Here is a 72,089-nt window from a genome sequence, read left to right as displayed (position 1 = left end):
ATGCTATCACACAGTCCTGATATGCTGCTCCACAGTGTTGTTTCTCAGTATAGTTCTGGATGCATCTCCAGCCTGCTCTCCACTCCAGGAAAGTGTACCTACCCAGGATCATGAAGCCGTTCTCCACCTCATATGGGGGCTCACAATTGGAGTATTGATCATTCCTCTAACAGTCTCACACACAAATGTTAATAAAGTTAATTTGGATATTCAAGGATATAAAAATACGCTTAAATTTTAAATTATGCATCTTGACAAGACTGATGCCACTATCCTCAGCTAACAGTGATGCCATGTGGCCTCAACTCTCCCCCCCTCTCAAAACAAAACCTGTGGGATGATCCCCAAAGCTATCCCCTAGCTATATGTACAAAGTGCAATAGGTATATCTATGTGTATCTCGGTACCTAGATAGGCTTACCCCTACTGCCTTTCCATTTGCAAGGAAGGCCTTGTCGCCACCATTTCCATTGGGTAGCTTCTCTTGGGCTTCATCTTGGAGTAGTAAAGGACGAAGCTCCTCAAACGTCATCAAACTAGTCCATTGCCCTGCTTCACAATTGTGACAAACCCCTTAAAGCCTTTGGGAAGAGAGCCAAGTACTAGCATGGCCAACTAGCTTGTGTCCACCTTGTGACCAATTGCAGCCAGCTGGTCATGTGTCTGATCCCCATCCTACATCCTCATAGTGAATAGTTGATTCTCGAGGAAAAGGATGTGTGATGTATTGTTTGCCTCTTAAAGATCCTTCATCCAGGCCTCTGTTGCCAGTATCTACAAGCTAGATGTGGGGTTTGACCACGTCTGTAGTGGGGCCAATTATCATGGAGAGTGCCCCCACATCTCTGTGTCCAATCTCGCACTGGTACTAGATCTGATGGTGTTACAACTTTTGTTGTCAAATACGTTGTGCCCTTGGGCTTCACCTCGATCCTTTGGTGATCTCCCAGATCACCAAGCGACTACATATCTTTACCTTCCAGATGGTATAGTTGCGCCCATCCAATTTCCCACTTTCTCCAAACTTGGGAATAGGAATGTGTGAAGCCATTTGCATGCGCTTGTAAAAGACTTGACAATCTCTAAACTGAGTGCAACACTGAAACAAAAAATTGAATTTACAGCACCTCTCTGAAATGGAGTCTCCTTGCTGGAGGGATGCCTTCAATCAATTTGTTCAAGCACATCAAGAGGGTACCTCCTTTGGTTCTGATACCATGTTAGAGTTAAAGGGTCTACTAAACAGTAACCCTATGCAGCAGAATGTTTTTCAAACTCTCACTGATCTCTCACACAAAGTAGGTGCACACACATGCTGAAACCTCACTCAGAGAAGTATAGCATGAAAGAGAGGAAGAAGAACTCAGACCAACCTGGTTGTCGCGTCCAATCTGTACTTGCTGCTATCCTACTGCCAGGCCTATAAATAGACCCTGGAAGTGCTCTTATGGCCTATTACTATGCTGTCACACAGTCCTGATATGCTGCTCCATAGTGTTACTGCTCAGTACAGTTCTGGATCTGCTCTCCACTCTAGGTAAGCCTACCTACCCAGGATCATGAAGCCGTTCTCCACCTCATATGGGGGCTCATAGTTGGATTAGTGACCATTCCTCTAACAGTCTCACACAAAATGTTAATAAAGTTAATTTGGATATTCAAGGATATAAAAATACTCTTAAATTTCAAATTATGCATCTTGACAGAAAGGGGCCTAGTTGAGGTTTCATCGTTGATGATGACCATCCTATAGTTTCAACACCAATACTTAGCATTGCTCAACAAGCACCAAATGTTGGTCAGAGTAGCAATGCTTTCCAACAAGCCCACTCTTATGGTGCCCGTCTAACCTAGGTCTAGGAAAGCTCCTCCTCATTCCTAGCTACTATTCTACAAGCTTGAAACCATACAAAGTCAATGCACCATATAGCTCAATGCACATATACCTAGAACAACGACCACCCAAGATGTTGATATGGCGTGTTAGCCATTTTAACACTAATACCTAAATGAAAATTGCTATATACTAAATGCAAAGTTCTATATCCCAAGCTCAAATTGCTACATGCTATATGCAAAATGCTATATGCAAAATACTATGTGCAAGATAAAAAATCATACATTCCTAAATGCAAAGTACCATGTGCAAAATGCAAAATGCTATGTTCTATATCACAAACTCACTAAGTGCAAAATGCAAAATACTAAGTGCAAAATGCAAAATGATATGAACCCAAGGAAGGGCACATTCCTTGGTCTTATAATTTTTGGAGAGGAAATGTGCTGACTCTCCCCCCACACGAATGTGTGGTTAAGTTTATTAATTTATGTGTTCAATAAAAGTGCTATGTGCTAAATTCAAAAATGCTAGTTGCTCAATGCTATGTGCTAAATGCAAAATACTATGTACAAAATACAAAATCATACAGTTCTAAAAACAAAGTACCATGTGCAAAATAAAAAGTGATATGTTCTATATCCCAAACTTAAATTGCTACATACTATATGCAAAATACTATGTGCAAAATGCAAAATGATATGAATCCAAGGAAGGGCACGTTCCTTGGTCTTATAATTTTTGGAGAGGAAATGGGCCGACTCTCCCCCACATGAATGTGTGGTTAAGTTTATTTGTTTATGTGTTGGATACAAAGTACTATATGCTAAATGCAAAAATGCTAGTTGATCAATGCTAAGTGCTAATTCTAAATGAAAAATGCTATGTACGAAATTCAGAGTGCTATATCTCAAATTCAAATTGCCACCAAATATATACAAAGTGATAAATGAAAACTCCTATCCCCCATTTTCAAATAGCTACAAAATATATGCATAAAAATATATGCTAAACACAAAGTCCTATGTGCAAAAAGAAAGAGCTATTTACCATGTTTTATATTCGAAATGCTATATGCTACATTCAAATTTCTATATGCTATATTCAAATTGGTATCAACATAAACTAGAGACGTTATAAATTTTGAGTGAAAAATATAAAGTGTTAACAGCCTTGATATTTTGTTTGCAGATTATTTGAATTGGTGAATTTCAAGTCGTTTTTAACACTCTCATCCACAACGGGAAAATAAAGTAGGTGCTTCTACTTCAACATATAATTTACTTTACAAATATGAAAAGGTTACTTATTGAAAGGAGAGAACTTGCTTCCTACATTAGCATAGAAAACAAGAAAAGACGATTACAACCGAGTTTCTCTTCATGGCTATTCATTGATAAATTTCTAAAAGAATGGAACCAAATCACTTCTCAATATATTTTAAAGATGCAATATTGTGTATATTGTGGTAGAATAGAATTTAACACAGGTTCTTTTACAAAGTTAAAATCGGTAATATCACTACTAGAATCAAGTATAACACCCGGGGGATTCACTCTTCATTAAAGGGGGACATCACCTGCGTGCATGAACTTCAAGAAAACCCCCTATTTAAGATCCACGTAGGATGATAAAACACCCCTATTTAAGCTTATAAGATACCACCAAAATTCCATTATGTCCCCCCCTTTCCTTAAATCTACATTCTTTCTCAAGCATTTAGATTACACAATAAGCAAATTTAGGTTACTTTCCCTATGACTATTTAAAACCATACACAAAATCAAACTTGTTTGGACTAGTTACCCAAGGTAACCTATATTATGTCCCCCCTTCTTAAATATGACATGGTCCCCCTAGCTTAAATTCAATATTGGGGAAAAAAAAAGGGCCCCCACCCCTAATGTATAAGCTTATGCCTCATTTCAAAAAAACCCCCTATTGTACACTGACATGATATCATAAGTTTCCCCCTGTGAATCCCCCGGGGTATAACACCATATGACTTATCCAATACGTTCATAAGTTTGCATGTAGAAAATGGCCTAGGACATAGATAAAAAATGGCTTGTAAAGCATGCATAGATAGTCCATTCAGAAAGTTGTACTTGATTCCCTATGATCCAGACTATTTACAGAATGTATTAGGTGCGGACATATTTCAAATGCAAATGCTTTCTATAATTAATATATCCCTAAATGTTTCTAAAGGTATTACATCTTTAGCAACAGGTATACTACAAAGGAGATCGATGTTGGATAATCCACTAATATGTTGGAATCGCCAACAAAGATTCTGTAGTAACTCAACAAACTTACTATCAACAACAAAACACGTTCTAGCATTTAACTCTAGAACAAACCCCATATTTAAAAAATACTTGACAATGTATGAACGATCGCTTCCAAAACTAGGAGTAAGTGTTCTTTCTTCAGAAGTTATTTCTGATATTCTTGAAAGACACTCTGTTGACTCACCATTCGATCTTATGAAAATTGCACATGAGGACAACTAGTTGTCATTACTAGAACAAATCAACATGCTACTTACAACTCATCAATTCAAAAAAATTACATCACATGAAGTCGGCACAATTGTACTTCGTGATTCAACAAGAATTATTGAGCGTCAGCTCATAGCATCTATTGAAGGTCTGTCACAATGTGATGAATTAACACTAGAGTATGCATTATTCCCATTCCTCTATCCTTTCGCATATGGTGCTCATGATGGCAAGATGTTCTTCAACATATCTTTAAAAATGAGAATATCAACATTGTTCTCTGTGTTCACTCTTTACAAACCATACTTGTTATTGATGTATCAAATACGTCAATCTATTATAATAGCAAATACAGTATTACAAATACAGTATTACAAAGAGATATTGACCAACAAAGATGACAAGAATACTTCTGAATGTCAAGAGATGATTAGACGTATTCTTAAGTTTCAGATACCAAGTTCTATTCCTGGATCTCCTTCATGGCACCATGGAAACTTGAAAGATCTAATGGCAATGGTTGACACATGGGGCCTTCCCAATATATTCCTTACACTTACTGTAGATGATGTATCAACCACAAGATGTTGTGAAATCGATTTTTGAAACCATTGCTAAACAATTCAATAAAAACTTCACATGGAGAGATTGTCCAGTTGAATGCACAGTGCTCTTCCATGTTAGACTGCAACAATTCTTAGCAAGATATATTTTGTGTGATAAAGGACTACTAGGTAGAGTCAACCATCACATCATAAGATATGAGTCACAAAATCGAGGATCTATGCATGCACACATGATGCTATGGCTAGATGAACAAGACATAGATATTGTATCAAACCAGATAGATGCACATATCCCTTACATGAATGATTTTAACAACTGGCCAGAGGATTCAATTCAAAGAAAGCTTAACTATATGGTAAAGAGAAAACAAATCCACACATGTAGGCCAACATGCAATCTATTTCTCAAGCACAAACCACAAATGCAAATACGGATTTCCATATCCAATACATTTAGAGACTAAACCTACTATAGATCCTCTCACACAAAGATGGATCTATCCCTAGAACATCGTAATGTTATTCCATACCATGCAGGAATATTACTATTGTGACAAGCACATATGAATATTCAAAAATAACCAACAGAGGCCTATCATATTACCTTCTAAAATATGCTATGAAAACCGAACCCATGGGACACATGAACTTGAATTCCTGGTGATGTGAAACTTCTAGGACTAGATGATCTAGATCCAATTAAATTAAAAATGATATCTGCATACATTCTTTCAAAGCCAACATCTCCAACAAAGGTAGCATTGTCATGCTTACAAATATCTACCATTCAAAGAAGCGAATCTGTGCATTTCATTGACTCCTCTCCCCCATCTATGCACCAAAAATACCTACGTGAACATTGTGTTTCTGTAATGCATCCTATAGATACATATTGCGATCGTCCAAGTGTCATGGAGAGCTTTACCTTCTATGAATTTTGGAAAAAATACAATGTCCAAAAGTCAAAGAAAAAAAACAAAGATAACATAACTATCGTAGATTCTTTCGGAAATTATATATATTCATCAACACAGATTGTACGTTTCACAGATTACCACCCTGCTCATCATTTTGAAGGATTTTTTTACAACCTTCTACTAAAGAACGTAAATTTTAGAAATGAGAATGAGCTCATTTATGAAAACAATTATACAAAATCTTACTTCTTAGAATGCCATATCCAAGACCTCGTAAAAACATAAGAAGACATCGAATCTCTTATCGATCAATATTGCAAAGTGCACTTGCTAATTGATCAAAATCGTCACCAACTAACAAACATGATACTCCAAAAAAGCCCATTATGTGTTATTCAAAACTCCTTTATGGCTTCAACCGACCTTCATGAAGATACCAATATACATAACACAGCACGCACAAAATTACTTCAAATGATGAATGAGTTCAAGGACTTCGAAAATGCAACTCTTTCTTCTGAACAACAAGAAATTTAAAAAAAGATTAATGGATCACCCACAGTACTTCATGTCATTTGTGGTACTCTTGGTTCAGGAAAGACATTTATGATCAAGTACATTACTTATAATTATGTAAAACAAGGAAAATCCATTGTTCTAGTAGCAAACAGGAGCAGCTGCAATGAGACTAAGTCGATTAGCAACTACTGTCCATCATCAGTTTGCTCTACCAAAGAGACACGATATGTTTCGTGCCTCCTTACCAGTGTCAGACGAACGATACATAGAGTTGCAAAATGCAGAAATCATAATAATTGATGAGATCTCAATGATGACATGCCAAACATTAAACATAGTAATCAGACAGCTGTGCAAAACTTGCAAGCAAACAATCTTGCAGCCTTTTGAAAATAAAAAGATGCTCTTATTCGGAGATATGTCCCAGTTGCCTCCAGTATGTAAATGCAAGGTGCAAGAAAATTAATTTTGTAGAAAATGCTATATTGGAAACTCGGGTTTCTGGACAACTTCAACCTTTTCATTCCTTCACACATCAATACGTCACCTAGAAGATCCAACATACATAGAATTCTTAAACATAATCAGGATAAGACAACCAATGGTAGAAGAGATTCAGTATTACCTAGGTAATTTAATCATAAGTGATAGTGAAGCAAACGATTTCATTGACAAGGACACAACTATACTATGCACCCATTAAAAAGACACACAATACTATAATGAGCTCATACTACATAAGAAATTCAATGAGCATCAAATCAAAAGCGTCACTATGACATACAATGCAAATCAAATCTTAGAATTACAAGAATGGATAATGGATCCAGATTTCCACTCCATACAACAAATAGCAATGGGAGCAAAAGTAATGATCACAGAAAATATACATCTCACAATCGGATCTACAAATGGCGCTATTGCAAGTGTCATATCACTAGAAATAGATAATAACACAAACAACATTTTAAAAATTCATGCCAAGATCTTATCAACAAATGAAAAAATCACACTAAGACGATCAAAACATAAATGAAAGGTATTAAACTCAATATAGTATCACAAAACAACTTTTCCAATCACACTAGCATATGCAATTATGGGACACAAGTCACAAGGATGCACACTCAAATGAAAGGCTCTTGTAGTAATACAAAAATCATTTGCACCAAGCCTAACATATGCCATGCTTTCACGTGTCACCACTCGGAACAACTTAAGAATCTTAAATAAAATCAATCCATCTGACTTCATTCCAATGCTTCCATAAACTTAAAAAAATAAGTAATCAATAGAAAATCCTTTTATTAAATATTCATCAATATAAGACAAAAGAATCTTTTGATATACAAACTAATATGTAGGATCTATCAAATACTTTTTTGAAGAACAGCCAACAATAAAATATGGCAACATCAGATGAGGTACGTTTTCAATATTACGCATTGTAATATTTCTTCAAATTAGTTTATATTCAAATTTATAATAGATTACTATTTCGTAGATATTTAATCAATTTAAAAGTAAGGCCCGATTGGCTCAACAAGATCAAGAAAAATCAACAAAAAGAACAAAGGGACAAAATTATTTCTTGTATACAGCTCAAATGCGTCTAGCAAACATGGTTGGAAAGGAACCAAATGAATACATTTATGGATGGAGCACACTGCAAGACCTTAGGAATTTCATGGATATCTATGTAGCATTTGTGACTATTAATTATGCAAAGATTGCAAATTTCATGTGTGATGATGATGATGATCTTGAGAAGTATGCAGAAAGCACAAGTCTGAATGGCTTTTCTCTTTGGTATGGATTAATGGATCCAATACAATCGGAGACAACAATGAATCAAAATATTGATGCCAATGATGATGATGTTATTTCAACTCATAATATTTATGATGTTGATATTGAAGTTGACAAATATGTAAGTAAAAAAGATGCTATCATTGAGTAGTTCCTACTGTCCATCAAGGATGAGGATGCCATTTTCGACAACCAATTTGTTCAAATGATTGATGCAAATGGTTTTACATTAGTTCTAGACAGTCAAAAAGTTATTCTAGATGATCAAGCATCTATTTCCAATGTTTGGAAATGGATGAAGTCTAAAAATGATAATGAGGATACAAGCACATTTCAGCTTGAGAAGGATAAGGAAGAGCAAAACAAACAAAAGAAGTTAGATGCAAAGAAGGCTAAAGACCAAGTGGTTGATGGTGAGGATGATGAGAATATGAAATTTGTTTTTTCTTTTAAGCATAATCAGATTACTGATCAATTTGCAGAAGTTGGTGAGGGCTCAAAGGGTCCAGTGATCTTGAAAGAGTGCAAAGAAATCCAAGGAGGTTTAATGACAGAAATTCAACATTCAAATTGTGAGGTACAATTCAATTCCATTCATTTATTGGATGATCAAAATGATGCGGACAATGTTCTAGAAGAATCACTCATTGAGGTGGTTTCCCAAACATGAAATTTAGATTTGAAGGATAAAATGTTCGAGAGTTTTCATGATGCTTTGACTAATTTTGCAGATGAATACTGTGATGAAAATGATGACATTATGCAATCAAATTTTGGTTTAGTCAGATCCCAGTTTTGGCAAAGATCCAGTTGTTTGGGAGGACTTGAGTGCAAAAGCACACTGAAAATTCAAAAACAAATACAAACAAAGATTATGATGATGTTTATGCTGGTGTTTGCTGAGGAAGATAGCATGAAGGATGAAAGATGAGGGTAAAAGGAGAAGCTTTTAACCCGTATCCAAAAGATGCCAAAATGGAGCCGAAAGAATATAGAGACACTTGGCAATTGTTCAAGGTCAAAATACCCAGCAAATGAAAGCTTGGGAGAATGAAAAATAGAACTCAAAAACTCAGCAAGTTATCAGGAAACAGTCCAACAATTCTGGGCAGTCTGATAGAAGCTAGATGCATTCCAAATGTTGGAAACATTACAAAGGATAGATTTTCAGTATGATCTCACTAAAAGGAATCTCTAAAAGTGTTAAGGTATTTGTTGTGATCTTTACTTCAGTAAGTTGTGATGAGATGTGTTGGAATCATGTGGATAAATAGTCCAACAATGCAACTGTAGTCTGATGATAGTCTGACTATCTATTCTCTTATTTCTGATGCATTTTTCAAAATCTGACTGGATAGCATATTCCTGCATTATATCAACTTTATGGTTGTGTTTTTGGATACTTCAATTGGAAAGATTTTATACTCAGATTGGAGTCTGATAGTAGTCCAACAGTCCAACTCTGGCAGAATCTAGTAAAAGTTCAAAATTCAACCAAGGGATTAAAGCTTATTCAAAATTTGGAATTCAGCCAAGGGGTTAAAGCTTATTTAAAATTTAGTATTCCAATGGTTTGATCAAAGACAAATGCAAATAGTTCAAAGACAAATGAAGGATTTATTTGAGGAATTTACACTGACACATGTTGCAGATGTTGGAGCTTCATCGACATATTGCTTTTTGCTTGATCGAAATGATGTATCCATTTCGTGCCAGTGGAATGTGAACATGCTGATTCATGCATGGTTCTACTTAGTCATTTTGTATGAGCCAGTGTGGATGACATTATATTTCATGGGTTCCTATCCTTGGCATGTAGCCAAGAAATGGTGCAATTGTAATTAGTAGAACCTACACCATGGAGGTTAGAAAGGGTTCGTGTCTTTGTCTTTTTGTTCCAAAAAGGACTATCCACCAGGAGTGCCAGGTGTTGAGGGGTGTTTAGGCACCTAGGCTAAGTATGTGGTCATAGGTGGATTGGGAAGGTCAAGAGTCATAAATGAGTAGTGGTGGTAGTTACCAAGGATCAGGAAGTCAGTTATAATTGCCCCTTTGCACCTTCTTGGAAGTTGTTATCGATAGGAGGTGCACTCAGAGATGTATGCATGAAAATGGCCATAAAAAAGACTTGGAAAGAAATGCTAGCTCTTTACACTGTGTATCCTTAAGGATGCTCAATGGTGAAAAGCCTTAGAAGGAGCCACTACAATAGTTGTCTTCAAAGCCAAAAATTGTGTAAGGGAGAGATGGGCGATAATAACACTCATCGCTTCGCCACCCTCACGTGCATACAAAATGTTAAAAGAGTGATTAACACCAAAGCTTAGTTAATAAATTCCTGCCTAGGCACGACCTTTGCATTCACATGCATTTCGGTTGTAACTGCAAGCTATTAAGCGCCGACCTTCGGCCTATTTGATCGCTCTGATCATGGAATAAAGATAACCTTTGCTTCCGCATCTCTGTGTCTACTATTCGCAATTCCTTCCTACTCTCCTTATGCGCATACCCTCTTCTCCTTTCCTCTTGTCTTTGTCCGTGCACGATTCACTCTATCTCTTGCTCGTATATGTCCTAACATGGTATCAGATTAAAATCAGGATAACTTGATCCTTCCCTTTCGCTACCCTCTTGCCGTCACTCATCCTCATCAAGGCATCTTCTAGTCACTCCTACCGCCGTGTCTATGAGATTGAAAAACTCTCAAACTCCAACTATCGTATGTGGTCCATCAAAATGGAGATGCTCTTAGTCCGCTCAAAACTGTGGGACGTTGTGAATGGCGATTCTGTAGACCCTGGCGTAACGCTACCAATCCTGCGTCAGGCATGGGTTCTCTCAAATGCAAAGGCACGCTCAGACATCATTTTGCACTGCGGTGATACGCAGATTCAATTAGTGCACTCTCTGACTTCCGCCAAGGCCATCTGAGACAAGCTCAAGAGCACGTATGACCACAACGACAGTGCAACCCAAGTGAACGCACATCGCAGGCTCTTGAATCTTCAACTTTCTGAATCTGAATATGTTCCTGACTTCCTCGATTGTTGGAAGAACACACTGGATGAGACGGTCAATGCAGGTCTCACGTTTCCTCCTCTCCAACAGGTCACCATGCTAATCTCTGCACTCTGCCTTCCTCATGGCGAGCATTTGTGACTACTCAGTCCAGCCTCACGACGCTCACCATTCCCACTCTGCTAGGAAAAATTCTTCAAGAGGACACAATGCGCCGGCACAATGCATCCACTCCACCAAACGTCTGGCCCTACTGCTCTATTCACCCAAAGCCAAAATTTTTTATCTCAATGACGAAATCATTGACCTTTTACCCGTCCTGGTTCGGGTTCTTTTCAACAGCCTTCTCGTCAAGCTCCTCTCCTTCCTCTTCCCTCAGGCAATTCATCTGGAGCAACGACAACTCCATGAAATTTTCATCGTCCCAAGCCTGAGTTCCAAAGATGCAACTCGACATCAGGTGCCCGACTAGACGCTCCACGAGCCTACTGTGCAGAAGCACTTCCTGCACCCCATTAAAAATCTCATCTCTGTTGCCATGTTCACAACACTCAATTTGAGTCTGACCTTCTCTTGCGATCACTTTATGGTCATCTCTACTTTACAAAACCAATGAGCAAATAATAGAAACCAATAGAGCTCTGTTTAACAAAATAATGTCCTTCAGATCGGCCCCTACTTGCCATCCTGTTTACTATCCTCAACCTATGAATAGAACAACAAAAACAAGAACACTAAATTTGACTTGCAAAATGAATTACGCAAACCACAAAGACAAAATCAATATGTCTAAGATGTCCACTTCACACACAAAACAAAATCCAATGATGAATACCACTCATAAACTCATGCACTAAATTCAAATCAATGCAAAATAGTGGAGATATTCTATTGAAGAACCGTTTAAAGCCTACATCTCCTTTGCTCATCATCCTATCTAGAAATGCAGGCACTAGCAAGACATTCACATTGTTGGTACTTATTCAAGCCTTGCTACGACACTATTCTCATAGAGATATATTTGATGCACGTTTTCCAATATCTCTTGTACTAGCATACACACGCAAAGCGGCATACAATGTGGGTGGCATAACCATACGGAAATCCATCAGCTAGCTCTATCATTCATGTTATTGGGGGAATGAGAAAAGAAGCGGTGCATCCATTGTCTTCTACCCATGATGGCATGTAACCATGGATAAAACATTCGATGCAACTCATGAAGAAGTGAGACAATAGAGCATTATAGAGCTATGAATTGGCATTCCATTCATGTGGGCAATTAATGTAGAGAATTGCAAAAGATAACAAGTCTACGTGACTGGCTATACTATGGAACAAAATGCTCTAAGTCCGCCCAACATCGAGAACCTCCAAGCCTATGTATTTTTGCATCATCATTTGAAAGCCCCTAAAATTGGCCATGTTCTCCTATATTTGTAGCCTAGATCTTGGATTTCAAGCTATCGGCTCTTTCCACAGCTTCCGTAGGAAGAGCAGGGTGTTCAGGGTGTGCAAGGTTCCAAGGCTTTTTGTCACCTAAAGATAAATTGGTGTCGTCCCTGGGGGATTCATAGGGGGAAACTTATGATATCACGTGAGTGTACAATAGGGGGTTTTTTTGAAATGAGGCATAAGCTTATACATTAGGGGTGGGGGCCCTTTTTATGTTTTCCCAATATTGAATTTAAGTTAGGGGGGCCATGCCACATTTAAGAGGGGGGGACATAGTATAGGCTACCTTGGGTAACTAGTCCAAACAAGTTTGGTTTTAAATAGTCATAGGGAAAGTAATCTAAATTTTCTTATTGTGTGATCTAAATTCTTGAGAAAGAACGTAATTTAAGGAAAGGGGGAGACATAATAGAATTTTGGTGGTATCTTACTTAAGCTTAAATAAGGGTGTTTTATCATCCTACATGGATCTTAAATAGGGGGTTTTTTTGAAGTTCATGCACGCACGTGACGTCCCCCTTTAATGAAGAGTGAATCCCCTGGGGTGTCGTCGTTTATAGTATAAGTGTAGCTTAGGACCTTGGGTCACCTGTGAGAGATATAGGCTCAAGTGTGAAAAGCAAACATCGTGCATGCTTCTGTGAAAGAAGCATTCATCAACATGGTCAGGGTAATCAAGGCTTTCACGTCCATTGGGGATTTTAAGGTTTAGAAAGAGGTTCATGGTTCAAAAGGAAGATTCAGGGTCTAGAAGAGGTTCTAGGGTTCAGAAGGCGGTTCCAATGTTCAAAAGAGGTTCTAGGGTTCAAGAGGGGGTTCAAGGGTAAGAACGGGGTTCAAGGTTAGAAAGAGGATCCAAGGTTTAGAGTACAATACATGGTGGAGAACTCATCTCCCTTGTAGATCATGGGTATCAAAGAGTTGAGGAACTACTCTAAGAGGGTAAGGGTTTAGGGGAAGCATAGGAGTGGGAGAGGAAGAAGGTTTAAGAGCATGGGGGTGGGGGAGAGAAAGGAGAAGGGAGAAGGTAAGGAAGAGAAGGAGTTGCAAGGTTGGAGGAGAGGGGAGAAGGAGGCAAGGTTAGGACATGATTTTGGACGTTGAGTCCAAGGGAGCTTGGACACAATTGCATAAATCACAAAAATGGAATTCAAGACAATGCCCCAAATTGTTGGAGAGCTACTCTCTCTACATGCAAGAATTTTAAGACTTTCTCTCTCTACATGTAGATGCTAGAAGTTGCATGAAGGAGTTGCGTGTTGCATGTAGGAATCCATGAATGTTGGATTTCTAAGAGAGATTATTCCTAGCCTTATGCAAGTACAAGTGGAGCTTTGTCACTACTCCACACACATGTTCTATGCTACTTAAGTCCTCTTGACACATAGTCACCACAAATTCCTCCATCATGGATTCAATAAGTTCTCCTTACTATATTCTTTCCGTAGGGTCAAAATAAAAATGATTGAAACCCAAATTGCCATTTTACTCCTGGTGGACCTTTTCCATCATTGCATTTCAAGGGATAACAACCATGCTTGAGTTCACACAAGCCTCCAAAAATTTTATCAAGAGCATAAAACTCCTTCATCTATGAAGAACTAGTCAACCTCATTCTTCATAGTGGTCAACAATAGCCTTCTCCGACTTAATGCATTAGATTTGCCATTTTCTTTCTTTCTTAACATCATCAACTAGCATTGTTTATTCTCCTTGACAAAGCTTTTAAATTGTTTTGTTTCAACCAATACCCCATGTTGATTAGCAACCTTAGCCTTGTGAATTCCACTCTTCTTTGAGGGTTACCAAGTGTACTTAGTACCATGCTTCTCCACATCGTACTCATTTATATTTGCATGATGCATGGCATTCCTATCATACTGTTAAGGTCTTCAAAGCAAATATCACATAATATCTCATCTTTATATCCCCTTTATATTCTTTGAAACCTATGGGAATACTTCATTGATGTAATATATAGAGCTTACACTCATCTTGTATCCAACCAAGCTTACGATATGGGTGTGGGTAAGTACCTTTTTATATATTCAACTCAATGCTCCCGTTGTCCACAATAATGAGGCATATTCTCCCATTGATCATACTTGGAAGATCATATTCCTTGCATCCTTGGTAGCATTTCCATTTAGGCAATATTCTTTGCTTCCATGATTTTAGCCTTAGGCTGCTCTGTGCTTCTATGATTTTAGCCTTAGGCTGCTCTTGGGATTTTAATTTTAACCACTCTTGCAATTTCTCTTTGTCATATCATTATCTCTTTCTTTTCCTAATTTTGACATTTGAAGGCCTTGTACTCCACACATGTAAATTATGGCACTACCACCACTTCCTTGGCATCTTTTATACCTTCCATAAGATGCATGTTATCTCGAAGACCTTTGGAAGTTTGGCCTCTTTGAAAGGACTATATTTTATCTTGCTATTCTCTATCATAGAGCTAAATAATTTGTTGATTTCTTCCATGGTACTTATTGTAGCCTTTATGGATTGCTTCCTATTGAACCCTCGCCTGTGAAATGCAAACCTTGATTAGAAATAACTCAATGGGACAACCACTACAAATTATGTGTCATGGAAACAACTCACTCTACTTCTTACTAGCTTCGCTCTCCACTTTTGCATCTACCCACTTACTGACATAATCACTGTACAATTATGTATTTATCATGTGTAGTGACTTTTGAAAGGGCCATTAAGATAAAGACCCCAATGATAAGATTGGATGCAACAGTATGGGGTGAAAGGTTAACCTCTTCTCTAGCAGACTTCACATTTTTTAGTGATTTATTTGTCAATTATGAGTGTTGTGCAATACACATCAGTGTAGTATACCGTCTAGGATTGATTGCTTTTCATGCTTCAATACATGCTATGTAGGATCCCATCTACACTTGTAATGTAATTTGCCTAGAATCAATGTATGCCACCTCTCTCCTTACCCATCTCCTTACCTTGTTAGACATGTTCTTTAGGAACTTTATTGTGGATATCTAAGTTCTATCGGGGGTGTATCTAGGGTTAATAGATCAATTCTTACACAATCAGATAAGAACCTTGACTTCATGATATTCTAGGCAAGCAAAATGTTCACTCGAGCAAAGCGAATAAAAGTAAACAAGAAGCTTTAGGCATGGTCTATAATTAGGAAGTTATATTGATAATCACTATAACTTCTATGGAGATCACCAAGCATTCCCAGTATCTCAAGGAGAATTCAATGCAAGGAAGGCTAATGCATTAGATACTGCTATTCTTACATAATCTCTCATTTAAAATAATTCAAAAGGCTAAATATACCCACCATGGTGAGATGATTATTTATCGCATATGGAATCAAGTGTGCCCATTCTCTTGAATCCATGAAGTCTTTTATTGTATCGACACCTTGGTGGAGATAACAGGACAACCATGTTTTGTAAACATATTTCTTCTTCTTGTTACAAGATGTAATCCTAACAATGACAGTTATATGTAGAGCTTTTCCAAAAGACCCTTGATATCAAAGCAATACCCCTAACAATGATGGATCTAGACAAGATGGGATCAATTGAAGGTATGGAAACAACAATTCACTAAATTTATTACACGATAATCTTAAAACATTGATGCCACTTTGAAGAAATTAGCAATTAATGATGAAAATACATGACCGTGGATGATTGTTTTGTATTACTTTTGTTAATAAATGAAATTTTTACATTCCTAGTGAAAGGTTGTATGTGCTAATAAAAACTTAAACCTTGCAACATTTGCAATGATTTGACATTTAAAGCCAAAAAATCAAAACTCTTGCTATGACTTATATAAGTTCTATCAAAACATGAACAAAATAGTTAAAATAGTATGATATTCCACCACTTCAAAAGGCAAATCATCTAAAATTTTACTTCTATTTGTCGTCATAAGCCCATCAAGGCTTGTTTTGTATAGGACTTTATTTGGAAGAACAAGATGAGCTTTGTCTTTGGCACGTGACTTCTGCTCATTCTATAGCTTGCATTTGCTATGTTTTATGTATTCTTGCCAGTGTGCAATAGTGTTCATTATTGTAGAATACTGTGAGAGTGCTTCATGGGTTATATGAGGAAAATTGCCAATCCATTTGCACAAGAAATGTTGATTTCCAACAAAATATGTGTCAAGTAATGCGAATGAGAATTTCAATGAGCAGGGATACTCAGCACACAATACTTTTTGCCAGTGATTTAAGTGAGAAACTACTCCTCAATCTAAGATGAATCGGATTGTAAGGTGTCTGAATATGTGTCAAGTAATGCGAATGAGAATTTCAATGAGCAGGGATACTCAGCACACAATACTTTTTGCCATTGATTTAAGTGAGAAACTACTCCTCAATCTAAGATGAATCGGATTGTAAGGCGTCTGGCATTGTAAGAAGAGTGTAAGAATAACTCACCTACAATGATTCCTCGAGTGATTCTATAATTCTATGGATTAATGTGTTGGGTCTTACTTCTTGCCACACTCTTGAGTACAAAAAAGCAATTGATTGAGTATCATAATGTGCATTGTGGATGAACCTAGCACCTTGGTGGTGAGTAAGAGAAAACACCAACGTTTGGCGATCATGTTGGGACCTCTGGGATTGATTTGTATGGTGCTTCCAAGAATTGACATACTAGAATATTGATCACAACCAAGCCATTGTGAAGTGGGTGAATTGCAAATCATTGATGATCAATGGAAGAGAGAAAAGATGATGTATGTAAAACTCTTGACATGCCACCTTCCTAGAGTTCACTTTTAAAGTATGGTTGAGTAGCCATGAAGATTGAAATCAAGTCAATTCCACATTGTATAGAGCCAATCTTGACTTGGATGCCCCATAAGAATGGCTAGTGAATGTAGGCAATACATAGGCCACCCTAGAAGGAGGCAAGAGAAAGCCTAGGGTGGAGGAGAAGGAGCTGGCAAAGGTGAAGTGTCCCCACAAGTCCATATTGAGTCATGTGATGTCCTACTAACTCAAGATTTTGAGCTTAGTGAGAATCTTTCACCTAGCCTACCCACCACGAGGAGACCAAGATTATGAGTCAGAGTTCAAGAATCTTGGCTTCTAAGAAATACCATCAAGGTAGAAAAATCTTGGATCAAGACCTACCCCAACGAGGAAGAAAAAGACAATGGCAAAGGTCCTATGAAGAAATCAAAGGAGGATGAGAAATCTAGTGAAGGGAAAGAACGATGCCAGAGTACTCACCAATGAGAGAGTCAAAGTGAGAAGACCTAGAAAGTACTCTTGGCATACGTTTAAGAAGAGAACAAGGGAAGCAAGGATGACATCCAATGAGAGAGAAGGAAAGTTTTACTCTTGATTGCAACTACTATCTTAGACGAGCACACCACAGATGCATGTCACCTCTAGGGATTAATGTACAGTTTCAAGATTTTTAAGGGCATGGAGGATGAGGATCCCTTTAATAACCACTTATGGATTTTTAAAGGGGGCAGGGGGTGTTGAGAGTACAACACTGAGATAGAAAACATGAGCTAGTTCTTGTACACCTTATGTAAGGAATAAGAAATTTAGGTGAGTGGAACCGGGAGAGCGGTCACAGTTTAGGTGAGTAGACTTAGGCGAGCGATGCAATCTAGGCGAGTAGAACAAAGTATCATGAGTTCTCTTTTTGCATTAGATCTCGAAGTATAGGGTTCAATGTTATCATTTATACACGATTTATGAAAAACTTGACCTAAAAAACAATGGAATTGCACACAACATATGGCTAAAACTCAACCTCAAGCATTTATACATATATAACACTATTTCTATCCATTTCCACTCCATTTGGTTCATGTCTCTATCATGGACTTATTTAATTAATGTTTTTCATATTTGTCTGTACATTGTATTGAGCTCTGCATCCATATTGACAAAATATTCATGAAAACCAACAAAAATCCGCTTGATTTTATCAAGTCATATAATACCATCCAATCATTCACTTCTGATCTGTAACTAAATTCAATCCATAAATAGTATGTTGAAATGCAATCCACATAACTAAATAGAAGAGGCTTTGAAACCTACATAAACCAAAAAAATAAAAAAAAACCAAAACTGCCAACGCAGTGGCATGGTCATGGCCTTCTACAAAGAAGTTCTCTCTCTTGTGAGGGCAAGCCTCACTTCTTGCATCTTCAACACAGGCTGATGGGTAAACCTATGCTGCTCTAGATCAAGGCCAAAGGCTCACATAAACACCAAATAAATATGCTTTCAAGCCAAGTATGACTTTCTAGCTCCTGCCCTTTCTTCAAAGTCTGGACACATGCAACTTAGTCTCTCCTTTATTGACACTTCATATTGCGAAGAACCAACTGATTTGCTGCTATAGCTTTCTATCACAAAATCTTCATGCTCACCAAGCTTCACCACCTTCCTCTCTACGTCACGTGCATCAAGGGTCATTGTAAGATGAATCTTTTGCCATGCTACCTTTGACACTTTTGACCTATAGTATGCATGGGTTGGTGACACACCTAAATCTTCTTGGGCCATGTTTCTACTTGAACCAGCACATTGATTCCTTTCTTCATTCCCATTAGAGCCTACATTCTCTAACTTGAATCCTGCAGCTATGAGATAGTCAACCTCTTCTTGTGTAAGAGATGTACCTTCTTGCACAGGCCACACATTCGGGATGGTACCTAGTATTGGACTAATGTTGGAGTCAGCATTCCATGCATGTGTGCATGTTGTATTGTTGAACCACACCATTTGAGATACTGGCCGACCATAAGGATGTTTCCTTGTAGCAAAGAAACATGGTGTTGGTACTGCCAGGCTATGTTTTGAGATAATCTCATTGCACTTTCTTCTCTCAACTGTCCACCATAAACACTTTACCCGACTTCCTACATTGGTCCTTCGAATTGCCCAAAATGTGTCTACCACCTTTCGCTCCACCACCCTTTTCCCATGTTGTTCAGCATTAACTTGTTGACCTTCTGAGCTGGTTTTTGTTCTTTCATGTTGATTGCCTATCAATATCCCCTCAATATACTTTGAGACCATCCTCTACTTTGCCTAGGTTGGTTGACATGATCATATTTTGGCCTGTGGCTGCTAGTACCCTCCTTAGGTCTGCTTACTTTTGCTGGTTTTCTTCTCTTTTGGATAGTCTCCCGATCACCTTCAAGGTGTGTTCTCTCATTGTATAGAGGGGATCCAACTATCTCATCCCTAATGATGTGTACCACCTTTGAAGGCTTGCATATCTTCCCTCTCTCGCTCTTTGTTGCAGGGTTGCTATGGATGGACCATGTCCTATGTGTCTTCCCTCATCATATGCATTTTGCTTTGCACTTTGGATAATTGTGTTGCATAAATTGCTAATTGCAGCATCATATAGACATATCTTTGTTTTGAATCTTTCTCATGCTAGCCAACTGTGGTATTTTGCTTCTAAAAGATTCACAGTCAGTGTTGGGCTTGCTCCAGGGCTTTGGGTTGCCTACAAATGATGTCAATACACAATTATATCTCAAGTGTCACTTTTATTACAAAAATTAAACAAAATCCTATTCTATCTGTGTCCCTTACCACTCCTTCAAAATTTCCCCAATGTTGAATTCTTACTCCCCACCAACTGAGCCAACTCTTCATGTAACGTAGCTCAGCTGGTAGAATAGTTCCTTGCCTCCAAAATGCACGTATCTCTTCATATAGTTGGTCTGCCTCCTCCCTTGTTTGACTCAAATGCCATCGCTCACATAACTCCTTGTGCTCCACATGATGTCCAGTTGCTACATATGCCTGGTGTCGATGCAAACTTTGCTCCCAGTGGAAGAGGCATGACCGCTCCCTTCCTTCTATCTCATGACCCCCGTTGAATACATGTCATACTACCAACCACCCTGCTTGTGCTTCATGAGCCATAAATCCATAAAAATTTTCTTTTGTATATCCGAACCGTACCATGACTTGGTTAAGGTTCTCCCAGAAGAGTATTTGTGCATCTATGTCCTCTTCTTTCATTTCACATGTGGCTATATTGAGCACCTCCCACAAGCTATGATACAAAGAATAGAATACAAGATTAGCATGCAACATGTAGCAAACAAACAGTATGGGAAAGCCCTAGGAAATTATGGAATATCATACCTTGGATCATAGACATGACAAGCAAAAGTGCTCCAACCAACCACTCTCCGTGTGTGATCAAACATCACCCAGCTTTTCTTCAGATCACTGGAACCATCACGGTTCACGTGATTAACTATGTCAACCCCTAAAGTTGGACTCTTGGTGGACATTTTGAACACAAAACACCTTTCCTCCTCAAACCCCTATCTAGGAAATCGGCTACAGTGAAGGAAGTCATACATGCATTTTTCATTTCAGCTCCAAGTAATGTCTAGCCCTCCATTGCTAGGTATAAAGTTGTCCTTTTTGCCTTCCCAACAATGTCTTTCAGCCTAGTTAAAATAAAGGCAAAACACCCATTTATCATCAGAAACTTCCAAACACCAAGAAAGAAAACGAGAAAGGATTTCGAGATACCTGCGCGTTCTTGCAAGAGGCTCCAATTCTTCCAGAATGTTGTACAACTCGTCGCCAAAATGAGACTCCATAGGCCTTTTAGAATTCATTACCATTTCCTCTATTAGTCTTTGTGTCACATCCATTTGTAGAGAACTGGACCCCAATATTGTGGATTTTCACTCTAATGTAGACACCACCTGGACTGTCTCATCATCATCCTGAACACTCACAAAACATTTATCATCGCTATATTCATCATCCTCTATATATGTGTTGTGTGGATTACTTCTAGCCATTGCCGGTGAGGATGTCCTCTCACTGGTGGACACTATATACTTCTTAGACAAGCTTGAATCCACGACGAAATGTATACCTCCTTCCATGTCAGTGTGCTCCACCATAGGGACCAAAGTTTGGCCACAAACCGTATCAGCAATCACAGCATTGACTCCATCAAATATGAGGCCTGTAGGAAGCTTGTTAACCAAGAAACTTTTGTTCACAACACACTTTCCTTCCTTCAATGGGATTTCTACATCTTGCAGTAGGCATTGAGCATCAAAAGCAATGGTTGCTACGGCCATTGTATAAGTTTTCTACACAAGTTTGCAAAGGGTCGGCAAGGACAAGAAGAGAAGAGTACTGTGAGAGGAGGTATAAGCGAGGGCGTGTGAGGGGAGGCAAGGAACTGTGTTGGGAAGGGATCAAAAGAGAAAGGCACAGAACAAAAGAGAAGGGCCAAGTACCAAGGGAGAGGGGGGGCAGTGCAAGGAGGAATGTGTAGAAGAATGTTGGAAAAGTGGCTGTTGAAGTGACTATTGAAGGGACTATTGAAGGGACACTTTATAAAAAATTCCTCATGCACACACCAGTTCCTCATCCGTTGAAAAAGAGTCACATGTAGGGCTTAGGAGGCACATGCAGGACTGAGGGCAACCATGGAAAGGTGAAAGGGCTGGCACGGGAGAAGGGGGGGCCTTGGGGAAAAGGGAAAAAGGGGCACAGAGACAGAGAGAAAGAAAGAAGTGTTTGTTATTCAAGAATGTGGGGTTTGAAAGAGATGGGAAAGGGCAAAGGAAGGGACAACGTGAACTTTGATGGGGACGTTGAAGCATTTGAGGGTAGATAGGGAGGGAAGGAGAGTTGTTTCAAGTAACCCAAGTGGGATGAAAGAAGTGCCATAGCCAAGAGAGTGGGGAGGAGGAGGTTCAAGATGGTAGGGAGCTAGGACTATGATGTGTGCAAGTGGGTTTTGAGAAAGAGAGAGGGGAGACCAAGAATGGCCATTGATAAATACTAGGGAAAGAGACAAAGAGAAAGCCCAAGATGTCGAGATCAACTAAAGCAACCCTTGTAAACTATAGTAGCACTTCAAACTCTTCTTCTGAACCTATAGAAAGGTATTTTTCTAATCTAAGTTTTCAACAAAGGCCACATCTCTGAGTATGAGGATTTTAGAGAGGATATTCCTTGCTTTGATCCCAAGATTGATGCCAAGTGAACCAGCAGATTATATTGTTTTGCCTAATTGATCCCAAGAGAACAAGCTTTTGGTATGTCTTCATATAAGAACTCCAGATTAATGTGTTGCAGATGGAGTCCAATGGTGGACTTGGATCACAATATTCCTTGCGATCTCGCAGGAGACTACAACGTCAAAAGGTCCAGAAATCACCTCTGGAGCAGTGCCTGCATCTCAGATATCTTCCTTGGAGAGGATCAGTGAGGAAGATGTGCCCAATCCTGTTGCATCAGAAAAAAGTAAGGCATCTAAAAAAATGAAGGGACCAACAAATAGTAGCATTACAAGACATGAGCTTCAAGGTAAAGGTTATGAAATTGTTCAGAATGGTAAAAAATTATTTTTGATATCATATTAATCATGTGATGCTATTGGGTATTGAGGTTGATAATTGAATGATTTTCTAAAATTTGACATTTGCTTGAAGGTAAAGAGGCAGAGATATCCGCCTTCCTAGAGAGCTAAGTAACCGATATGGAAAGCGCATTAAGGTGCACTTGTTACAGCAGGTCATGGACACACTCGTTGTCAAGAAAGATATGGAGGTGCCTCTGATACCCTTGTGTAGGCTCATCATAAACGAGGCCAAAAGGATGGTGGGAGACAATGTAGGTGTCTTGGCAGAGATATTTGACCAGCAGGGGTACATTGATAGCAGGGGTGACTTCTTGGTGTCACTCGGGCATCCAGGCAAGCCAAAGCTCACTTGGATTCTGATGAGGATCGACATCAAGCAGTCCCTACATGGGAATTGATAAACCATGAATTTGAGAATGAATTGGATATGAGATTAGATTGGGTCAACCTAAAGGGAAAGAAATTTTTGGTTTGGGATGGAAACCATCAACTCAAGGCATGGTTAGGGAGGATAAACACAGGTACGTTCTTTTGCATTTAGTGTATGTAAATTTTATTTTATAGCATGTGAGTGAACTTGCTTTACAATGTATTCAAATATGATGGATTAGCACTTTCGAGTTCGCTCTGCTGCAAGTTCTTGTAGCTCGAGCATACACAGGAGGGTGAGGTGTTGTTAGCACTAGCTGAGGTCAATAGGTATGAATCCATTGTCATGCTTACTGTTATGCTTTGACTTTCTAGTTTTTTGGTGTCTTAAAATGGTCGCCTAACCAATTGCATGTCCATGTGTAGGTTTGCACATGTACATGTCCCACACACTATCGCACCTAATATATTTATGATGCAAAAATTTGGCTACAGAGGAGGCTGTATATTAATTGCAAGTACTTGATTGACATTGTGTTTTCTACTGGCTACAGAGGAGGTTGTATATCATAGGGTAGTGAGAGTTGACTGGTTGGATGTGCACTTATCACTAGTGGATGGAAATCGGCACCAGTATGTATTCAATAGTTTGTAGGTGTATTTTAATCAGAATGGTATGAATATGATTATTGATGTAGATTATTGATGTGAATGTCTATTTTCTTCAGGTCTCATGTGAAAGTAAGGAATTTTCTTAAGTTGCTGACCCCTTCATTAATCACAATTGAAGAGAAAGAAACAAAGGCAACTGCAAGCATGATATCGACAGACTTTCTACATCATCTTTGGTTGAGCGCATCTCCAGAAAGGAGATTCTGGACTGGAACTGGTTACATATGGGTCTTGTGGAGGCTATTTCAGCATTTGCAAACCATATAGTCAAAGATGGGGGGTGGCTCATCAGTATTTGCTTACTAAAACATGTGTTGTGTTCAGTTGGGGGCAGTTTGCACACTGATGGTATACCTTGTCTATGGCTACATGCAAGAGAATCCCAAGGAGATGGTACATGAAATCTCATTTAAATGGTAGTATAGTTTCATATATGTTTATGCACAAATTTGGAAAAGTTTGACTTGTTTAAGTTTTCATGGTTACAGATGACCTGGCTAGTCTTTGGTATGTGGCAGCACCATGCATGCAAGATCCCCACATACTACAATAAAGCCTTAGCAGAGAAGAGCCTTCAAAATGACATATGCATTAGCCAGTCAAACTGGATAAGGGAGACAAAAATCCACACAAAGAGGGATGAAATTTCGTGCGAGGTGGTGCGGAGAGGCAACCTGGATTAAGTAGGTGATTTTAATTTGCAAGTGCTTTTTTCAGTCTTTGTGTATGGTTGGTTTGTTACTAATTGAGGATCTTGTTTCCAGATTTCTCTTGCACACATTCACGCAGGAGGGGGAGGTGGTTGTGGATGCATTTGTAGGCACGGGGAACATGGCACGTGCATGTGTAGAGCTAGGTAGACATTGTGTCTCTCTTGAGAAAGATGATGACATGGTGATTGTTTACTTGAAGCCCTTAGAGCACAGGCATCCAGATGCCAAGAAAGGGGAATTAGATTTTCCTATTTTGTGATGACAATTTACATTTTGTGCTCCAGGGCTTTGAACAGATGTTTATGTATTTGAACTTATATTTGTTTAAATTTTTTGGACCAAATGTTTCATTTTATGTCTATGGTTTTTTTGCGATTTTCACTGTTTGTTACATCCATTAGGAAAAAGAGAGTAGATATCAATTTTTGAACATAGATATCAGAAGATGTGTGAGGAATAGAGTAATGAAGTGAACTAGGAAGTTGTAGACTATTGAATGAGCTATGACTTTGTTTTTGGAATCATGTCAATCGGAGACCTAGAGAGAGAGAGATACGTTTCATTTTATCTCTATGGTTTGTATTTTTCACTATTTGTTACATCCATTAGGAAAAAGAGATTAGATATCAATTTTTGAACATAGATATCAAATTATGTGTGAGGAATCATCACATGTGAAGTGAACTAGGAAGCTGTAGACCATTGAATGAGCTATGACTTCATTTCTGCAATCAAGTCAATCTGCTCGCCTAAACTATGGTTGCTCGCCTGGGTTCGCTCGCCTAGAAATTTTGCCCTTATGTAAGTTAGTTCAGGTTTAACCAATAATAAATGAGCTATGGTAGGACCTCAAGAGGTTAGGATGGAGATTAATTTGGACTATATTTTCTAAAGCAGAAGAACATATTTGTGCAAGAGTTTGAGCTAGGAATGTGAGCGCTCATCAACTAACTAACGCTTATGACACCCCTATGCATACTTGGCTTTGAGCAAGTAAAGTTTAGAACTCATCTCCATGAAAATAATGAATCCTATGACTATTGCTAAATCAAAATATTGTCCTTGAGAAGGGAAGGATCCAATGACAATACCAAGACTACCAAGAAGGAGAAGGTAGTGACAAGGAAGTAGATGCAAATGCATTGCCTCAAGCCAAGGATACTTTAGCAATAGGATATGAATAGATCTCATTGAGATTTTCATAATAGGGAATCTAACTCTCAATGAGAAATGGTCTAAAAATTTCTCAAATCTCATACATATAAATGTGTGAAACCCAGCCAACCCAATAAGGAGTGTTGGTACAAGAATAATTGCTAACTAAGGGTCCCAAGACAAAAGAGGGTGTTAGAGAATAAAATTGAGATGTCCATATTGATCAAGAACAAGATTCTTACAAAATAATTAAATATTCCAAAAACCAAAAAAGTAGAAATAAGCATTATTTAAAAACAAAATTTACTTAATTAAGAAAAGTAAGCTATAATGCCAAGGGGTTGCTCCTTTTTCCTCACTTTCTTTTCATCACTTTCCATAGAGTCAAAGAGTGCTCGGACTTCTACTTAAAATCAAGGTATCCATGCTTACAAGCATCATAGTCCATCTCCATTGAGTTTAGGATAGAGGTGCTCGGACTTTTGCTAAAACAAAGGCATCCACACTTATACTTGTCAATCTATGCCTACAAAGAGATGACTTGTTTTTATAGGGCCACAATGGTAATAATGCATCCTTCATGGTCCATCTACATAGAACAAAGGATAGATGTGCTCGTATTTCTCCTTGCAATGGATGGATCCATGCTTATACTTGTCCTTTTTTGTCTACAAAGTGGTGAGTTGTTTTTGTTAGGCCTTAATGGTAGGAGTGGATCCCTCATGCTCCATCTCACTACAATGCATCTTACCTTGGGCTTTGTCACCTCATGCGAAATGGTTGTTGTGAAGATGAAAAAGATGTTAGTCATGTGATTATTATCATGTCCATATGTAATGCATCTCTTCTTTTCCCCCAAATTTACAAGTGCACTTTGTAGCTCTCTCAAGTGCCCAACTAGCTTTCTCTAGCTCCAAAGTGGTTTTCTACATGTGGAATTTATTTATTTGTTACAATAAACGTCTTTCTCCCATTGCCAAGTGCACTACTTTGTGGTTCTACCATTTTTCTTAAGTTCTATTGTAAGCTGTTGTGCATTTCTTCCTATACGTGTTATTCTTTTAGTTTCAAGCTACCACTATGTCACCTATATGCTTGTGCTAGGCTATTTTTTGTGCCTGAAATTCCTTCATTGGTATTATACTTCATGTATCTTTGTTTACAATGCACGAGAATTATTGAGAAACTTCTACATGTGCTTTATAAGAAATTTTTGATTGAAGTATCTAATTACATGAATCCAGTACTCATGGGCAAGGTGCAATGATTGCCTTTCCTAGGCAAATCGATTAGAGAACTACATGCTATTTGATAGATTCTGAATGTCTCCAAATTGCATTGATGTCATACCCCTATACCCCATGGTCTCTAGATTATCTACCCCATGAGCTGACTATCCATGGAGCAAGTGTTCAAAACTATGTGGAAATACTTCCTCTCTGAAATTGCCACCATGAAAACTCAAGGTTGAAAGAGTGAGAGCATGTAGCTACAGTGCACTAAGGGGAAGTACTTCCTCTTGTAATGTGCCCCATGAAAAAGGTTATTGACTTTTATTTTATTTTTGTACCAAAATACTACATGGACTATAGAGTGTACGTAGTACCTTGACTCTAGGAGGCACTTTAGGAGGCTTCCAGTTTTGGGTCCCTATATGTGTCTAGCTCATACAAAGACTAGAAAATGGGTCTCCCTTGCGGTGAAGTGTCCTCCACTTCAGTCCACAAAATTGGAGGAGTGAGATATGTATGGATGGAGATGTTCCCGTATACATGTGAAAGTATCCCTGCTCTAAGTTCAAATTAATATCCATGATATTAATGCTTTTTTGGATCATAGATAAACCTAGGGGCGGGGAGAAAAATATGGGGAGGGATGACTGTAAAAGTGTAAGATGAGGTGAGAGTAATGTTTGAGCAAGGAGGGATGGTGGTGGTAGAGGCGAGTAGGGACTCATAAGAGAAGGGTTAGGAGGGGAAGAATCTATGAGGGAGAAGTGAGGCCATTGTCATCAAGGGGATTGATTGAGAAGAAGGTGGGGAGGATATCAAAATAGTTGGAGGTTGGTTTAGGTGGGAAGAAACCCTAATAGGAGGAGGATAGGGGAGGTATATTATGATAATGGATGGAGAGGTAGCATGCCTTTTTTGAAGGAGATAGGGAAGTTGTGGTCACTTTGAAATATAAAAATAATATGTATATTGAAATTAAAAACTTGTAGATTTTTTCTTCACTGTATCCAAATTTGTGTACTTTACAACTACCTTTGTCCCTATAATTACCCCTTATTTGTGCATAACACATGCATCAAAGTATTCTTGCTCAAAACATGACGGAGGTAATGTGGAGTGCATCAATTCCCCCTCATTCCTAAACATGCAAAAAAGGAGGAGAGATATCCTAGACTCTTACCTTCAAGATCTTGATACATTCACACATTTGTTCAAGGCTAAAATTGTGCATAGGCCCCATAAAATAGAGGGTAAGGTTTTTCCAAAAAGAACTTCTAACCACATGAATAGGAACAAATTTAGGCCAAAAATATGTTCCACAAGAAAACATGAACATACAGTTTTCAACCCTTAGGTTTCTAGGCTAGAAAAAGAATAGAAACTTTAACTCCTTCAAAGCATAGTAGGCCCGTGTCATAGAATGCCATGGTGTCTCAGCAGGCATCCACTGCCCCAACCACCATCGCACCATTGGTGGCCTTCTCCTTTAGCTTGTAGCCATAACCCATTCTGCTTGGTTGTTCATTTGTTCTCTTCCTTAATGCTTGTCTAGGTTGCATCCTTTTTGTTTGTTCACCTTCATCACCATGATGTCTCTATAGCCCGTCATGTGACTACAACAAGGTCTTCCCTATTGATATATGTGCAATGCCCACCTTTCATATGTAACCACCAATGTTCCATAGTGCCCTTTTGTAAGGCCCCCATTATGAGAAGCCATGGTGTGAGCACTTGACATTGGTAGGATCCTAGTTTTGACACTAGATGAGGTTTCATGGTGACCATTTGATGGTTAGGAGATTGTAGAAGGATCAACATACTCCTCGGGGGTTCGAGGGCAATGCTCCCGATCTTGGGGGTCTAGGAGCAACGCCCCCAATGGTGGGGGCAGAGCCCCTGATGAGGGTGTGGGGGCAATGCTCCCAACTGTGAGGTCCGAGGACTACTAATAGGCCCTAGTCTACGATGGTATGCCCTCAATTGCATGCGCACAATCATTCACGTGTGAATTTGCCCTTACGTGCGTGATCGATGGTCGGCGGTCAATGGTCTTTGGCTGGGGCAAAATTCAAGCAAACATGCGCCACCGTCCTCACACTTAGTCACACACTGTGCTAAGTCAATATGCATCTAAATCTTGCACATGAACCTAGCTCTAGCTCTCTCCCTCTCTCCTCTCAAGGGTGGCCATGATGAATGGGTTTGCAATAATCTAAACCACAAAACAATCATTACGTAAAGCATGCAAGTGCATTGCAAACAAGAATATAATACATTTGTTGCAATAAGAAATATCTAAATTTAGTACCCATATCATCAAATAACAAACTCATAGTATCTATTGATAATCTAAACTTGAAAACATTAATAAACATTGACAACTAATGAAAGCATGCATGATGTATATGTGGAACTCGTTTTTTGACCTTATCAGAAGGGGCTAGAACAAAAAACATCTAACAACATCACAGAACCAAGATGATCTAGATCAGCATTTGTGATCACACATCTATTCTAGGCTAAAGCTGTGCATATAGAGCACAAAATAGAGGGTAAGGTTTTTCCAAGAAGAACATCTAACCTTATGAATAGGACCAAAATTAAGCCAAAAAAATGCTCCACAAGAAAAACTAAGCATAGAGCTTTCAACCCTTAGGTTTCTAGCCTAGACCAAAAAAAAAAAGATAACTCCTTCAAAGCATAGCAGGCCTGTGTTAGAGAATGCCATGGCATCATAGCAGACATCCATTGCCCAACGACCATCGCACCGTGGGTGGCCTTCTTCCTTAGCTTGCAGCCATAATTCATTTTTCTTGTTTGTTCATTTCTTCTTTGCCTTACTTCTTGTGTAGGTTGCATCGGGGAAGGGTAAGAAGCGAGTTTTTTGAGTGAGTTTAGGAGCTAGTTTTTTTTGGCAACCAGCATGTTGTGTTACACCTATTCCACTTAGGACATCTCTCTCTTTTTTAGAGGCAGTGGATTCTCACGGGTGGTCTCAACCTATTAGTCCCAAAGAAGGCCACTCCACTGCCCAGGGGTCCTACACCTGGTTGCTCTCATTGCCCCCCTCCCGCCATCTCCTCCTTCTCGTAGCCCCTTCCACCTCCTCCGCCTCGCTCCTCCTCATCGCTTCCTTCCTTGACCTCCTCCGCTACCTCTCCGCCCCCCCTTTCCCATCTCCCCTGCCTCCCACCTCGTCTCGCTGCACTGCCCCTCCTACCTCCCCTCTTCGCTTCCCTGCTCCCCCTCCTCCTCCCCTCCCCGCTGCTCCTCCCACCTCCCCTGCTACCCCTCCCTCCCTCCTTTCGTCGCCTCTACCACCTCTGCCCTCCACCTTCTCTGCCTCTTGCCACCCCCACCTCCTCCCCCCTCTGCCTTCTTCGCCTCCTCCTCTCCTCCCCCCCATTGACTTCCTTCTCCCGTCTCCTCTTCGCCTCTTGCTTTCGCCTTCTCTCCCTCCTCGCCTTCTCGTCCCCCCCTCCTTCTTCGCCTTCCTCTTTCCTCTTCCGTCCTTACCCCCCCTTACTCTGCCTCGTCTTTGCCTTCCCCTCTAATGCGTTTCTCCCCTTTCTCTTCTTCCTCCCTGTAGCGGGAGCATTTGCGCTTGTTAAGGTGAAAGAAAACCTTGGTGGTGACCATTGGTCTGGCCAGAGGGGCTCTATGGTAGCACCCTCAAATCCCACAGCTAGTAAGGTTCTTCTTTCCCCAACTGACAAGCAACAGGTACAACAGGCAGTTCAGTCCCTCTTGGACAAGGCACTTATGGGCAGAATTGTGGGCCTCACACCTACATGGAGACAGGTGCGAGAGTGGATCCAGGCAAGCTTGGCATTAGAAGGAGACCACATCCAACAGGTCACCATCTATGGATGAGGCATTTTCCTCATCTAGCTGAGCTCCCCTAACACTGCCTCAACACTTATGGAGCAGAGCCCCATCCTCCTCGGCCCACATCTTATTTACCTCTTTCCTTGGTATCATGGGTTCACAGTGGAGGACATGGATACGACACACCATGTTCCACATTTCTCGGTTACACTTCGCTTCCTAGGGCTCCCCAAGGAGTATCGAGCCATCCTCCCTTCCATTGGTCGAGCTTTTGGCACAGTGCTCATGAGTCCCTACCAAAGTTGACCGCCTCAGTTTTAGCAGATGATGGAGTCCCCAGGATTAAACTGGTGGTTGAGGGCCCAGAGTCCCTCCCAAAGTTGATCCTTCTCAAGACCCTTGAAGGGGGCACACTTCACCACCAGAGGGTGGAGATTTCTAGGCTAGTAGGCCAGTGTCTTCGGTGCAAATAGATGAGTCACCTTGCTAGAGATTGCCCCCGTGGCCTCCCTCGTGCACCTCCCCCCCCTCTGCAGAGTAGATAGAGTCAATAGGCCTGAGCCCAATGGCCTCTCAGGCAGGAGCAACAGGAATCTCGAACCCCTTGGGTTACCCCCTCAGAAGGGGACTGGACCCAAGTTAAAAAGAAAAAGAAAACAAGCAAGCAAGCCCGCAAGCGTCGCAGGTAGAGGGCCGCATCACAAAGAGAGGGGAGAAACAACAGGAGCCACCTCCTCCAGCGGCAGGGGCCACCGCCCATCCAGACGATCCTCCAGCTTCGAAGTTTCAGCCTCCAAATCCACCCTTGTAGAGCAGTAGCGAGCCCCAGGAGCTCCAGATGCGACGATGGCAGAAGCCGCAGATGCTAGCCCGATGGGGGTTGCGGAGGAGCCCATGCAGAGCTCCAATGAGCCTGATCAGCAAGGGGCCCTATGGTCCTTGTCCCTCCTCCCCCCCCTCCTCCCTCTCCCCCCCAAACACTTCCCCCTCTTCCTCCTCACTTCCCCCTCCCCCTCCTGGGTTCCCCCCGCCCCCTCCCCCCCCCTCAGCCCCCCCTCCTATAGTCACCCTCACCCTGACTAGGCCCCCTCCCTCTATCCCCCACTCCCTCTCCTGCTACCCCACTCTCCACTTCAGCAGTAGGTTCTTCTACTTCGACACTCCTACCAGTTGGCAGGGGAACGGCAGGGGAACGATAATACCCCCTTCTACTTCCTCATCACAGCAGCAGGTCCATTCAAGGAGGGATTCTGAGGGACGAGGCTCATCTTCCCAGTAAGCATCTCCCAACCTCTAGCCTAGGCATCCCTTACCGCGGGACTTCTAGAGGTTAGGACCCTAGAACTATCTGGAGATTTCGGACTCTTATCCTCTACCATTGGAGGTAACGCTCATGGTCCTCCAGCCCTGAAAGGGGGGTTTGATCAATGCAGTGGGATCTCTAACTCACCCCATTTGGAGATTTCCATTTGCCTCCACAGGGTTGGAGAAATGGTCCTCGGAGGTGTTCGATGCTATTTTGGGGAATCAAATTACACTCATGATGGATGAGTGGATGGGGCCACATGGAATAGACCTTTGGTATGCCCATTGCTGCTAGAGGCCAAGGTGGAGCAAGCACACTTCTGGCCCCTCCAAAAATGTGCGGAGTTGTTCGGGGTGGAAGCCTCCTTCATGATGAATTGGGCACAAAAAATCAGTATTGAGCCGGCATCCACACTAGTATAGCGTTGCACAGATACTGACTACTCGCCCTCTAAACCCCCGAAAAAATCACAAAACAGTCTTTTTGGGACAGGCACCCACTCACAGCAGAGCCTTATTACTGACTCCCCCATCCTCATGAGCTAGACCATAGTGAGTTGGAGCATACACAGGCTCCACGACCATGTTCGTAGCCAGCCGCAGTACTTGATACTCTGACAGGAGTTACAGAGGGTAGTGGACATCCTTATGATTCAAGAGCACATGTTTTCAGCTTCAGACATTAGATGACGTCATCACCTTCTCCCAGGAAGAGGTCCAAAGGAGTGGTCCCTTGCGGTAGGATGGAGTGGAGGGGTCTGCATCCCAGTCTCACAGACTTTGGCCCCAGAGGTCTACGATCAGGGCGAGCTCATTCCAAGACATGTAGTTTGGATGGGAGTTTGAACAGGAGAGTCTAGGATCAGGATCCTCAATGGGTATGCCCCAACGTGTAGACATCACTGCCCGGCCTTTTGGAGGAAGCTATCAGAGTGTGTTCCGGATATAGACTCCTGGATTGTTGGAGGTGACTTTAACAACTTGGAGTTTGGGAAAGACAAGCAGGGCGGAGCCTCTTTTTTTGAGATGCCAACAGCAATAGAGCGTAGCACCTGGGAGCATTTCATTTTCATGATCAGTGGCAGAGACCCGTGGAGAGAGCCATATTTTAGCAGGACACCTAGCAGCCTTCTCTTCTCCTTTGGACAGAGGAGACATGATGGATTGTTAGAGAGACTAGACCATTTCTATCTTGGGGACTGGGAATTACATAGAGGCAAATCTACCGGGATTTTGGCAGGTACCACGATGTCAGACCACTCTCCAATGGTACTTTACTTGGTGCCATTTGATGGTTTAGGCATTCAGTTCCTTGGCAATGCAGTGAAGTATTTTAGAGCATGCCGGTAGATTCACTTCCAAAATATGTTTCTGGACTTAGTAGGTGAGAAATTTTGGTTTTGGGAAATTGTTTGTGCAATCAAATATTTGAAATCATGCTAGAACATTCTCTCATAAAATGCCTATTAATAACATAGTAGGCGATATGAAGAGCTCACTAGTTGCGGAGAAGCAACCGCAAATGGCTATGTCTATGCGGTGCCTAGTGTACAGGTAATGAATGTTGGATTCTCTAAACAGTACAAAAATTCAATCATATATGATGATGGATTAATAGTTACATGAATGGCTTGCAGGTGGTTTTCCAAGCTGGTGGGAGAGCGTGCTCTAAATGAGATGCCAGTGGAGTTCCATGATTGGTTGATAATAACAAAAGGGCCACTATGCATGTTTCCTGACACATGGTCACAGCGCCCTAGTGGGTTGTCAGAGTGGGAGATGCAGAGATGCCCCTGGTGGTTGGATTATCCTCTCAACAAGGTTCCCGAATCAGAGAAGGAGCTATGCAAAGGTAAATATGTGTTCCTCTCGGTTCATTGCTTGAGTGTGTCATTCATATTTCAAGGAATGCATTAGAATGAACATCGTTTTTATGCATGGTTTAGAATTTGTCATGTGGAGGCAAGCGCCAGGCAAGAGGACAAGGGACATTGGTTCCACTACCGAGGAGCTACGTACCAAGAGAAGCAATGATGGGAGAGCATCGCAGGCAAGTAGGGTGTTGCAATTTGGTACTGTTGTTGAAGGAAGGGGTAGTCACGAAGATGAGGGGGACAACCAATCTGATGACAATCATGGAATTAGAGAGGGGAGATGGTAAGGGAACAAAGGTGCCTCCAATATTATGTCCGTAGATGGCATTGCAAGTACTTGATTGACGTTGTGTTTTCTGCTGGCTGCAGAGGAGGCTGTATATTGATTGCAAGTACTTGATTGACATTGTGTTTTCTACTGGCTGCAGAGGAGGCTATATATCATAGGGTAGTGAGAGTTGATTGGCTCGATCTGCATTATCACATTTGAGCTAGTTCACACGCTGATGGTATACCTTGACTGCAGCTACATGCAAGAGAATCCCAAGTAGATGGTACGTGAAATCTCATTTAAATGGTAGTACAGTTTCGAATATGTTTATGCACAAATTTGCAAAAGTTTGACTTGTTTAAGTTTCCATTGTTACAGATGACCTGGCTAGTCTTAGGTATGTGGTAGCATCATGGATGCAAGATCCCCACGTACTACAATAAAGCCTTAGTAGAGAAGAGCCTTGGAAATGACATATGCATTAGCCAGTCAAACTAGATAAGGGAGACAAAAATCCACACAAAGAGGGACGTAATTTCGTGCGAGGTGGTGTGGAGAGACAACCTGGATTGAGCAGGTGCTGTTTTCAATCTTTGTGTATGGTTTGTTTGTTAACAATTGAGGATCTTGTTTCCAGGTTTTTCTTGCACACATTCACGAACGTGGTTGTGGATGCATTTGTAGGCACAGGGAACATGGCACGTGCATGTGCAGAGCTACGCAGACATTGTGTCTCTCTTGAGAAAGATGATGACATGGTGACTATTTACTTGAAGCCGTTAGAGCACAGGCAGCCAGATGCCAAGAAAGGGGAATTAGATTTTCCTATTTTGTGATGACAATATACATTTTGTGCTCCAGGGCTTTGAACAGATGTTTATGTATTTTGTTACATCCATTAGGAAAAAGAGAGTAGATATCAATTTTTGAACATAGGTATCAAATGATGTGTGAGGAGTAGAGTGATGAAGTGAACTAGGAAGTTGTAGACTATTGAATGAGCTATGACTTTGTTTTTGGAATCATGTCAATCGGAGACCTAGAGAGAGAGAGAGATACGTTTCATTTTATCTCTATGGTTTGTGTTTTTCACTGTTTGTTACATCCATTAGGAAAAAGAGTATAGATATCAATTTTTAAACATAGATATCAGATGATGTGTGAGGAATCGTGATATGTGAAGTGAACTAGGAAGTTGTAGACCATTGAATGAGCTATGACTTCATTTTTGCAATCATGTCAATCCGCTTGCCTAAACTATGGCCGCTCGCCTAGAAATTTTACCCTTATGTAAGTTAGTCCAGGTTTAACCAATAATAAATGAGCTATAATAGGACCTCAAGAGGTTAGGATGGAGATTAATTTGGACTATATTGAAAAATCTAAAGCAGAAGAACATATTTGTGCAAGAGTTTGAGCTAGGAATGTGAGCACTCATTAACTAGTTAACTACAAAGCCTTATGACACCCCGATGCATACTTGGCTTTGAGCAAGTAAAGTCTAGACCTCATCTCCATGAACATAATGAATCCTATGACTATTGCTAAATCAAAATATTGTCCTTGAGAAGGGAAGGATCCAATGACAATACCAAGACTACCAAGAAGGAGAAAGGTAGTGACAATGAAGTAGATGTAAGAAAACAATACAACGTCTATGCTCAATAGATAACAGGATCTCATACGCAAGAGAGAAAAGCAGATAGTATGGAGAATCAAAAATTTGATTACTGTAGAACTGATACAATAGATGGTGCTACCTCCTAGCCATGCACTCCTATGAGAGAAGCTTCAATGGTGATCTAGAAACAATAGAGGACGGAGGCTGGATGCTAAGGAATCAGGGTTGCTGTAGCCAGTGATGATGATGGGCTTCACGGGCTTGCTCTTATATAGGCACCACTCATAGTCGATTAGACTCAATTGGGTGACCGACCCGGTCAGCCCAAAACGGCCGACGAGGGATCAAGCCACCAACCACACGATAGAACCGGTGTGCAAAATAGAGCAACTAACCTACCGACTCCGTTCGGCCCACAGCCATCTGGGATCATCTAGTGCTCCAAATGGGCCCCACAATCCGAGAGTGGGCTACCTCGGGAAATGCTCCATCTACCCTCAGTGCGGTCAGTCATGGGATGCCTTCCCACACTTGCATGTAGCCTAGTTGGCGGTGTGCCAACTCTATCTGAAGCCATCCAGCCATCAGGCCACACATGGCCCCCATTTGGTGTCCAAACTAGGACCTATCGGATAACCGAGCTACTCAAATGCCTTCTCCTCATATGGGGGGCTTACAAGTAGAGTTAGCTGGTTTCCACGTAGTTACATGAGAGTGGAGCATTGATATCTAACACCCCCCCTCAATGTCCACCTGCAAGTGAACTTACTTTTTCGGCCCAATGCCAAGTCGATGAAGATGCCTCTCCAGCAAGTCTCTTCCAAGAGCCTTCGTGAAGATGTCCGCAGGATTCTCTGTAGTCAGACAGTATATCAGGTCGACCTCTCCATCCATGATGAGCTCATGTACAAAGTGATATTGAATCTCAATGTGTTTTGTGTGAGCATGGAACACAGGGTTCTTTGCAATCGCCATGCAACTCTGATTGTCACATGATAACTGCATAGGCTTGTTCTGTACTGCACCCATGTCCCCTAAAATCCTCCTCAACCATACTGCCTCACAAGAAGCAAAACATGCTAATTTGTACTCAGCCTCGGTAGAAGAAAGAGCAACTATAGGTTGCTTCTTGCTGACCCATGACACAACTCCAGATCCAAGTGAGAAACAGTAACATGTCACTGATCTCCTGCTGTCCACATCTCCTCTGCACAATCCAAAATCCGGTCAAGATGTTGCCCTTGGTATAGGTGATGCCATAATCAAGTGTGCCTTTGATGTATTTCAGCACCTGCATCCCTGCCCTCCAATGGTTCTCCCGGGGCTTATTGGAAAACTTGCTTAGTACACCAGTCGCAAAGCTGATGTCCGGCCACGTGTTGCACAAGTAAATCAAGCTGCCCACAAGCCTTCTGTACTTTGCCTCGTCCACCAGTGGTGATGAATCCTCGTTTGAGAGCTTCACGTCAACCTCCATAGGGGTGCCAACTGTCTTGCACTCAGCCATGCCAAATGCCTTCAATATCTCTCCAACATACTTCAACTGTGAGATGAAGATCTGTTTTGGCTCTTGCCAAACTTCAATCCCCAAAGAGAAATGCATCAGTGTCATTTCAAACTCGCTTCCTAGCAAATGCTTTGTCTGCGAGATATTCTCTTCATGGTTCCCTGTTATGACAAGGTCGTCCACATAAAGGACCACGATCATACACTTGCCTCCTTCTCTGAAGATATACAAATTTGCATCAAATGGGCTCCTCCTAAACCCGTTTTGCAGAAGGTAGGCATCAATCCACTGGTACCACGCTCGTGGGGCCTGTTTCAGCCCGTAAAGTGCCTTCTTTAGTTTATAGACTTTACCTTCTAAACTAGGGATCACAAAACCTAGTGGTTGTTCCATGTATACCTCCTCCTTGAGATCTCCATTCAGAAAGGCGGATTTTACATCCATCTGAAACACGGGCCAACTTCCCTGGGCTGCTAAAGCCAAAACACTGCGAATTATGGTTAGTCGAGCTGTGGGAGCAAAAGTATCTTGATAATCAAAACCATGTACCTGTGCAAATCCTTTTGCCACGAGCCGAGCCTTGTACTTATCTAATGTGCCATCAAACTTGTACTTGGTCTTGTTCACCCACTTGGTTCCGATTACCTTGCGTTTTGGTGGTCGATCCATAAGGTCCCAAGTGTTGTTCTTCATTATGGAGCCATACTCCGACTGCATAGCCTTCATCCACCTATCATCACCCTGTGCCTCTTCAAGACACTTAGGTTCTTCAGCACAGATCACCTCTGTCATCAAAGCATAGTTGACGAAGTGTTCCTGTGCCCTTCTTTGCTCCTCTAATCTCTTGGACCGGCAGTGTTCAGATGGTTCCTCCTCAATGGCTGGAGGTTCTCTGCCATCCAAAAGCTACTTTACCCACTTCGGGAATGGTCGTTGTTGTTGTGGTTCCACAGGCTCTTCTTCCTCTTCTTTATCTTGAATCCTCCCAAGCACCATTGGGGGAGTTTGGTTTGCTGTTGGTGGTTGTACTGGATGGATATCCTGGTCCTGGTTGTCTGGGAAGGAAGCATCCTCCTCCAATTGATGCGGCTGTTTTGAGAAGACCACATCGTGACTTACTATTACCTTCTTGGTAACAGGATTATATAGTAACCCTTTGCCACTTCATGTAGCCCAAGAAAATACATTTCTGGCTCTTCGGTTCCCATTTGGTCCTGTTAGCCTCAGGGACATGCACAAAACAGTCACATCCAAAAACTCTGAAATGTGTAGCTGAAGGTTTCTTACCAGAAAAGGCCTGCAGTGGAGTCATCCCGTTCACAGCCTTCGTGTAGCTATGATTCAGAATGTAAACTGTCGTGTTACATGCTTCAGCCCAGAAAGACTTTGTCAAATCTTTCCCTTTCATCATACTCCTACCCATTTCGCAGATGACGTGCATCTGCGCTTTGCTACTCCATTTTGCTATGGTGTATGTGGCAGGGGTTTTTGCCTCTTGATCCCGTGACTTTTGCAATAACCTTCGAATTCACTTGATGTGAACTCTCCACCTCTGTCTGATCTCAACTTCTTCACCTTCCTCCCCATTTCTTTCTCGACCATTACATGCCATTCTTTGAACTTACTAAGAGCCTCATCTTTAGTCTTCAGGAAGTATGTCCATATCGTTCTACTGTAGTCGTCGATCAGCGTCATGAAGTAGTAAGAACCACCCAAAGCTTCCGTCTCCATCTTTCCGTAGAGGTCCATGTGAACGAGCTCTAGAGGAGCCTTTGCCCTGCTAGCCTCTTTAGGAAAGGGCTGCCGATGCTACTTGCCCATCATGCAAGCTTCACATACATCATGCAGATCTGTAATTTATGCTGCAATCATTCCACTTTTATGCATCTCCTTTAAAGAACTAAGGTTTAGATGAGCAAACCTCTCATGCCATAGCTTAGTGTTGCTCACATCGGCTCGAGCACTGAAAGCTGAGAGTTCGTAAATGTTGTTGCGCCATGTACCTTTACCAATGACCTTCCCTTGAAGATCCAAAATCTGTGCGCCATTCTTATCGAAGTGAACTTTGAGGTCCCAATCCATGATCGCAGAAACGGACAACAAGTTCCACTTGATATCTGGCACATAAAGAACATGGACAACTGTTTTACAACTCCATCTGACTTGAGAGCAATCGTACCTTTTCCTTTTGCTGGACATTCTGCATCATTGCCGACTACTGCCAGGATGTCATTCCCTACCGGATGTAGAGAGGTATACCAATCCTTCCAATTGGTCATGTGGCGCGATGCACCACTGTCAATAATCCATGGTTCATCCACAGGTACATGAGCTGCCTCCATGCAAATCTCCTCAATTTCTATGAATAGCTCTACTAGTAATGCCTGCGCGCTGTTGCTGGACTCTTTCTTTACTTCGTTCTTCTCATCTGCAATCTTCTTTCGGCACTCATTCTGCTTGTGCCCTGCCTTATTGCAATAGAAGCACTTGATCTTCTTCTTTCTCTTTTTATCATCAGAAGAAGATGGGTTACCAGAGTCCTTACCCTTACCTTTCTTTGATCCAGCATAGAAAGCCGAATCTTCTCCAATCCTCGTCTTTTGACGCATCTCCTCCTCCAGAAGCATTGCGTTGAAATCCTCAAAGTTGAGGAGCGGATTTCTGTTTTGCGTATTTAGCACTGTAACAAGACCGTCATACTTTGGTGGGAGAATCTGTATGCACTTTCGTGCTAGATTCTCGCAAGTGATGGTGATGCCAATCGCAGTCATCTGATCACGCAGATTCTTTACCCTGGTGATGAACTTCTATGTCGCTACAGACTCAGACAGTTTCTCATTCACGAGTTGAGTCTCTAGATTCTGAATCCGCGTCTAATTCGTGGTCTCGTACTGATTTTTCAAGACCGTCCATGCCTCCTCCACTGTGGTGACATGTTGAATTAACGCCATGACAAAGTCACTTACACTGCAGACAATAGAACATAGCGCATCTGCATTTCTTCTTATCCACACGAGAATCTCATCCGCAGTTGGTACTATTTGTTGTCCTGCATTGGCTGGATCCAGTCTCGCAACTGGCTTCACGTCCACCCCAGTAGCAGTATCCCAAAGCTCGTATGCGCTTAGGATGGTCTTCATCTTAAATTTCCAGAGTGGATAGTTAGTGCCGTCCAACTTTTCGCTTTCACCGAACGGTGGGATTCGTAGTCTTGCGGGCTTGGCCATCTCTCACAATCTGCTCGCAAACAGAAACACACTACCAAATCTTCTTGCTAGAGTCCAAGCTCTGATACCATGTAAGGAAACAATACGTCTGTGCTCAACAGATAACAGGATCTCGTATGCAAGAGAGAAAAGCAGATAGTATGGAGAATCAAAAATTTGATTACTGTAGAACTGACACAATAGATGGCGCTGCCTCCCAGCCATGCGCTACTATGAGAGAAGCTTCGATGACGATCTGGAAACAGTAGAGGACGGAGGCTGGATGCTAAGGAATCAGGGTTGCTGTAGCCAGTGATGATGATGGGTTTCACGGGCTTGCTCTTATATAGGCACCACTCGTAGTCGGTTAGACTCAATTGGGTGACCAACCCAATCAGCCCAAAATGGTCGACTGGGGGTCGGTCCCGAAATAGGCCACCGACCACACGATAGAACCGGTGCACAAAATAGAGCAACTAATCTATGGTTTCCATTCGGCCCACAGCCATCCGAGATCATCTGGTGCTCCAAACGAGCCTCGCAACCCGAGAGTGTGGGTTGCCCCGGGAAATGCTCCGTCTACCCTCAGTGTGGTCAGTCATGGGATACCTACCCACACTTGCATGTAGCCTAGTTGGCAGTGTGCCAACTCTATCTGAAGCCGTCCAACCATCAGGCCACACATGGTCCCCATCTAGTGTCCAAACCAGGACGTACCGGATAACCGAGCTACTCAAATGCCTTCTCCTCATATAGGGGGCTTACAAGTAGAGTTAGCTGGTTCTCGTGTAGTTACACGAGAGTGGAGCATTGATATCTAACAGTAGATGCAAATGCATTGCCTCAAGCCAAGTATACTTTAGCAATAGGCTATGAAAAGATCTCATTGAGATTTTCATAATAGGGAATCTAACTCTCAATGAGAAATGGTCTAAAAATTTCTCAAAGCTCATGCATATAAATGTGTGAAACCCAGCCAGCCCAATAAGGAGTGTTGGTACAAGAATAATTGCTAACCAAGGGTCCCAAGACAAAAGAGGGTGTTAGAGAATAAAATTGAGATGTCCATATTGATCAAGAACAAGATTCTTACAAAATAATTGCTCTTAAATATTCCAAAAACCAAAAAAGTAGAAATAAGCATTATTGCCAAGGGTTTGCTCCTTTTTCCTCACTTTCTTTCATCACTTTCCATAGAGTCTAGGAGTGCTCAGACTTCTACTTAAAATCAAGGTATCCATGCTTACACTCAATATTTTCCTACAAGCATCATAGTCCATCTCCATTGAGTTTAGGATAGAGGTGCTCAGACTTTTGCTTAAACATAGGCATCCACGCTTATACTTGTCAATCTGTAACTACAAAGAGATGACTTGCTTTATAAGAAATTTTAGATTGAAGTATCTAATTACATGAATCCAATACTCATGGGCAAGGTGCAATGATCGCTTTTCCTAGGCAAATCAATTAGAGAACCGCATGCTATTTGGATAGATTCCTAATGTCTCCAAATTACATTGATGTCATACCCCTATACCCCATGGTCTCTAGACTATCTACCCCATGGCTATCCATGGAGCAAGTGTTCAAGACTATGTGGAAATACTGCCTCTCTTAGATTGCCACCATGAAAACCCAAGGTTGAAAGAGTGAGAGCATGTAGCTACAGTGCACTAAGGGGAAGTACTTCCTCTTGTAATGTGCCCCATGAAAAAGATTATTGACTTCTCTTTTCTTTTTGCAAAATACCACATGGACTATAGAGTGTATGTGGTACCTTGACTCTAGGAGGCACTTTAGGAGGCTTCTAGTTTTAAGTCCCTATATGTGTCTAGCTAATAGAGAGACTAGCCAATGGGTCTCCCTTGCAGTGAAGTTTCCTCCACTTTAGTCCACAAAATTGGAGGAGTGAGATATGGTATGGATGGAGATGTTCCCGTATACACGTGAAAGTATCCCAACTCTAAGTTTACATTCATATCCATGATATTAATGCTTTTTTGGATCATAGATAGACCTAGGGGGGGGAGAAAAATATGGGGAGGGATGATTGTAAAAGTGTAAGATGAGGTGAGAGTAATGTTTGAGCAAGGAGGGATGGTGGTGGTAGAGGCAAGTAGGAAAGCCTAAGAAAAGGGTTAGGAGGGGAAGAATCTATGAGGGTGAAGTGAGGCCATTGTCATCAATGGGATTGATTGAGAAGAAGGTGGGGAGGCTATCAAAATAGTTGGAGGTTGGTTTAGGTGGGAAGAAACCCTAATAGGAGGAGGATGGGGGAGGTATATTATGATAATGGATGGAGAGGTAATATGCCTTTTTTGAAGGAGATAGGGAAGTTGTGGTCACTTTGAGATATAAAAATAATATGTATATTGAAATTAAAAACTTGTAGATTTTTTCTTCACTGTATCCAAATTTGTGGACTTTACCACTACCTTTGTTCTCTAATTACCCCTTATTTGTGCATAACACATGCATCAAAGTATTGTTGCTCAAACCATGATGGAGGGAATGTGGAGAGCACCGATTCCCCCTCATTCATAAACATGCAAAAAAGGAGGAGAGATATCCTAGACTCTTACCTTCAAGATCTTGATACATTCACACATGTGTTCAAGGCTAAAATTGTGCATAGGCCCCATAAAATAGAGGGTAAGGTTTTTCCAAGAAGAACTTCTAACCACATGAATAGGAACAAATTTAGGCCAAAAATATGTTCCACAAGAAAACATGAACATACGATTTTCAACCCTTAGGTTTCTAGGCTAGACAAAGAATAGAAACTTTAACTCCTTCAAAGCATAGTAGGCCCATGCCATAGAATGCCATGGCATCTCGACAGGCATCCACTTCCCCAACCACCATGGCACCGTTGGTGGCCTTCTTCTTTAGCTTGTAGCTATATTCCATTCTGCTTGGTTGTTCATTTGTTCTCTTCCTTAATGCTTGTCTAGGTTGCATCCTTTTTGTTTGTTCACCTTCATCACCATGATGTCTCTATAGCCCATCATGTGACTACGACAAGGTCTTCCCTGTTGGTATATGTGCAATGCCCACCTTTCATATGTAACCACCAATGTTCCATAGTGCCCTTTTGTAAGGCCCCCATTATGAGGAGAAGGCATGGTGTGAGCACTAGACATTGGTAGGATCCTAGTTTTGACACTAGATCAGGTTTCATGGTGACCATTTGGACATTGGTAGGATCCTAGTTTTGACACACTAGATTAGGTTTCATGGTGACCATTTGGAGATGGTAGAAGGATCAACATACTCCTCAGGGGTTCGGGGGCAAGGCTCTCGATCTTGGGGGTTCGGGGGCAATGCCTCCAACGGCGGGGGTAGAGCCCCCGATGAGGGTGTGGGGGCAACGCTCCCAACAATGGGGTCCGAGGCCTACTAGTAGGCCTCGGCCTACAACGGTATGCCCTCGATTACATGTGCACGATCAATTGTGTGTGAATTTGCCCTTGCGTGCATGATCGATGGTCGGTGGTCAATGGTCTTTGCCTGTGGCAAAATTCAAGAAAACATGTGCCACCGTCCTCACACTTAATCACACACTGTGCTAAGTCAATATGCATATGCCACCGCCAGCCCACCAATGTGGTGGAATTGGTCTACTACAAAGGGTGATATAAGGAGGCCACTTGTCAAGCCTCAACATCAAATGCCAATACCCCTACCTCAAGTCCTTCTCCATCTAGAGTATGTCTAGATCGCCATCGAAGCTCTACTAGAGAACGCACAGGTGGAGAGCACCATCAGTTGTACCTGATACAAAATTTTTATTTTGCTCTATCGTGTCTATTCTTTGGTTATTGTACTATCATTGTTGTCAAACGACCTCTCTGTTGCATTGTATTTCTACATTCGCATGGTTCTAACACACTTCTAACACACTGTAGAGAGTTGTAGCATATTAACTTGCAATAGTCATCACCTATAAGATAAAGCACCTCCATCTCCTAGCCAGGCTTTTTTGGTTCTTGAAGTGAATAGCAACGCGAGATGATTCCCACTCAACCATCCGCATATCCAACTTGGATTCATCATTGATTGTTGGCAAGGTGAACACTCTAGATTATTGTACTACTTCTAGTTGCCCTTTCACATCACCCCATGGTCAAGGCAAGTTTCACTTTTAACTCCTCCATTTGTCCAAGATTTGCCCAGGTAGTATAAAATCTATCAAATATTTATTGGTATATTTGATCTAGGAAATATGCTATGTGGAATTGTTCTAATCCGTCCATCGGTCAATCCTACAACATGTTTGATTAACAGTTGATAGATTTGCATCTGAATCTTGGACATGAACATAGCTCTATCTCTCTCCCTCTCTCCTCTCAAGGGTGGCCATGATGAATTGGTTTGCAATAATCTAGACCACAAAACAATCATTATGTAAGCATGCAAGTGCTATGCAAACGAGAATAAAATACATTTGTTGCAATAAGAAATATCTAAATTTAGTACCCATATCCTCAAATAACAAACTCATAGTATCTATTTATAATCTAAACTTGAAAACATTAATAAACATTGACAACTAATGAAAGCATGCATAATATATATGTGGAACTCTTTTTTTTACCTTATCAGAAGGGGCTAGAACAAAAAACATATAACAACATCATAGAACCAAGATGATCTAGATCAGCATTTGTGATCACACATCTATTCAAGGCTAAAACTGTGCATATACACCACAAAATAGAGGGTAAGGTTTTTCCAAGAAGAACATCTAACCTTATGAATAGGACCAAAATTAAGCCAAAAAAATGCTCCACAAGAAAAACCAAGCATAGAGTTTTCAACCCTTAGGTTTCTAGCCTAGACCAAAAAAAAGAAAGATAACTCCTTCAAAGCATAGTAGGCCTGTGTTAGAAAATGCCATGGCATCACAACAGACATCCACTGCCCAACCGCCATCGCACCGTGGGTGGCCTTCTTCCCTAGCTTGCAGCCATAATCCATTTTGCTTGGTTGTTCATTTGTTCTTTGCCTTACTTCTTGTGTAGGTTGCATCGGGGAAGGGCAAGAAATGAGTTTTTTGAGTGAGTTTAGGAGCTAGTTTCTTTTGGTGACCAGCATGTTTTGTTACACCTATTCCACTTAGGACATCTCTCTTTGTGGCATCTCTCTCTCTCTCTCTCTCTCTCTCTCTCTCTCTCTCTCTCTCTCTCTCTCTCTCTCTCTCTCTCTCTCTCACACACACACACATATTGATCCTCATCAAGTCTACATGGTGTGTAGTTTGTAAACACAAAAGGCCTTCATTTAATTTTTACAGCTTCTCAATTACATCTCTCTCTCTCTCTCTCTCTCTCTCTCTCTCTCTCTTCTCTCTCTCTCTCTCTCTCTCTCTCTCTCTCTCTCTCTCTCTCTCTCTCTCTCTCTCTCATCCTCAGCAAGCTTGTATGGTATGTAGTCCGTAAACACAAAAGCCTTGTATTTTATTTTTAGAGCTTCCCAATTTCATCCACTTGAAGTCTCTCTCTCTCTCTCTCTCTCTCTCTCTCTCTCTCTCTCTCTCTCTCTCTCTCTCTCTCTCTCTCTCTCTCTCTCTCTCTCTCATTTCTATCTTTGTTCTATGTGTAGACCCTCTATCTCTATCTATGTCTTTTTGTCCCACCAATTTGGGGCAAAATTTTTAGGCCCAAAGTGCTTCCAGAGGAGAGCTGGCATGCAAAAAATCACCCTAGAGATGAATTTTCATGAAACTAATAAGAGGAATGGGCTCATTTGACGTATTCCTATCGTTTTGATACCAAACATGACTATATTTGGATATTCCTAGCAAAAATTATGAATTTTTAAAAGCCAAAATTGGCATCCAACCAGCGCCCTCTGCCAATTTGGGCTTAAAATTTTTACTTTAAATCCCTCTCTCTCTCTCTCTCTCTCTCTCTCTCTCTCTCTCTCTCTTATGCCTTGATGATTTGACTTTTTTTTCCACCATTTTTTGCAAACTTTTTAGCCCAACAGGGCTTCTAGGGAAGAGATGGAATTTCATGAAGCTAATAAGAGAAATGGTCTCCTTTGATGTGTTCCAATCGTTTTGATACCAAACATGACTAAGTTTGAACATTTCTAGCAAAAGTTGTGAAACTCTTGTTAGCCCAACCTGGCAGAGAGAGAGAGAGAGAGCGAGAAAGAGAGAAATCAAAGAAATTTTTTAAAGCCCAAATTGGCATCAAGAGGAGGGCGCCGGTGCCCTCCTCTTGATGCCAATTTGGGCTTTAAAAGAATTTCACAACTTTTGCTAAAAATGTCCAAATATAGTCATGTTTGGTATCAAAATGACCGAAATACATCAAATGAGCTCATTGCTCTTGTTATTTTCATGAAATTCCATCTCTAGTGTAATTATGTGCATGATAGCTCTCCTTTGAAAGCCTTTTTGAGATAAACAATTTGCCCAAACTGGTGGGAAAAAAAGATAAATCATCACGACCAAAAAGGGGAGAGAGAGAGAGAGAGAGAGAGAGAGAGAGAGAGAGAGAGATGTTATAAGTGGAATAGGTGGAACAAAACACATTGGTTGCCAAAAAAAACTCGCTCCTCCCACACATTCGACAATTAAGGACCTACACCACATTAAGTCTAGTGTAAGAAAACTTTATTAAGGCAATAAATACCATGTTATTATTTAGTGTGGTAGTTTTCAAAAAGTTGGATAGATATTCTACTATTTAGTTAATTAGTGTTGGTAAAACCTATCTTTATTTTTAGGGTTTAGGGAATTTTAAAAAAGGGTATTTATGCATTAAGTTAATTATGTTAGTTTTTATTTAGCTAGCTATGTTAGTTGTTAAATCTTTAGTGAGCTATGTTATGTGTTAAGATCGTGCAAGTCTTAGCATAATATGAGAGCATTTAGTCACTCATAGTGTAAGAGTGGCCATAAGCGTTCTGCTTGTAGTCACTTGGTGTATAGTCTTAGTTAGCTTAGTAAGCTTGTAGTTTTAGTTGGATTATAGTCTTAGTTAGCTTGTAGTCTTAGTAGTCTTAATAATCTAGTAAGTTAGTAGTCTTAGCTTGTAGTCTTAGTAAGCTTAGAGCATCTTGTTGCACCTCTAGCTCAATTCCTTCTCCCTGTAGCTCACTTTCGTGCACCCGTAGTTGCCCCTCACTTCCTATTCTCTCCCTCCAGCTACCTCTTGTTGTGTCTCCAGCTCTCTTACATGTGTCCTCTAGCTCTCTTTCACTGTGCCTCCATCTCTCCCTATGCACCTCCATCTCCCCTTGGTCTCCTTTTATTGCTCTCTCTTACTTCTCCCTCATGCTCAGTCTTACTTTTATTCATGCACTCTCTTCCTTCCATCTCTCCCTCCACTTGCTCTCCTTTTGCTGCTCTCTCTTCCTTCTCCTTCGTGCTACCATCTATACATCATGGGATAAAGCTTTCAAATGGCAAGAAAATGAAGAAATGGGGGCGTCTAGGAGGCCAAGATGTTGCGGCCTCATGGAGGCCCCCTTTGCTCTATTTTATTTGCTATTTCAAAGGCTTAGCCCTTTAGAAAAGATGCAAAAGAAAACTCACGGAGGAGAAGACTCACATGGCAACTGTGAGGAGTAGAGTAGGGCCAACAAAAAAAGTCCAAAAAAAAAGTGGAGCAAACAACCATGGCAATGCATGCTTCACGATACCAACAATGGCAATGATGATCCTAATGCCGATGAGACAGAGTAGAGGCCTATGCTGATATAGTAGAGGCTTGGGAGCTGGAGGGGTAGTGGATGAGCAAGGGAGGACGGAGATGAAGGTGCAGGTGTGGAGAGAGATGGAAGCACAACGAAGGGTTGGGCGTGGAGAGGAACGAGGGAGAGATGGAAGGAAGACTACTTCCCTTGAGAGGGCTAAAAAACAGGGCAAAAGGGGCTTCCAATAGGGCATGACATCCTAGCCTCTTAGAAGCCCCTTTTGCCATAGTTTTTGCCATCGCAAGGACAGCAACTATACCCCTCTATACCATATCCAACTAGTTTGAAAGGGCAAAGAAAAAGTGCAAAAGGGGCTGCCAAGAGGCTACGATAGCGTGGGCCTCCTGGAAGCCCCTTTTACTCTTTTTCTTTGCCTTCTAAATAATTATATTTTCCCTCTAAAGGACTAGTGATATGGTCTTATGAAGGATAAAAAAGGGTATGCAGAGGCATAACTAGTTGACAAAATATGAAGAGGGGAGAGGAGAAGAGTGGAGATGAGGAGAGAGGGCACAGCTAGAGAGCACACCACAAATGACTAACTGTACAACTAACTGTACACTAGAATTAGTTGAAAAAATAGAATATATACAAACCCTTTTAGGGTTAGGGTTAGGGGATCTAACCCTTTCCTTTATAGCACTCTATAAGGTTAGTGCTATGCACATATGATCACGTGATGGTGCTATGCACACATGATCACATGATGTTGAGTGTGAACTCTCAACACCTTCCCTCAAGATCAACATCATGAAGTAGGCCTTCCCTCAAGATGATGATTCTGGGGAATCGAAGAAGGACTGAGCATTACATTCCATCACACCCCTTTAATGGGAATGTCCTTCCTTTGCGTCAAACCAAGAGCTAGTCGGTGTTTCTCGAATAGCTCTTTACCGAGTGGTTTGGTAAAGATGTCTGCAACATTTTCTTTGCTATCACAATGCTGCAGTGTGATGTCACCAAGTAACACTCTTTCTCTGATGAAGTGCTCTCTGACATCAATGTGCTTTGTCCTGGAGTGATATACTGGATTTTTGGCCAATGCTTGAGCCGATTGATTATCACAGTATGTTGTTGTTGGCTTTGACTCATCAAAGTAATCTGTTTCTGACAATAGTCTTCTGAGCCATATAGCCTCACATGCACCTGTAATGAGTGCTCTATATTCTGCTTCAGTCGAAGACAAAGAAACAGTTGGCTGTTTGTTTGACAACCATGATATAGCACCTTGACCAAGGAAAAATGCATATCCCTGTGTCGATCTCCTGGTCTCATGATCTCCGGCATAGTCACTATCATAGTATCCATGCAACCGTGGATGACTTCCTCTGTATTCTATCCCAAACTGTCTTGTACCTCTGATGTATCTCAATACTCTTTTGGCTGCATTCCAGTGAGACTGTTTTGGATTTGCCATAAACTGTGCTAGTGAGCTTACTGCATAACAAATATCTGGCCGTGTGATTGTCAAATATATAAGAGATCCAATGAGTTGCCTGTAGTATCTGTCATTTACTGTAGGCTTTTCTGAATCTTTAGTAAGTTTCAAACTCTGTTCCATGGGAGTGGCTGCAATCTTGCAATCTGCCATATGAAACTTCTTCAGGAGACTGTCAACATACTTGAGCTGACTCATGAATGTGCTATCTGAATCTCTCCAGAACTCAATTCCAAGACAATAGTGCATAAGTCCAAGATCTTTCATGTCGAACTCTGCAGATAAGTCTTGTTTTAATTTTCTGATGAAGCTATCCTTGCTTCCTGTCACAATCAGATCATCTACGTACAAAAGTGCAATAGTAATGTCGTCCCCTTGAACTTTGTAGTAGAGAGTATGATCGGCATCGGACTTCATATATCCCAGATCAGCAAAATACTGGTCAATTCTGCTGTACCAACTTCTGGGTGCTTGTTTTAAGCTGTAGAGACTTTTCTTGAGATGGCAAACCTTTTTCTCCTTTCCTGGTTCAACATAACCGGCTGGTTGTTGCATGTAGACTTCCTCGTCTAGATAACCATTGAGAAATGCATTCTTGACATCGAGCTGATACACATTCCATTTACTAAGTGTCGCTAGTGATATCAAGAACCGTATGGAATCCATCTTTGCTACTGGAGCATAAGTCTCATCATAGTCTTGACCATATTGTTGTGCAAATCCTTTTGCAACTAATCTGGCTTTGTATCTCTGAATACTGCCATCTGGATTGTACTTCACTTTGTATACCCATTTGTTTGCTATGGCCTTCTTTCCTGGTGGAAGGTCGCATAATTCCCAAGTGTTATTTTTATACAAAGCATCCATTTCTTCATTCATAGCAGTTTGCCATTGGGGCTTGTCTACTACGTCTTCGAAGTACACTGGCTCTTCTGTAGCCATGATGGTAGTCATAAGAGCATAGTTGGTGGTTTCCACCTGAATTGCTTTGCCTTTCTGAGCATATGTCAATCTGGCTGGTGGTCTGCTTTCCCTAGTAGACCGTCTAAGCTACTGTGGCGCTGCTTGGGGTGTTGCTGGCAATTCTTGCTCTTCTTCATCAACCTGTTCTGTAGATGACTGTGAAGTCGATGCTTCTATCTCCGGTGTAGGTGAGGTTTTCCATTCTGATTCCTCATCAAAGATTACATCTCTGGAGATAATGACTTTGCGGTTGATGGGATCATACAATTTGTATGCTTTGCTTTCTTCACTGTAGCCAACCATGATGCATTTGCGTGACTTGGCATCCAATTTCCTGCGATGATCATCATGTATGTGGGCATATGCTATGCAACCAAATATGCGGAGATGCCCAATGCGTGGCTTGTGTCCAGTGAATGCTTCATAAGGAGTCATACCTTGTATTGGTTCGGTAGGAAGCCGATTAAGCAAGTAGTTAGCTGTAGCTATTGCTTCTGCCCAATACTGATTCGGAAGATGCTTTTCACTAAGCATTGCTCTAGCACTGTCTGCTAAAGTCCCATTCTTCCTTTCAGCTCTTGCATTCTACTGAGGAGTATTTGCACATTTGAATTGTCTTCGAATGTTGTGATTTTTGCAAAAGTTCATGAATGCTGAAGACATGTATTCACCTCCTCTGTCTGATCTCATGACCTTGATCTTTCTACCTGTTTGGTTTTCTACCATGGCTTTGAATTCTTGAAATCTGGAAAACACTTCAGATTTCTCTTTCAGAAAGTAGACCCAACAATATCTGCTGTAGTCGTCGATGAAGGTCAAGTAATAAAGTGAACCATTGATGCTGCGGGTCTGGGCATAACCCCATACATCTGTATGAATCAAATCAAGAATACCTCATGCACGAGAGGTACTTTTGACAAAGTTGGTTCGCTTTTGTTTGCCGAAGCAGCATGCTTCACAAACCTTTCCAAGAAACTGTAGCTTCGGAATCCCAATTGCCATATTCTGATTCCTTAGATCTAACAAGTACTTGAAGTTGACATGACCATATCTCTTGTGCCATTTTGCAGATAGTGGCATCTGTTGCATTTGAGCTGACATGGCATACTTATCTGGTACTGTAGTTAGCATCCTGTATAAGCGTCCTTCCTTGACACCTCTTGCTACTAGCTGACCTCTTTTGGATTTGTCTCTGATAGTGCATTCATCACCGTCGAAGATGACTTTGTAGTTGTGTTCCGTCATTTGACCTACTGACAAAAGGTTCTTGCTGATCTTTGGAACATAGAGCACATCTTTGACTAATCCTTTTGTACCAGTGAAATTGTTCATAGGGATAACACCTGTCCCTTGAACTGGATTTGGTGTATTGTCTGCTGTGTAGATGACATTTTTCTGTCCTTCTAATAGCTTCATTTCTGTGAACCATTCCTGATGATTTGTCATATGAGATGATGCACCGCTGTCGATGTACCACGGATCCTGTTCCACTTGGTCGACTTGATAGCTGAAATCCTCTTTAGGATTGAAATCAGTGTCTAGGTGCATTGTATCAGTCTGATGCAATTCCTCACTTGCAAGAAACATATTGCCATGTTCATTTGCAAAATGACTGTGACTAGAATGTCCACCACGATGATTTCCTCTTCCACGAGAATTCCCTCGATTACTGCTGGATTGACTGCCTTGGTCGTACTGCTTCTTGCGGCAATCTCTTTCATAGTGTCCAAACTTGTGACAATAGTTGCACTGAATGTTTGACACATTGGTGGATGCATTCCCTCGTCCTTGAAATCTTCCTCGATTGGAATGATTTCCTCTTTGCTGATTTTGATGTTGCTGAGGATGCTGTTGATGCTGATGCTGATTCTGACTTTGATTTTGTTGATGATGACCACTTTTCTGATATGATCTACCTCTGTTTCTGCCTTTGCCTCTACTTCTGTCTGAAGCTGTGAATGCCTGATCATTAGAATGACCTTTACGTGCTTGAATGGCCTGAGTCCTGAGTTCTTCACCAAGTAGAACTGACTGAAGTTCTTCCAGTGTTGGAATTTGCCGTTGGATGGCAATACTCTGGACTAGATTCTCATATCCTTCTCCTAGTCCATTCAGGATTACTTGAACCATTTCTGCGGGATTCATAGTCTCTCCTGCTGCTGCAAGTTGATTGTTGTAGTCTTTGATGCGGAGTACATAAGCATGACCGGTTTCACTGCTGTTGCAGAAACTCTGGTTGATCTGGTTTCTCAGGGTGAGAATCCTGGATGTGTTCTTGGACTCGTAGAGAGCTGCGAACATATCCCATGCTTCTTTTGATGTCTTGACTGTGTTGAGTTGTCCTAGCATGACATCTTGCACATTTTGCTTGATCAGGTGATAGGCATACTTGTCTTTCTTATCCCATTCTGCTTGAGCTCGGGCAATGGCAGGATCTGCTACTGGTGCGGAAACTGTTTGTGTAGATGTAGATCCTGATGTAGATTTTGTTGCTGGTGCTGTGACAACAGATGGAGTAGAGCTACTGGTGGCTGGATCGGCCAATGGTCTAGGTATAGATCCATCGACATACTCCCATTTGTCCTGAAGCACAAGAATGGTCTCCATTCGGTATTTCCATGTACCGTAATTGGAGTTGTCTAACTTAGCAGATGCCTCCAGATTGAGGTTGCTAGTCGACATGGTGCAAACAATGTACTCAAAAAGTGTCCTGAAAAACTCTGTATGAATCAACTGCAAATACACTGAAGATGCCAAGTGAAATCTCTGTACCGTCGGTGAAGATAGAACTGCAGTATATAAGATCTGATCTGTGTTACAAGGCTTGTGGCAATGATGCCGGGAATAGCCAAGAGGCTTTACAAGGCTGAAAATGATGTGCACGATGCCGTGAGATAGCCAAATAGGCTTTACAATGGTGGCATGTGTGTGTGAAATCAAATGATATCTGCCCACTGAATCAATCTGCAATGCCTCTGAACTCTGAAGTCTGCTCACTGAACTGATGAACGTAAGGTTTCAGGTAATGTAATGATGTGAAATTGGATGTGAGCGTATGGACTGACTCCGAGTAGGTACTAGTCAGGAATTTCGGGCATGGCTTAGATTGGCAACTTGGGGAATTCAAAGCGTCCCCTCTATGGCAATCTAGTCTACTCTGATCTAGATCTAAACCAACCGTCAATCGATGAAAGAATAGCAAATAATTCCTTTTCTTTTGTTCTTTTTAAGTGCTAGGTTAGATGCGTCGATGTAGAGGCAAATGTGCATGAAGGAAGTGGTTTTGTTGGCGAGGCTCAAATGTGAGTGTAACTTGCGCCAAAATGTGCACGTGATGTGACGAGCGCGTAGAGCACGAAAAAACGAGCGACTTTCCTTTTTGGAGCGCCCTCAAATTCTTCTTGAATCAAGAGATACGACTTGATCTAGGTGGAGGGGCAAAAGGAGTGCAAATGGTGCTCAATGATGATGTGTCACTGTGAGTCACATGTAGTGATGATGTGGCACTGTGCTTAGCAAGAGGTGTGCCTGTGAAGCTCTGTGCTGAGGTGGTAGGAGTGTGCACAGTGTGTCTGGCAAGGGACTGTGCCTGCAGAGGGTCAGTGCTGACTGGCAGTGCTGAGGTGGCACAGATGGTGTCAGCAAGGTGACGTGGCAATGCTGACGTGTCACTGATGATGTGGTAGGTGACGTGGTTGATGATGTGTCAATGACGTGGTAGGTGATGTGGCAGGATGACGTGGATATGCTGACGTGGCTATCGGTGATGACATGGCAGTCGATGGTGACGTGGCTTGCCTACGTGGCAAATGACGTGGCTGCCACTGTGGCAGATGATGTGGCTATCGACTGGATGACGTGGCACAACGACAGAGGAGATGACATGGCAGGCGAGCTGCCAGGCGCTAATGTGGCGAGATAAGATAAGGTTGCCACGTGTCGCTTGGAGAAGCTCACGGAATCTGTTGAGATGCTGACGGAATCTTGAAGATTCCATCATCGTTTCCGTTGGAGAGGCCGATTGGAGCTCTGTTGAAGAGGAAGCTCGTCGCTAGAGCGTCATTGGTGCTAGCTATGTTGGCGCCGTTTACGATGGCGAAGGAGCTGTCGGTGGGCGGAGCTGCTGGTTGCGAAGCTGTAATCGGTCGGTTGATGGAGTCCCTTCGTTGGAGGATCTCGTTGCGGGCTACTGTAGGAGCTTGGAGCTTCGCTGCCGCTGACGATGGACGTTGTTGCGAGGTCTAGCATCGAGGTGAGGCGCTTCATTGAAGATGGCTGAGGCCCGCGATACAAGAGGCTGGGAGCCCGTCTGCATTGCTGTTTGGAGAGGTAGGAGGGTCACGGGAGCCTTGCTGATGAAGGAGCCGCCTTTGGGCTAGTTGGCTATTGCTGCTGCTAAGGCTGTCGTAGGACGTCGGTGCTTTGGAAGGAGCCGAGCGTGCGACTCGCTGGAGCGCTGAAGGCCTTTGGAAAGTTGGCATCGCGTCAATGGCCTGTGGCTACTTGCTGGTGGAAGAGCTTCTCATTATAGGAGATCGTGTGGGCATGCGTTGGCTCTTGGAGCAACTAAGATAGCCTGTTTACAAGATGGAGAGCCATAGGTGGAGCTCTAGTCGTAGAAGGTCACGGCCGTAAGTGGATAGCCCGTTTGCAAGAGGTCGCTGCAGCCCGTGTGGATGGAGCAGCTGTTGCTAGCATAGCAATTGGAGGTAGATGGCGATTGCAAGGGTCGCTTCTGGGCACTGCTTCTCGTTGCTATGGTAGCCGAGAGTCGGAGGAGTAGCCCGTGGATATTTCGTTTAAGTTTCTTCAAGAAGCTCTCTATCTCACATATTCGGAATCAGAAACATCCCTCTCTCATTGAATCTCTTCAGAAGCACTCAAAGAACTCTCTCTTTTCTGAACTTCTCTCAAAGAGATCTCTTTCTCTCAACTCCAATCTAAGAACAATACAAGGAATCACTCAATCTCATATAGACGGAAATCTCTGTCAATGAACGGAAATTTCTCTTAGAATGAACGGAAAATTCCTCTCAAAGAATGGATGAAGATCTCTCACCGGAAGTGGACTCTCACGGAGAACACTCAAGAGAACTCTCAATCTCACAATCTCTCTCGCATCTCAAGAATCCTCGGGGGGTCCATCTAGGAAATGTAAGTATACTATGAGAGTTCAAAATGAGGGGTATTTTAATTCTCAAGACTTACAGAAATATATTTATAGCAGGGGTAATTTTATACACTGTTTTAAAATTAACAGGTAGGGTGTGTTTATTCTCAGATCTAAATTAAAAGTTATTTTTTAAATATTGTTTCATCTAGGATGATGTGTAAGAGCAGTCACAATTTGTTGATGGGTGACTCAAAATTTTAATGTGCTGACTACCCCTCGCAGTCATGATAAGTAGATATTGGTGTTGGATTGATCCAACTGTGGTCTCTCAAATTCTCCTCAAGTTCTAGAAACTCCACAGATCGTCTTGCATGGTGATCAAGATCTCACCGATGTTAGCCCCATAAGAAATTCCTCCTCGACCAAAAATATCAACTAGACCCACAGGAAGATCATCATGAAGTCATTGGTAGTGTGGAAGGTGGGGCCCTCCATGCCATCCCATCGACTAAAAACTTCACGAAGAGAATCAAAGAAGCTGCCAGGTCCATTTGGTCAAGGATGGAGAAGAGATTTGATTTTTTTAGATATGCCTATAAAGTCTTTGCTCACTAATCGGGGTGAAGAGAGGAGATAGGGTTTGGGTAGGAAAACAAAAAGCATTTGTAATTGTAGTAAAGAATCAAATACCTCAAGCTTTGTGGCTTCAAGAATTGAATTGTGGCCTGGATGAGAATTCCTACATGCATCACAAATAAGATATTTCTACTCATATCAAAATACTCTTGGATAGATAGCCAATTGGGCAAGAGGGTGAGGTGAGAGCCATGTTGAGGTCAAAGGGGTTGCTGGCTATATTCATTTGTGTGTTGAAATCTAAGAAGGGGATTATCCAATACTGGGAGGGGTGCTAGTCATCGAAGTGTGTGACAGAGTAGAAGGTGAGACCTTCGAAGTGCATCCGCATCACATAGGAGGAATCATTGCTCCAAAGCTCCATACCCTCATAGAAAAAGATCCCTGCGATGATTGTATCGGTATGCTCCTCAGTGTTAGAAAAAAACCGTCATTTAGTGTATTTTGAACTGGTAAAAATGGCAAAAAACCGTCGTAAGTGGTGAGAAGCAGGTTATTAAAAAGGATAAAATTTTATGGCAATCTCGACTTTAATGATATTTAAAAGATATACCTTGAAAATCAAGGTTAGATTAATAAGCTCTCTTTGGAAAACCGGTTAATGTTGATAAAGCACTTTATAAACTAAAGGTTATATAATATATTCTTATTTTTATATAATATTAATAAAATTTAAACAAATTAATCCATGTGGCTTGCATAATAACCCTTGATCAAACAGATCAACTTAGATTCCATCATCACCGTTGATTGCTTGTTAGATGTGTGGTTGTCATCTCTTATCCTTTAGGTCTCCTCCACTCTTTTCTCAAACTTTGCTCTTGCTTTCACATCATGCTCTTAGCTCGAGCACTTGCCACTGAGTCCCATCGAGGTCCCATCAATCTCCAGTTCAAAGAAAGCTCAACTTGTTTGCAGTTTTGACGACTCACGACTCGTCACTAAAGACTGAAGACTCAAGTCACTCAACAGCAGCCAGGTACTTTCATTGAGCAGTCGTTTGGAATCTGTATTCTGGAAATTGGTTGAAGGTTCTTCTAAGTTCTACGCCCCCTACATGCTAGAAAGATAGGTGTTGAAACCTGCTTCATTCAAGTCCGGCAACGTTTCGATCTCTGCTTCTGTCGCTAAAATCTGTGCGTTGAGAACTGCTACATCGGCTTAAAAGCTTAGAGTTATCGGCTTTAAGTTGAGAGATATCGGCTTCGAGCTCAGAGATGAGGGTGTTGAGTTCTTGCAATTGCTCACGGTGCAGTGACGTCTCAGCTCCTGCTAAAGAAGCACTGTATATCGTGAGCTTGCTGCTGCTGGAAGCTCAGTTCTCTTCTTGAGCGTGCTACCCCCCATCATGAGGGCTCTGCAAAAGCTTTCCATTGTTGTAAGGCTCCTCTATCTAGGGCCCTGTCTACACGGCAAAACAGTAGAACACAATCTGGAGAGTTTTGGAAATTAGTGCCAAAGACCAAAACCGAATCCTAAAGACGTGCTTGTGTATTGAGGAGACGTATCCATTAGGTCAAACCTGCAGGCAAATCATATTGCGCAATGTCGTCAAAAGTAAAGGGTGTAGTAGAGCAATTGGAGAAGTGCAGCCGCAGTTGGAGCAGCCAGACCTCATATCCACTCTTGAGAAGAGTACGCACGAGATCATTCTCTTCGGTGGGAAGGTAATAGCTCTCCCCAGAGTAGCCATTGAGGAGCAGAACGCAATGATCTTCCTTTGGGGGATGTTCATCATTCGCATCCAGCAGCCACTGCCACTGCCAGCAGCTGATGTGAGCTCCATCATCTGCGTGTGAAGAACAAGATTTGATACATTAGAAAAGGTAGCTCGATAAAGCTGCTCTACATATTGAGTTGTGCAAAATCAACTGGTGAAACGAAGGGAAGAAAAGGATGCTTCTGATCTCTCACCTGTGGTGACGCCGTGGACAATGTGAGGAGGGTAAGAAGCAGCAAATAGTGGTGAGGTGGAAGGAGGGGAAGGATGGCTGCAGACATTAGGTGCAGCAGCAGGAGCTCCAAGGCAGTAAGTACGGAGGAGGCTGAGGACAAGGGAGGAGACGAAGTGGAGGCAACGAGGTCCTCGCATGGTGATGAGAGAGTGGAGAAGTGCCATGCAGCTTACGTGCAGCGTGCCTCGTAGAGGAGGAGGATGGGCAGCAATGCCATTAACGTCAACCCCAGCGCTGCTTCTCAACTGCCACAGAGAGACCTCTGTATACTCCCTCCACGCCAATACCCCCAGCAAGAAGGGCCTCATCTCCTTCTTTGCCTCCATCACGTACCTGCCAACCGTCCATCAATCCATCATCCATTATCATCGAACACAACCAACCCATTAGTTTTTAAATTTAGATCCGTAGTTTCTTTCAACATGTAGATTTGTCAATTGCTCTGAAAATAAGTAAAATAATGGATGGAGGCGGCATAGATTTACTGTCTAGTATGTGATATACCATCTGTATAGTACGTCATCAGAGGAACTTGTTCATAGATATCGTCTACCATGAGTGCCAACGCCCACCTAAATCACAGCATCTACCCTCCTAAGATTGTCAAATCTTCCCACATTGTGGCAAAAAAACACAGAACAAACTCTAATGTCTCTGCAATGGCCGAGGAAGTGAGCTTGCAGGCTGAGAAAGGTAGACTTACATCGCTCCATTCTCACACGCCAGCAGCAACTCGTAATGCATGTACTGAGTGAAAGGTGTTCGTGAGCTCTTGCTGCACATGTCCACTCTCCCGTCCACTATATGCAGCACCCCTGTCTCCAGAGCTTGCATCCTAAATGTCCCTCCCACTCTACCCTTCAGAATTTCATCCTCATCTGCAGCACTGCCCATATCCATCACCACCTGCAATGTACATGGCAGATCCTCGACTTTTCCCCGGAGAGTTTCCCTCACCCTAGCTCCGCTAATTATCCTGACCTCATCAGATGGCCGATGCTTTCGTCTCTTCGCATCCATTGTCAAGTCGTGCAATGTATAGTATGTAAGCAATCTAGCCTCGGGAGCACTCCGGTCTCTTGACACGGTCTGCAATTCCCCTGGCAGAATGCTTACAGAATCAAGTCGTGCAATGTATAGTATGTAAGCAATCTAGCCTCGGGAGCACTCCGGTCTCTTGACACGATCTGCAATTCCCCTGGCAAAATTCTTTTAGAATCAAGTCGTGCAATGTATAGTATGTAGCAATCTAGCCTCGGGAGCACTCCGGTCTCTTGACACGGTCTGCAATTCCCCTAGTAGAATGCTTATAGAATCAAGTCGTGCAATGTATAGTATGTAAGCAATCTAGCCTCGGGAGCACTCCGGTCTCTTGACACGGTCTGCAATTCCCCTAGTAGAATGCTTATAGAATCAAATCATGCAATGTATAGTATGTAAGCAATCTAGTCTCGGGAGCACTCCGGTCTCTTGACACGGTCTGCAATTCCCCTGGCAGAATGCTTAGAGAATCAAGTCATGCAATGTATAGTATGTAAGCAATCTAGCCTTGGGAGTACTCCGGTCTCTTAACACGGTCTGCAATTCCCTTGGAAGAATGCTTAGAAAATCAAGTCAATAATTGGAAATACATCTACATGCTCACAAGAATCAAACCGTTTAGTTGTGTGTGAGAGAGAGAGGAAGGGATAGAGAGAGAGAGAGAGAGAGAGAGAGAGAGAGAGAGAGAGAGAGAGAAAGAGAGGATAATCTTACAAAAGCAACTAATTTTGTTTTATGTGCAGAAGGTAACATGGACAAGATGAAGAGTCATAAAAAACGCGTGTTATATGAATATAGATTCAAGGAAGGAATGCGAAAAATATTCTCAAAGTGTCTTTGCATGAGCTTGTTATCAAAAACGCAGGAAGATTTGGAAAAGTATTTTGACTTAGGGGAAAGAGGGATGGATAAGCTTTGTGTGGATCTTTCCTCTGATGTCATTACCATGATGAAGAATGAAGATCCACAATGGAATATGCAATATGAATTTCAAGATAATTTTTGTGTGAGTATTCGCATAGAACTAGGGAGAGTTAAAAGTGTTTATGAAAGGCGGACAAGCACATTCAATCCCAGAGATACAAATAATAAAGAAGAGTTGATTGATTGGTTTTCCTTAAAGTGGAAGGCAGTTATGAGTTCAAAGAGGAAAGCATTCAATGCCAGTTCTTCAAAAGAATGTGTCAATCCCACAGGATTGAAGATGCCATCTTTGTTTTTTCTTGAGAAGCAACAGATTCATGTACAAGAGAAAGATTATGTGCTGGGTGAAGGCTCATATGGAAGAGTGGTGAAAGGTAACATCATTGGTGTAGACTGCTTTGATCCAAAAGAGACCTTTGCCATTAAGAAACTTAAGGTATCTCAAAAGCCAAGTGAAAGGGAAGAGAGAAGGTCCATGCAAGAGTTAATGGCAAATATGGAAACAATGCAAGCCCAATTACCTCATAGAGGACTTGTTCGCACGATTGCTCGTGTGATAAATCCTCCAAGATTGGTATACCAGTATTGGAATGGGGAGACATTGGACAAATGGTCAAGGTTAAATGCTATGAACTCAGTCTATGTGGGAGAGGAGCTAGACCATTTATCTCGTGTCCGTACTCATGCCGTAAATCTAGCTGGTACTTTGATGGGGACGTTAAAATACATGCATGGAAAAGATCTTTTGCATAATGACTTGCATCCTTCGAACGTTATGCTTCACTTTGATAGTGAGTCTGATAAGGTCTTCATAGGAATTATCGATTGGGGATTTAGCAAGAGTGATAAATATGTCAATGATGGCAAGGATCGATGTGATCCTCAATTCAAAGAGCGATGCATGCGAAGAAAGTGGTTGGCTCCTGAGTTGTATACTTTTCCATATGCAAAGTTTTCCAAGGAAACTGATATTTATGCTGCAGCCTTTTCATTGGAAAAGTTGTATCAGCTAGCTTACAAGTACTTTGTTCACATCCAAGATGCAACTAAGTTGGATCACTTAAAGCATTGGTGGAAGAGAATAGAGGAAATGAGAAATCCTATTCCTAAAGCTAGACCTACTGCAACAGATGTTACTCATACATTTGAAGTTATGTTCAAAGTCACATGTGAAAGTGCATTACGACATGATGCATTGTAACCTTTTGTAGCACTATAGTTTCTAAATAATATTCCAAAGATTGATGGTTTTCTTTCTAGTACATGATCTATTTATGTATATAAAAAATGTCAACTTTTTTAATTTATTCTTTCAAATGACTCATTAATAATGTTTATGTAATATTTGTGTTGATACAAGCAAGAATTAGAAGGTCTATAGTTATTTGTTTTGATATAGCGTTTGTGAAATACTTTATTTTTCTCTCCTCTTAAGCTAGAATATTGATCTTCAATAAATACCATTAGTGATTTAGACTATGGCATACCATTTAGAATTTAAAAGTTATGAGTTTATTTATATTTTTCTCTTATTTTGATTAGGTATACTATTGATCATATCATGGCTTCAAAGACTCACATAAAGGTGTTTGACTATGGATCATCTGAGAAGAAGCTTTTGGGATATGTTAGAGTGCTTGGTGACTCTACCTATAGCATGATACGCAAGGAGATTATGCAAGATGGAATCATTAATGTTCTTTTTCATTTTGTTATCAAAGATGACAATGATGATGAAGGTTGCATACTAAATACAACACAAGAAGAACGTTGGAATGTTGAAGAGGATAGGTGTGTTGGTATAAAGAGGTCTCTAAGTACGATTGTCGATGAGATCACACCATCAAAACGTGTTTGCAGAACATCAGATAATATTCATAAAGAAGTTGATATTGTAAATGTTGATGAAAGAGATGAGCATGTTTCTTGTAGTCATGGTTTAAACATGCACAAAAGTAAACTTTTAGCAACGTCTATTCTTGAAGATTGGGATAGTCATTGTGAAAAAGTTCGCAAAAAATTGAGGCAACGTAAGACACCTAGAGATGATAAATTTGAGCTCCTCACAGAGGATCTTAATGGAAAGCCTAAAGTTCGAATTTGGTGTGAAGAATGTGGAATGCCATATGGATCAGGGTCCATTGAAGGCAAGCAATCAGCTTACACTTGCTTGTCTAATTTTCTAAGAACCCATATTCTAGAAAGTCAGAAACATCAAAAAAGATATGTTGTCAATCGAGGATTTATCACTGAAGAAGCATCTCTTCGAAAAGATAGCATGAAGGACGCTCAGGACGATGTTGATGATGCAACAATAATTCTTGATGCTATTGAGGAAATGCACACTTTCAATAATTCTCATGAAGGTAATCTCCATTAGAAGCATTTAGAGATTTGAAGAGTCTTTCTTTTGTTAAAATTTTCATAAATAGGGTCAAAAAAATATTCTTCTGAAATTTTTCATTATCGAGTATGTTGCAGGAGCAAAGTTTGAGATAGTTGAAGCAACTTTGAATGACTACAAGGATAAAAATGCTGTAAGAGTGGCATGTGGATATGATGGAAAATGGTTGTCTTTGTGCCCTCGAGGTTCAGATCTACAAACAATTTTATCAGAACATATCAAAGGAAAAGCTCACATCACTTCTTCCAGCAAGAAATCAATGGAGCCATGTCCAGTATTATCAAGGGTTGTTGGCCGACCTAGGAAGCATTTTGACAAAGATCCACGACAAACATCATTGGGAAGGTTCCTTGTACAAACAAAGGAGTTTAAAGTGTTGCAACCAAAATGTGGTGAGACAGAATCTCTTTCTGATTCCTTGACTGAGTCATTCTTATCTTCATCATCAAATATAAATTTGTTGTGTTGGGGATTATGGCAAGCTAATGTTCATGTCAATGGTTGTGAAATTAATATTAAGTCATTTTTTATGGATCAAAAGATGGGGCACGAATGGTTTTGTGAACCATATACAAAGGCCACTTTACATGATGGGAATATGGAATACAAGATAGATGGATGCTTCAGGCACATAAATTGTCTTCGTATATCAATCATTGGAGTTCCATTTCAAGGTTTCTCATGTGAACACTGTAAGAAAATTTCAGGTTGTTCTGATTTTCGTATGAGATTATATAGGGAGAATCTTGCCGTTCAGAAGAGAGAAACCAGGAAAAGAGGCAAAGGAAGGCGGGTAGACTACCTGACAATTGAAGAGCTAAAAAATGCCACTTTTGAGTGTAGGAGAAGTTTGAATGAAGAGAAAAGAAGGCTGTGGTGGGCAACATCAAAAATTGTAATGCTGTCAGTCAGAGTCAAAACTTTGAAAGAATCAAGTTTTGAATGTATAAATAGGAAAGATGTTCGACGCTTTTGTAATAACATAATTGAAGCTCATAGACAAGGAAAGTTTGGTGGAAAATCAGCCTTGTGGGAGTTTTTTCAAGAAGTGGCACAAAACATGTTACGGTCAAAGCAAGGACACAGGTTTAGTGACTCTACAAAAACCATATATGAAGTTATTAAGCTATGGGGTGGTCCAAGACTACATGACTTCTTGAGTATAAACCTTGGAGGTCCATCTTTGTCTACCACCAGAAGGCAAGGAAGAAAAGAAATTGAATTTATTTGTGGTGAGCACGAATACATATTCGATGCTGTTGGGAAGATCTATATGGATGCAAAAAAAAGATATGGAGTCATTTCTATAGTTCCAGTTATCATAGTGGAAGATGAGACAACCATTAAGCGTCGAATAAGGTAATTTTAGCTCTCTATGCATTCTACTTTTATCTATATCATCAAGATATTTATAATTGCTATGTTTGGAAATCTCTCAAAAAGATGAGGAAGTTATTAAACTCTATAATTGTGTTGTGTAGATGGAATGCAAAAGATGACACTCTTATTGGGTTTTGTGGAAAGAAAGGAGAATATCATCAATGCTCATCAAATGACTCCATTGTTGTTGGTGAAGGCTCACAAGGATACTCGAATATTATAGATGGCTTTCAAAATCATATCATAGGTCATTATGCTAGACTTTTGATTGTTAATCCTCTTCATGATCTTCTTCCACGATTGGCTTTGATTGTGCATTGCACATGCAATCGTTTTGATAGTGATTTTGTAAGGAACCAATGGAATCTTTTGGAGACCATGTGGAATGCAAACCTGAAAGATAAAGTTGGACCCATAATTGGACATGCTTCAGATGGAGATAGTAGAAGACGAAAGTTGATGCTTGAAGACTATTTGGAGAAAAGCGAACAACCTTTTGCTATGAATTGGTGTGGATGGAATTTGAGAGCAAAAATTGTAGGAGGAAATGTGTATGGCCTTCATGATCAAGACTTTGTACACTGTGGAAAGAAACTTACAAGCCCACTTGATAGTCCTACTCGACAACTAGCAATTGGATGTGTTTGGATCACACTAAATCATGTATCTATTGTTTACAATTCTTTTTCAATTGAGGAGCACAAGCTACGAGATGGAGATATTCAAAGGAATGATCGACAAAATTGGGGAGCAACTCAAAGGATTGCAAGTAGACAAGTACAGAAATGTTTGAGAAAACTTCAAAAAAAAGAAAGAAGTATGAAGGGGACTGAGGCCTATTTGATGATTGTTGCTGATTATATTGATATTTTCTTGTCACCATATTTGATCTTGAAGGAGCGTGTGGTGCTTGCAGCCAAGGTAGTCTTCTTTTTCAAAATTTGGCGACTATGGATTCATCACCATCCAACCTACACCTTGAAGAAAAATTTCATCAGTAAGGAGGCTTATACGGACTGCATGCTTTCTTGTCATTTTGTTGTATTGCTCATAAAGATGTTTCGAGATTTTTATCCTAATCTGAAGTGTCCACTACATCTTACCGGTTCTGATGCTGCTGAAATCTATTTTAGTAAAGTTGGAGGCATGATTGGGCAAGAAAGAGCATTTGATCTTGGAGATCTTCTACATAGCATTGGTAGCTTGAATAAAATTGCCATGCATGAGTGTGCTCAAAATGGTCTAACTTTCTCTAGGGCTCATAAAAAGCAAGAGCATATATGGAAACATTTGAACAAACAAGAAGGGATGATTGAAGAAAATCTAGGTGACTATGAGAGTGTTTCTTCTGATGAAAAGATGATTGATGCATTAAAGGAGGGCTTACAACAAGCTCACATACTATGCGAGTCTTTGGATTTGAAACCTAGCAAGGCTGAAGACTTGAAATGGTGGTTTCAACCTTGGCTGGATGCAGGGTCTACATGGTGTAAGCTAGATGCTGAAATGGGAGAAGCTGATGAGAATGATGACTTTGTGGAGCCATGTGGTGAAGAAGAAACTATGGACGAGAATAGCAATGAAAGCGAAGAGGTTATTGCACTTAGTGAGATTAGACATGAAATTGATTACATTTTGAAGGAAACAAGAAACATGCCCCCTAAGAAAAACATTAGCCCCATTGTAGAGGTGGACGGAAAGTTTATTTTCAAGTCAACATTGGTGAGTCAACTCAATGGATGTCCAACCTTGTCAAAAGATAGACTCACAAGGGTAAAGCAAGGTGTTTACTTCAACCATGAAGCAAAAGCACAATCATCAAATGGAAATTTATTTGGCATAGGTTGTGACTGTGCTGTATACTTTCATGATGACACAAAAGGACAAGGAAATCAACACATGAAAAGAAATGGCAAAGCTACAATCACGAGGAAGATGGATGCAACTCATGGTACATGGTACTTAGGAAGAGTTCAAAAGATGAGGAAGAAAGTCGGAGGGAGGTACGTGGATTATAAGTGTGGCTTTGATTTAGCAGATAGGCCCCAAGGTTTGGAAGTTCAGCTTGGATGGTATCAAAGGGCAAAAGGAGCACAAATGTTTACTTATGATTTGACAGACTTAAACATGGTGGACATTGAAACAATTATTGCATTAGCAAATTTGACATATATTGTAAGAACAGACAAGTACCAGCTAGATGAGAATGACTACAAAGTTTTTAATGACTTCTTGAAAAGTGCTAGGTAAGTTTACTTTAAATTTTTCATGCAAGATGAAACTTTCCAAAATGTCTTATAATGAGCTACATCATCTAAGGATCATCCTTGGCTAATTTTGGTTTCAGATAATGATACGTCACATGTATCGCATAAGGAGTTGGGCTAGTTCTTGAGGCAAAATTCTACATTTTTTGTAAGTCAAATACCTTAAGATAAACTTGAATACAAACTTTTCTTGAGATATAATTCTATATTTTTTGTAAGTCAAGTAATTTAGATAAACTTGAGTGCAAACGTTTTCTAGCTTTATCTAACATTAATCATGCAAAATTCTTGATTCTTATTGGTGAATAAACAGGGCAATACTAGATGGAGGGTCAAATTTGGAAGCCAAGTGGCCTATTTTAGGGCCCTCCCTTGGCTATAATCTTTACACTATAAACAAGACAATTCCACATCCTCCATGTTATCCAGCTGAGGTCATTCAAGGATCCATCAATGAGGAGGAGAAGTCTGTGTAACAACCTTTAGTCTAGCTATCTCTAGCTGATTTTTTGCCACGTCTAAGTCTAAGGTTTTGATTAAACTCTTGATGACAAGTCTTGGTTGTAACTTGTATCTATTTTTAGATATCAATATGCTTGTACTTTGGATTCAACTCTACCTTTTCATTTGGTACTTTTGATGAAATTTGGCTATAGCTTGTGAGCCTCGGTTCTGTGCTAGAGTCTAAATATCAAATTGAGCATCTAAATAGAATTTATCTACCAAATTGTGCAATCAATGCAAGTTTGATATGGATCTCATCGAAGCTTGAAACATCCCAAACCTCTAACTAAACCTTCATGTGAAATTCCATATTGAGTAGCAAAATATGGATTATAAAACTCTAAAGGACTACTAAAGGAAGAATAGACTATATCCAAAAAACTATGCATCCAATGTACAGGTGGTCTATGGCTTCCCTTAAATATCCACGCATTCCAATTCTATCTGCCAAAATAGCTCATTATTTTATTTACATATGGTCTCAAAATTGTGAGGGGAAGCATGGGTCCTTCAAAAGTTTGAATTGAAATATGGAATAAAGGGTGCTTTCCAAACTGAAAAATTGTCAGATGCATTAATAATTAAGATCTAAATTCAATAAAGAAGCTATAATATTTCATCATTCTACAAATTTTTCTTTTATATCATATGCATCTAGCATATGGTTTGGAAGTTAGGATATTCAAAAATTTAGAAAAAAGTGATGTAAATACATAAATATGAAAGCATGTAGCTTAAAGAAAAGTAAAACGACATAAATTGAGAAAAAGATACGGATGGAGTGATAATAAGCTTAGTAACTTTGTGCACTTAACATGATTAAGTTGCATGCCTTTATGATGAGATGTTAAACACTATCTTTTCCTAATATAGAGAGTGGCATATAGGCAACATGATGCTAGTGCATGCATCATATTGAATATAAACACTTGCACTACATCAACATAATGCTACTACATGCATCATATTTAATATAAAAACTCCCATTAGATTAACACAAGGTTAAAGTTTAAGCCATCTTCTTATAAGTTTGTGCCATTTTATTCATAGTTCAATTCAAGTTACTTCATGCAAATCTCTAGTAGGTAGTGACAGTTTCGGAGCATGCAAGGGAAACAAAATTGGATAAGGTGGAGTAAATACATGAGAATTTGAGAATTGAAAAGATCAAAAGTTGAAAATACGTTCTATTAGGTACTAGTATGGATGTAAAGCATGCATCTAGGCGACATACAATTTAAATGGTTTTATTCAATTATACAATAGATTAACACAAGGTTAAAGTTTAAGCCATCTTCTTATAAGTTTGTGCCATTTTATTCATAGTTCAATTCAAGTTACTTCATGCAAATCTCTAGTAGGTAGTGACAGTTTGGGAGCATGCAAGGGAAACAAAATTGGATAAGGTGGAGTAAATACATGAGAATTTGAGAATTGAAAAGATCAAAAGTTGAAAATACGTTCTATTAGGTACTAGTATGGATGTAAAGCATGCATCTCGGCGACATAAAATTTAAATGGTTTTATTCAATTATACAATACAATTTCTCAAAAGTAGCATCTGTTTCAACTTACACTGAAATGTACAAGAGGAGGGCAAAAAATATAGGCTTCTTAAATTTTGAATTTATTGAAGGGATATAATTATTGATCCAAAAATTCATAGTAGGGGTATATAAATAGATAAAATGTGGTTACAGAGGGGTTTTTTAAATACCTTTCGAACGCACGTTGTATAGCTGGCTTATGTAAGGTGGACCCCCCGAGCAAGAATCACAATGCCTCAGCGAAAGGCAAGGGAGCTCTGATACCATGACAAAATATGAAGAGGGGAGAGGAGAAGAGTGGAGATGAGGAGAGAGGGCACAGCTAGAGAGCACACCACAAATGACTAACTATACACTAGAATTAGTTGAAAAAATAGAATATATACAAACCCTTTTAGGGTTAGGGTTAGGGGATCTAACCCTTTCCTTTATAGCACTCTATAAGGTTAGTGCTATGCACATATGATCACGTGATGGTGCTATGCACACATGATCACATGATGTTGAGCGTGAACTCTCAACACTAGTACCCTTGAAAGGGCAACAAAATAGGCAAAAGGGGCTTCTAGGAGGCCATGATATCGCGGCTCCTTTTGCCCATTTCAAAAGGGGCTACCAGGAGGCCGCGATATAGTGACCTCTTGAAAGCCCCTTTTTCCCATTCTTTTAGGCCTCTCAAGGGCACTAACTATTCCTCTATACACCATATCCTAGCCCTTGAGAGGGCCCAAAAAAAAAGGCAAAAGGGGCTTCCAAAAGGCCGCAATATTAGGACCTCCTAGAAGACCCTTTGCCCCTTTTTCCCCCCTCTAAAGTTCTAGGGATGTCTTCCTATGAAGGCCAAAAAATGGTATACAAAGGCATAGCTAGCATCCCTTGAGAGGGTAAACAAAAGGGCAAAAGGGGCTTCTAGGAGGCTGCAATATCACGACCTCATCGAAGCCCCTTTTTCCCATTTTTTAATCCTCTCAAGGGCTATAGCTATGCCTCTATACACCATATTTTAGCCCTTTTGAGGGTAAAAGGATGAATGTGAGTAGCTCCTTTCTTGGGACTCTTGATGCAGTGAAAGATCAAAAAAAGGGGTAAATGGGGCTCACACGAGCCCATGATAGCGTAGTTTCTTTTGAGCCCCCTCTCCCCTTCTTTATTGTCTTTTATATGCACAATGGAATCCTCTTAACTCAGTAACAAAGCAACTAAGTAAAACTTCGTTTAGTTTCACTATGTCACTAGTATCTTCATTTGATTTATTGATTCATGTTGGTTTTGAAATTTGTTGTATGCATTGTGCTCTCTTTTAATACTATGAATACTGACAAATTAACTTCTTAAATTGCACTTGATTAAGTAGAGGGAGCAATATAATTTGTGTTAGACATATTTTATTTCAAACTTGAAAATTAATTACGTTAAGAGTCCTCAAAGTAACCCTAGGTTTAGTTCTCAAGGGCTTTCTGCAAAACATATGCAATGCGTAAAACTTTAACTGTTACTACCACTTAAGTTGTAGTCAATCGTTCTAGACCAACATTACATTAAAAACCTTCTAAACATCATGTAACAAGTGTTTTTTTGTTTGAAAAAAATATAGTAGTGTATAGAAGTTACTTCTGGAGTGCAATCTTCTCCACTCTATACTAATCCTCACATTTCCCTAATATGGATGGAGATCCAAGTTTCCCGATGTTTCACCTCTTTTTTTTTTGCATAATCATACCCAATCATACATATCCTTGAGTATGAAGGGAAAATCCCTTGTGTGAGTGCAATCTTCTCCACTTTGTAATGATTCTCACATTTCCCTAACATACATGGGGATCCAAGTTTCTTGATATTTCACCTCATTTAATTTTGCATATATCATCCATATCCTTGAGTATGGAGGGAAAATCCTTAGATAAGTGATGGTAGGTCCCTAAACAAAAGTATATAGCTATATTTAATTGGTGATTTGTATGCAAAAGATCATAAAGTTTCATTCACATTATGGATCCCCAATGAAGAAACTTACATAACTAAAGCAAATACATGCATTTCCATTTTAGATTATTTGTAAAGTCTCTAGGATAGTACAACTATTACCTTTGCTATACGTTAGAGGTAATGGTTGCCTACTATTACTTTTGTTATAAGTTAGAAGTAATGTTGCCTAGGTACATGAACCTCAGATCATCCAACCATCTAAATCCTTCCAAATATAATCCAATATTATATGGTGAAAATATGTTACTTATTTATTCGATATGCACTTAGTGAGATATGTGAATGGTTTTAAACCTTTACATGTCAATGAATCCTATTTATTGAAAGATATTTAAGCTCATAACAAAAAGTATTAATAAACAAGGTGGCTAATTTACGTGAAGATTTTATCATCCTTTTCTTTATTGAGCTAAGTGTGTTTGTGGTGGAATAAGCCATGGCAAGTGTTGGAAGATGTTGTACAATCAAATGAATTTGCACCATTGGAGCACTAAGCATGGATGAATTTTTCAAGTTATTTTCGTTAAGAAATATTAGAACCAAAAGTTTATGTCCCAATAAATAAAAATTTGCCAAGATTTGAAAATTTTATGAAAAAATTATAGAAGTTTCGCCAAGATTTACATATTTTACTTATAGATTCAAAAGAAAATATAAAAAATCGTACTATTTTTTTTCAATATCATGAAACTGAAAAAGATATCTTGATAAACTTTCATCAATATTTTATATTAATATAAAAGTATAGGTTCGATAAAAACATCCATGGAGCACTTAAATCATGTTCGATCTTCTTTGGATCTCAATTATACATTTGTGACATAGCCTTTATGATCAACTCTTCTCTTTACTTTACCATGCACTTTGAGATTTGTGGGCCTTAGCAATTTGTGTGTAGCAAAGTGGGAGGTTTAAAGTTTCGAGTAAGCACAATGTCAGAAAGAAAGAACCTAGGGAGAAAACAAAAGCCTAATATATTTTGGCATTTAATAGTAAGTGCTTATGTTCAATATATGCATGTCGCATTTTCCTCTTGTCACCATGATCCTTTGTTGTCATGAGATGCACACCTCATGCCATATACCAAAACAACACGCCTCGCCCCTCACCCTCCTTCGTGAAATCAGTTAATATGGGGAAAGGCAAAATAAATTTGGTAATAATACATTGTGCTATGTAGGATTGGCTAAATTTAAAATTAGTGTGCACAACCATATGACAAAAAGATGACAAAGGACTTGAATATTGCCAAAATATTTGTCAATGTCTTTTTATAAAAATTTTGAAGTCAATGCTCAAATGTACATAAGATTGGTGCTTGATATAATAGAGAGAGAATATGATTGGGGAGGAAAAGATCATATCATAAACGTGACAAAGGACTTAGACATCGCCAAAATATTTGTCAATGTTTTTTAATACAAATTTTGATGT

General features: G+C 40.7%; 1 protein-coding gene across 1 annotated transcript; it reads left to right on the top strand.

Annotated features, from left to right (window-relative positions):
* The first annotated feature begins 33,589 nt into the window (after nucleotides 1-33,589).
* LOC147886386 (uncharacterized) lies at nucleotides 33,590-34,469 on the top strand. The gene is made up of 4 exons (XM_087395045.1): nucleotides 33,590-33,692; nucleotides 33,790-33,862; nucleotides 33,946-34,160; nucleotides 34,255-34,469. Exons 1-4 carry the CDS (start codon nucleotides 33,674-33,676, stop codon nucleotides 34,467-34,469), a joined length of 522 nt encoding a protein of 173 aa, XP_087251171.1. The 5' UTR covers nucleotides 33,590-33,673.
* The last annotated feature ends 37,620 nt before the right edge of the window (nucleotides 34,470-72,089 follow it).

This window comes from Dipteris shenzhenensis, chromosome 24, assembly GCF_047967505.1.
Source record: "Dipteris shenzhenensis isolate YYH24624 ecotype China chromosome 24, Dip_SZ_1.0, whole genome shotgun sequence".
Lineage (NCBI taxonomy): Eukaryota > Viridiplantae > Streptophyta > Polypodiopsida > Gleicheniales > Dipteridaceae > Dipteris > Dipteris shenzhenensis.
Note: the sequence above shows the minus strand (reverse complement) of the source record. Positions and strands in the feature narration are given on the sequence as shown.

Coding starts and splice junctions, on each gene's coding strand:
- LOC147886386 (XM_087395045.1), top strand. Junction 33,863..33,945: donor ATGCGGTGCCTAGTGTACAG/GTAATGAATGTT, acceptor AATGGCTTGCAG/GTGGTTTTCCAAGCTGGTGG. Junction 34,161..34,254: donor AGAGAAGGAGCTATGCAAAG/GTAAATATGTGT, acceptor TGCATGGTTTAG/AATTTGTCATGTGGAGGCAA.